The sequence below is a fragment of the Hibiscus syriacus genome, unplaced genomic scaffold (genome assembly GCF_006381635.1).
Source record: "Hibiscus syriacus cultivar Baekdansim isolate YM2019G1 unplaced genomic scaffold, ASM638163v2 tig00110328_pilon, whole genome shotgun sequence".
Taxonomy (NCBI): domain Eukaryota; kingdom Viridiplantae; phylum Streptophyta; class Magnoliopsida; order Malvales; family Malvaceae; genus Hibiscus; species Hibiscus syriacus.
In genome coordinates, this window is record NW_024062685.1 from 4,619,542 (window position 1) to 4,691,630 (window position 72,089).

At 34.9% G+C, this 72,089-nt stretch overlaps 1 protein-coding gene and 2 pseudogenes across 1 annotated transcript; 2 read left to right on the forward strand and 1 right to left on the reverse strand.

Annotated features, from left to right (window-relative positions):
• The first annotated feature begins 15,600 nt into the window (after positions 1–15,600).
• On the forward strand, positions 15,601–17,888 carry LOC120118733 (annotated as a pseudogene).
• A 25,721-nt stretch (positions 17,889–43,609) lies between these two features.
• Positions 43,610–48,203, forward strand: LOC120118386 (triacylglycerol lipase OBL1-like). The gene is made up of 5 exons (XM_039138422.1): positions 43,610–44,021; positions 44,179–44,372; positions 44,521–44,554; positions 47,153–47,775; positions 47,840–48,203. Exons 1-5 carry the CDS (start codon positions 43,715–43,717, stop codon positions 48,110–48,112), a joined length of 1,431 nt encoding a protein of 476 aa, XP_038994353.1. The 5' UTR covers positions 43,610–43,714; the 3' UTR covers positions 48,113–48,203.
• Positions 48,204–48,366: 163 nt separating this feature from the next.
• LOC120118741 lies at positions 48,367–50,371 on the reverse strand (annotated as a pseudogene).
• Positions 50,372–72,089: the final 21,718 nt, after the last annotated feature.

Sequence of the window (72,089 nt, forward strand, 5' to 3'; positions counted from 1 at the left end):
TGATTATACGATTTTCATTATATTTTGATAATTTAGGATATGCTTATATTTAAGTATAATTCATTTTGTATTACTATACCTCACTAAGTAAATACTTAGCGTGTTGGTTTCATGCGTAGGTAAAGCCGAGATTAGAAGTAAAGAGTACCGAACAACTCCAAGCATCAAGGAATATACTGCAATATCAGTAAGACATATATGTAATTTTTGACTTAGTTTAGTGGAACTTATGAATGTCTTATAGCTCTATTTAAATATTTTGGAAATTGGGTTGTAATAGATTAACTAGATAATCTTATATTGATTTAAATATGGATAACATGAACTAGTATTGCTAATTGGAGTAGACATGTTTAATAATATATAATTGAAGAATGTCTTATAATCTATATTATTAAATGGTTTTATCTAAAGAAAATGAAAATTTTACTGATTTTCAAGTATCAATAATATTTTAAAAGTCATGTGACCTCTGTGACTCGTGTACGGAAACGTATACGAAAAATGGGTTTACATTTATTGGTATCATAGCTATATGTTTAGCCGTTTCTGGACATGAACGAGTATTAATTTTGTTAAGAATGTATACATGCCATTAGGATGTCAAAAGTTTACTGATAGTTGTATATATTGTGATGCTTATAAGGGAGTAAAAATTACTCTTTATTAATGTAAGATGATTTTGATTGTGTTTAGATTTCAAACTAAAGGTAAATGTAAGAATATGATAATGTTGAAAAGAAGGTTGAGATCAAAATTGACCCAAGAGAACATGACTTTAGTATCACACCTTAGAAGGGTAGAAGCTACTAGGGATTTTCCTCCATTCTGTGGAAGGAATGCCACAACGTTTAACGACGTTTCTATTTTTGAGGAATCCATTAAAAAGTTTGAACAATTTACAAGAGAAGTTGAATTGGATGAGGATCCAGAGGAGATTTCTGAATCTAGTATGATTATGAGTTTCTTCAAGTAAGCTTAAATAATTGAGAATAGTTAAGTGAAGTATTAAATTGTTTAAAGCATTGTTAATTCGAGTAAAAGGAAATGAGTAAGCAGTAATACATTGTCCGCTAAAAGTTTATAGAAGACTGAGTTATTAGTGAATCAAATGATTATGAGTTTGTTTGAGAATAAATGTTAAGTTTTATGGACTTGATAGAGTTAATTTTAGAAGGTAATTTGTGAAAATGGATTGTCTACCCTTCCATGCTACAATGTATTTATTTAGAATTGAGATTAATTCTCGAGAACTTGAAAAGTTTCAAGTTCGTATGATAGGAAAAAGAGTAAATTTGTTTACTAGTGTATTTTTTAGCATTAACTGCTATGAAGTATTGCTACAAAGTTGTCAAGTTTTCTTATTAAATGATGTGGATATTTAGACTTTCATAGTTGAGATAAGAAATGTTTCAACTGCTCGAGAATATTTCAATGGATCCAGAAAAGTTACACTAATTACCTCAAGAAGAAAATAAGAAATTTTAAAATAAAAGTATTATATTCAACTTAATCTCGAGTGAAATGATAGCGGAAAACCCTATGGGTCATGGTGCAAGTATGAGTTGGACAGGTAGTAAATATTCGATAAAGATTCCAGGGGCTATGTTCTCGGTGAATCTGGTGGAATTATTATTTGATGAGTTAAGATCAATATAGGTTTGTCTCAAGAAACAATTATTTCAGAAAGATGCAGAGGATATGGAAATTATAGTTATGGAGAGAAAACAAAATAATTGTCCAAGGTGATATCGACAATGATGTAAAGAAAATGATGTCAGAAAGATGTAGTTTTTATGGCTAATGTGATAAATACTCAAAATAATTAAAGTAGAATTGTATGATATTTCCACAACTCGGGAATTTATAGATGTCTTTTTAGATGAATTACCTCGGTTACCTCCAGATCGAGAGGTGGAATTCAAGGTTTATGGTTATCAAGGTATTGAACATGTTTCTATGATTTCGTATCGAATGACTTAAGCGAGTTAAGAGAATTAAAGGCTCAATTAAAAGAGTTGATTGATCAAGGTCTTATCAGACCAGTGTTTCATCTTGGGGAGTATTTGTGTTATTAGAGAAAGAAAGATGAATCTATGTGATTATAGATTATTGACAGTTAAATAAAGTAACAATAAAGAATAAACTCTTTCGAGGATTGATGATCTGTTTGATCAATGGAAAGGCACAACAATGTTTTAAGATAGACCTGAGGTTGGGGTATCACACCAATTAAAGATAAAGATAAGGATATATCAAAACGATTTTTCGGACTTGGTATGAACATTACGAATTTGTGGTGATGCCATTCGGATTGACGAATGCTCCTGTATCATTTATGGTGTTGATGAACCGATAATTCCAATCTTACTTAGATCAAATTGTGGTGGTATTTATAGATGATATTTTGGAGTATTCCAAGCCAGAAGAGAGTTTTGAAATGCAAAAGAGGATTTTAATAGAGGCCTAGTGTTTATACAACTTGAGTTGGGTAAATATTATGTGGTTTTAGTGCACCTCCTATCGCTTAGGAAGGTTGCTTATGGAAAAAGATAAAGTTGTGACATATGCATTGATAAAGTTAAAGACTCCAAGATGAATTACCCTACACATGATTTAGTTGCCAGCATTGAGTTTACTTTAAATATTTGACGCCATTATCTGTATGGTAAGCGGTGTTATGTTGCTATTACAAAAGCCTAAGTACTTGTGGACTCAAAAAGAGTTGAACTACAACTTGAGTTGGGTAAATATTATGTGGTTTTAGTGATGCACCTCCTATCGGCTTAGGAAGGTTGCTTATGGAAAAAGATAAAGTTGTGACATATGCATTGATAAAGTTAAAGACTCACAAGATGAATTACCCTACGCATGATTTAGAGTTGCCAGCAGTTGAGTTTACTTTAAATATTTGACGCCATTATCTGTATGGTAAGCGGTGTTATTGTTATGCTAATTACAAAAGCCTAAAGTACTTGTGGACTCAAAAAGAGTTGAACCTGAGACAGGAAAGAGGAAAATTTCATTATAAGAATTGTATAAGTAGAAGATAAAGAGATTGAGGACATTTGAGGTCATGACCAACAAATGTTTCTATTATCATGGGAGACTTTGTATTCCCGACTATGAAGAATTTAAGAAAGATGTTCTTTTTGGGGCATTAAGTCTGTTGACTACACATTCAGGTGGAAACAAGAGGCACCAAGATTTAAAGAGTTGGTTTGGTGGCCAAGTTTGAAAAGAGCCATCACAGAAATTGTGGCAAAGTATATGATGTACCAATAGAGGAAAAACCGAACATCAAGTATTTTCCGGATTGTTTCAATCAATCTCGATTCATGAATGGAAAGGGGAAACGAGTCACTTTGGGCTTTGTTACAAGGCTACCTTTAACACCTAGCAAGAAAGACTTATTATGGGGGATTGTTGATAGATTTACCAACACAACTCATTTCATATTGGTAAGAACATATTATTTGATGGATAAATATGATGAGTTATGCATATAAGAGATAGTTCGGCTACGTGGAGTGAAAATATCGATCATACTTGAAGAGATCAAAGATTTACTTCAAGATTCTGGAATTTCTTGTATAAAGTTTTGGGTACTCGATTGAATTTCAGTATAGCCTTTCATTCGCAGACTGATGGTCAGTTGGAGTTTACTATTCAAATATTGGAAGATATGCTGAGGGTATATGTAATTGATTTTAAGGGATCATGGGAAAAATCTTTGCCTTTAGTAGAAATTGCATACAACAACATTTATCAATTGAACAACAAGATGGCTCCGTACGAAGCTTTATATGGGAGAAATGTCAAATACTATTAATTTGGTTTGAGTTGAAAGATCAAAATATGATTGGCTCTAATTTATGGTAAGAGGTTAAGGATAAAGTGAAGATAATTCAAGACAATCTCAAGATGGCATCTGATCGGAAAAAGTCTTATGCTGATCTAAAGAGAAAAAATATTCAATTAGATTTAACTTATGAAAAAGAACCAGTACAGATCTTGGCTCGAGAAATCAGAAACAACGTAGCAATGATTCCTATAGTTAAAGTGATTTGATAAAACATAAAGTCTTTAAATTCGAGGACAAATTTTCTTAAGGGGGAAGAATGTAATATCCCAAACATCGAGTCAGTGACCATAGTGAAAGAAGTTAAAATTTGTGGGTTTAATTGAGTAAATTGAAAAATGTAAGGAATGATTTAGGAAATTGTGTTTAAGACTAATTATTAAGAATTGAAGAATGAAGGGAAAATTTAGTCTTCTCGTCGTTCCCCCATGCTCCCATAGCAAAGGTAAAGTTTCATCAAGTTGGTTTTTCCTTTCGTTTATGGTTGGTGTGAAACCTTAAGTAATATAGAGGCTTAAGGAAGGGTTAAAGAGGATTAAACTAAGAAATGTATTTTTTTAGATTGAAGAAAATGAGTTTTGAATGATTTGTTGAAATATGAGTTTTTTGATGTTTATAAGTATATTGACTTGTCAATAAGTAAATAAAGGATTAGAAGCCTTGGATGTGATTAAAAACATGTTAGAAAAGTAGTATGATTCTTGGTTTGGAGTGTTCTTTAGAGAATTTAGGTGTTATAAAAAGCTAATGGAGGAAAGTTAGTTGAGTTAAGTAATGGTGAGTTTATGGTATTGTTGGAGTTAAAAGTAGAGATTTAAACGAAATCAAGGTAAAAATCGAGCTGAAAATGGAAAATGGGTAAGGGTATCGTACTGGAAAAAAACTGATACTATAGGTTAAATTTGAAGAATGCGATGAACATTATCGATAATGATGCAATAGTATGATACTGATGTGGGTATAAATACTCAGAAATGTATCGATACCATGAATTCTAGAATACATAAATAATCGATAGTGAAGGAGTATCGGTACCATAGTATAGAAATACGATACCATAGGAGAGGTATGATACGAGTCAGCCTGAAATGTTAAGATAAGATGAAATTAATAGAATTTGGAAATAATATACTTTTGAGTATTATTAGAAGTATGAATGTTAAAAAGTATACTAACATTGTATGCATGTGTAATTATGGATACTTGAGTAGATCAAAATCAAGCTCCTGAGTCTAGTAGAAAAAAGGGCAAAGATAAAGTTTCCGATTAGTCGGACATCAGTAAGGCATCCTATTGAGGCATACAAGGTGAGTGCATTAATTATGTACTTATATATTATGATAGTCAAAGATGCATTTTGCTTAATGTATTGCATTACCGAATGACACTATGTGTGCAATTTAAGAAATTCATAATAAGTTTATGAATTTCTGTATTGGCATTGTGTGTGCAACTTAAGAAATTCATAATAAGTTTAGAATTTCGTATTGGCACTGCGTGTGCAACTTAAGAAACTCATAAGTTTATGAATTTCGTATTGACACTGTTTGTGCAACTTAAGAAATTCATAATAGTTTATGAACTTCCGAATTGACAGTGTGTGCAACTTAAGAATTCATAAAAGTTTATGATTTCCGTATTAACACTATGTGCAACCTGAAAAATTCATAATTTGTTATGAATTTCCGTATTGGCATTATGTGTGCACCCCATGTAATTCATAATGAGTTTGTGAATTAACATATCGCCACTAAGTGTGCAACCCACAGAATCCATAATAAGTTATGAACGACCGTATCGACACTAAGTGTGCAACTCGGAATTCATAATGAGCTTATGAATGACTGTATCGGCACTATGTTGCACCCCAAAGAACTTATAATGTTATGAAAACATAATTCTTATTTGATAGTTATGATACTTATGTTTTAATTATGACATTTAGGTGCAACTCATGTACCATGCATTTTCATTCATATATTGGGCAAACAAATGATAAATTAGAACATATTGATTGATAAGTATGCTGGGCATACTAAGATAGTATCATGTTATTTGATTGAAGATTGGTTCGCCAAACTTATTTGATATTGATATGAATTATACTATTTTATTTGTATTTTGATAATTTAGGATATGTTTATATTTAAGTATAATTTATTTTATTACTATGCCTCACTAAGTAAATACTTAGCGTGTTGGTTTCATGCATAGGTAAAAGTCGAGATTAGAAGTAAAGAGTACCGAGCAACTCCAAGCGTCAAGGAATATAATGCAATATCAGTAAGACATTCTACGATGTAATTTTTGACTTAGTTTAGTGGCATGTACTTATGAATGTCTTATAACTCTATTTAAATATTTTGAAAATTGGTTTATAATAGATTAACTGGATCATCTTATATTGATTTTAAATATGATAACATAAACTAGTATTGCTAATTAGAGTAGACGTGTTTAATATATATAATTGAATATGTCTTATAATCTATTATTAAATGTTTTATCTAAAGAAACGAAAATTTTACTGATTTTTAAATATCGAGAATATTTTAAAGTCATGTGACATTTGTGACTCATGTATGGAAACGTATACGAGAATGAGTGTTATACTTTGAGTGTTTCGAAAACCAGCTGACCACGACCTCAGCATCGCTTTTACAATTAATTATAATTCACACCAAACTGTCCCTAAAAAATCACGCATAATAGCCAAAACTCGATAATGGAGACAAAGTCAGCCCCAACACGTAAAGAAGAGTGACCAAACTCGTCCCTAACAGCCCCTATTCCCTTAAATTTAGCTCCGCCAACCACGCCCTATCCACATTAAGTTTGATCACCTGAAGGAGGTGGATATCAAGAGATTAATGAGGGAGATGAAACTGGTTCATGAGCAAATATCCACCTGAGTAATGTCCGCTATGAAGTCATCCAATGATCTTGGAGGCGGAATTCGCCAAATACCAACAAGCAACTCGATATCGAATTAGAAACAAAAGCTGAAGGATATCCATCTGTTTATTGTTGAAAATGATCTCGCTTCGAAACAACCACAATGACAACGGATTACAAAGCGCAACAATTTCCATGTCATACTATTAGCTTATCTCTCAAATTAATCAAGGCCTTGAAGGACATATTAGGTTCGTTGGGGAAGACAGTTTTCAGCTTCCAAATCTGACAAAGAACATTCATACATACTAAGAGACCGAGCAAGAGAAAAATAAATGTTGGACAGATTTAGAATCCACTGGACAGAAACAACACCTGTCTCTGGAATCGAAGTAAATTTTTGATCTCACAACATCCAGTAGATTTGACTGAGAAAGATCCACCGTCTCCTTTCCTATTTACCCAATCCCTATCCAACCTCAATCTATGAAATTAGCAATCAGATTTGAAAATGCATGATCCAGCTCCCAATCAAATAAGCTCCTCATTGATCTTCCATTCTTAATATTGACCTCTTTAGCTCTAAAATTAGATATGGGACCGTCTTATTCACGACAATAGCATAAATGCGAGGCAAGCAAACAACAAGCCTTAAGTATTGGAGGGGAAAGATCTCGCCGAACAACCGACCGAAGCAGCCCACCATTCCAAGTTCAGAGCAGACACATTAACACTAAAGATTCTACTTTTCTTCAAATTCACTTTCAGACTAGACGTCAATTCAAAGACTCTTAAGATACGTTTATTAAGCACTTGACTTTCAGATGTCCCAAAAAATGATAAGGTCATCAGTATTTATCGATGTAGATACAAACTGAATTAGGATCAGCCCCCATATAAAACCCTGAAAATAGACCGGCATTTAGTGCTTTAGAAAACATCAGTTTAAAGCCTCACCTACAATGATGAACACAATGGGGAAGAGCGGGCAGCCTTGTCTAGAGTTCTTGAATTTCACTGTCGGGGAGCCATTCAGAAGAACTGAAATCTGAGCTAGAAAATACACTGAGAAATTAAGCAATGCCATCTATCACCAAAACCCATTTCTGAGAGAATTTCCAAGAGAAAGAACCAATCAACCAATAATTTCTTTTCGAAGTTAGTTTTGAATGCAACTCCCTTTGACCCCGATTTGATCACAAGACAATAGTTTCATTAGAAATCACGACAATCCAATACCTGATGACACGAAATAAAAACAAATGGGACATGTGATCAAACAGTCATGTATCGTCAGAGTCTATTCGCCAGAAGTTTAGCTAAAATCTTATAAATTCTCCCGACTAAGCTAATCGGTCGGTAGTCCTCCAATCCTTCTTGGGGATTAACGTAATTAACGAGTAATTTATGCAATCTTCCCAATTTCGGTGGAGGTAGAAAAGGGTGTTAAAAGTTTCAAAGTTTGGCAACCAACTTTGGAAAATGTTTTTTCAAAGTTTGGTAAATGTTTCTTTGAAAAATGTTTTTCAAAGTTTGGTAAAATTTGGTAGATGTTTGTTGAAAATAGGAATGGGTAATTCACTTTAGTCATTGCACTTTAGGGTATTTTCAAAGATTAGTCCCTAAGTTTTACTATAAATACCCTTACACATTTAGCTTCAAAATCATCCAAAACATTTCTTTCTTCTATACTAGAGAACTTTCTTGTGAGTAGTGAGTGTTTTGTAAACCCTGAAATTTTCTCTCTTAATAAAAGATCTGCAGCAGCCCGGAGACGTAAGCACAACTGGCTGAACTCCGTTATCAATTTTCGGGTATTATTTTTCCGCTTTTATTTCGCATTCTCACTAATCTGGTTATAGGGAAATTACTTGTACTCGGTTTATTTTCCTAACAACTGATAATCAGAGCTTTTGGTTGTGAATTTTATCAAATTTTCTGCGGGGTTACTATTCATTACTATTCACATGAATAGTGAATTTTGTGAATAGTGAAATTCGGTCGGCGATACGAGTTTGTCGACGGTGGTGTTCTAATACACGGTGATTCGCAAGAATTGTCAGAAACGATCCAACGAAGCCAGATTCGAGTGGGAGCGATGGCTGCAGACGAAGGGAAAGTGAAAATTGAAAAGTTCGATGGTGCGGACTTTGGCTTTTGGAAGATGCAGATTGAAGATTTTTTACCAGAAAAATCTATATCAACCTCTCTCAGGAAAGCAACCAGAGGGCATGAAGGATGAAGATTGGGCTCTTCTCGACAGACAAGCCCTCGGAGTTATCCGACTGACGTTATCCCGCAATGTTGCTTTTAACATAGCAAAGGAAAAGACCACGGCGGGTCTTATGGCGGCTCTCTCCAGTATGTACGAGAAGCCATCGGCCTCAAACAAGTTCATTTGATGGGGCGATTCAATTTGCGGATGGCGGAAGGGGCATCGGTGGCAACACCTAAATGAACTCAACAATCACAACCTAGTGAGTTCAGGAAATTGAGTTCGATAATGAAGTTCGAGCTTTAATTTCTTATCATCTCTACAGACAGTTGGAATGCTACTGTTACAGCAGTCAGCAGTTCGTCGGGAAACAGCAAATTAAAATTCGACGATGTTCGGGATCTGGTATTGAGTGAAGAAATTCGACGAAGAGAATCGGGTGAAGCATCAACCTCCTCAGCCTTGCACACGGAGTCGAGGGAGAACTTCAGAAAGAAATTCAAATCGTGGTAGATCAAAATCCAGAAGGGGCAAATCAAGAACAGGAAATAAAGATTTTACCTGTTATAATTGCGGCAAGAAGGGTCACTTCAAAATAGATTGTCGAGCACCGAAGAAAAATACCGGCGCACATGAATCTGCCAACATGACGGAGGAGACAGGTGATGCCGTGATTTTAAGCGTCAACAGTCCGATTGAATCATGGATCTTGGATTCAAGGGCATCTTTCCACTCCACCCCATGCCGAGAAATCATGGAGAACTATGTCAGTGGTGATTTTGGGAAGGTTCATCTAGCTGATGATGAAACCTTGAAGATCGTCGGAAAATGAGGCATCCGACTAAAGCTGCCAAATCAGACCACCTGGAAGTTGACAGGAGTGAGACATATTCCTGGCCTCAAAAGAAATCTGATTTCTGTTGGACAGCTTGATGGAGAAGGATATAGTACAACGTTTTCAGGCTGTGAATGGAAGATTACCAAAGGAGCACTCGTCATTGCTCGTGGTAAGAAGACCGATACTCTCTATGTAACCTCAAATTTAGAGAATATCATTACAGTAGCAGATGCTAATGGAAAATCAAACCTATGGTACCAAAGGCTCAGCCATATGAGCGAGAAAGGAATGAAGATACTTCTGTCAAAAGGGAAGCTGCCGGATCTAAAGAATGTAGATGTCGGACTATGCGAGGATTGCATCTTTTGAAAACAAAAGAAAGTCAGTTTTACAAAGATTGGCAAGACTCCCAAGGCAGAAAGGTTAGAATTGGTTCATACTGATGTATGGGGACCATCCCTTGTTCCATCTCTTGCAGGCTCACTATATTATGTCACCTTCATCGATGATTCAACAAGGAATGTGTGGGTTTATTTTCTGAAGAAGAAATCAGAAGTCTTTGATACCTTCAGGGAAGGCCATGGTGGAAAATGAGACTGGTTTGAAAGTCAAGCGGTTGAGGTCTGACAATGGAGGAGAGTACAGAGACAGTAGTTTCAGAGATTTCTGCGCAAATAATGGGATCAAGATGGAGACAACAGTTCCCATAACACCGCAGCAGAATGGCGTAGCAGAGCGCATGAACAGAACTATGAATGAACGTGCCAGAAGCATGAGGATACATGCCGGATTGCCCAAATTTCTATGGGCTGAAGCTATCAACACTGCAGCTTACCTGGTCAACCGTGGGCCCTTAGTTTCTTTGGATGACGGAATACCAGAGGAAGCTTGGAGCAAGAAAGAAATAAACCTTTCACACTTAAGAGTGTTTGGTTTTATTTCTTATGTACACATAAACTCTGCTGAAAGAAGTAAACTTGATGCCAAGTCCAACAAATGCGTCTTTTTTGGTTACGATGGTGATGAGTTCGATTACCGGTTTTGGGACTACGAAAATCGAAAGATCATCAGAAGCAGAGACGTCATTTTCAATGAAAATGTGATGTACAAAGATAGGTCAACCGCAGAATCAAGTAATACCGAAGCTGAAACAAAGGAATTTGCTGAGTTCGAGGAGATTTCTGGAAATGATGTTCAGATCAATCCTGAAGCAGTTCAAGAAGAACCACACACCAGAACTGAGACGTCTCCAGAATTCCTAAACCAACCCAACGGTATCGCCTTCTTTGTACTATTTGTTGCTGACTGACAATGGTGAACCAGAGTGCTATGATGAAGCAATGCAGGTGGAGGATTCAGTCAAGTGGGAGTCTTCATGAAAGATGATGGACTCGCTTATGTCAAATCAGACGTGGGAATTAGCTGAATTACCACCAGGCAAGAAAGCGCTCCATAACAAGTGGATTTACAGGATCAAAGAAGAACATGATGGGAGAAAACGCTACAAAGCAAGATTGGTTGTCAAAGGTTTTCAGCAAAAAGAAGGTATTGACTACAATGAAATTTTCTCTCCAGTCGTAAAACTGTCTACAATCAGACTGGTGTTGAAAATTGTAGCTGCGGAGAATTACATCTTGAGCAGTAGATGTAAAGACAGCTTTCCTTCATGGTGATTTGGAGGAAGAGATCTATATGAGGCAGCCAGAAGGCTTATAGAGGCAGGCAAGGAAAACCTGGTATGCAGGTTGAAGAAGAGCTTGTATGGTTTAAAACAAGCTCCTAGACAGTGGTACAAGAGTTCGATAGTTCATGAGTAGCAGTGGTTTTACCAGATGCCAAGCAGATCAGTTGCTACATCAAGAGGTTCGATAATAGTTTCATTATTTATTGTTGTACGTTGATGACATGCTCATTGCAGGCTCAAACATGCAAGAGATCATAAACTTGAAGCAAAAATTGTCGAAGCAGTTTGCTATGAAGGATCTGGGCGCTGCAAAGCAGATTCTTGGGATGAGGATCAAGAGGACACAAAGTCGGGGACTTTGATGTTATCACAGGCTGAGTACATCAACAAAGTACTCTCCAGGTTCAACATGCAAGATGCTAAACCAGTAAGTACACCTTTAGGTGTTCATTTCAGACTCTCCAAAGACCAATCACCAAAGACGGAGGAAGAACGTGCACACATGGTGAAGGTGCCGTATGCCTCAGCAATTGGAAGTTGATGTATGCCATGGTTTGTACCAGACCAGATATTGCTCATGCAGTGGGAGCTGTTAGCAGGTACATGAATAATCGGGCAAAGTACACTGGGAAGCAGTCAAATGGATCCTCAGATATCTTGGGTACCACAAACAAAGCACTTTGTTTCAAGGTGGAGATATGATACTGACAGGCTATGTAGATGCTGACTTAGCCGGAAATGTCGACATCAGAAGGAGCACTACAGGGTATGTCTATACTCTAGGAGGAACTGCAGTGAGTTGGGTTTCTCAACTACAGAAGATAGTTGCTCTCTCCACAACTGAAGCAGAATATGTCGCTATACGGAAGCCATCAAGGAGATGGTTTGGCTCCAAAGTTTCTTGGAAGAGTTAGGCAAGAACAAGAAACAATATCTTGTATTGCGACAGTCAAAGTGCTATCCATCTAGCAAAGAATCCGTCTTTTCATTCAGGACAAAGCACTACAATTGAGATATCATTTTATCCGGTCTCTTCTGGAAGATGGGATTTTGAAACTTGAAAGATTAGTGGAGCTCAAATCCGGTAGACATGTTGACAAAGACGGTGACTACGGACAAACTGAAGTTGTGTTCAGCTTCAGTTGGCATGCTAGAATAACAAGACCAGATATGTTGCTGCATTGATCGAGGTGTGAAGACATATTAAAATCAGTCTTCAAGTGGGAGATTGTTAAAAGTTTCAAAGTTTGGCAACCAACTTTGGAAAATGTTTTTTCAAAGTTTGGTAAACGTTTCTTTGAAAAATGTTTTTCAAAGTTTGGTAAAATTTTGGTAGATGTTTGTTGAAAATAGGAATGGTAAATTCACTTTAGTCATTGCACTTTAGGGTATTTTCAAAGATTAGTCCTAAGTTTCTACTATAAATACCCTTACCCATTTAGCTTCAAAATCATCCCAAAACATTTCTTTCTTCCTATACTAGAGAGCTTTCTTGTGAGTAGTGAGTGTTTTGTAACACCTGTAATTTTCTCTTAATAAAAGATCTGCAGTAGCCCGGAGACGTAAGCACAATTGGATGAACTCCGTTATCAATTTTCGGGTTTATTTTTCCGCTTTTTTTCGCATTCTCACTAATCTGGTTATAGGGAAATTACTTGTACTCGGTTTATTTTCCTAACAAAGGGGTATTGATACCTATTCAAGCTTGAAAGTTCAATAAATTAAAATAGATATAGATGCCACCTTCATGAGTATCGATACTAACTAGTGTACCGATATCATTTTCATCTTTGATGTGAATAATTTTACTGGTATTGATACCATGGCCTTGATATGAATATTATGAAGAATATGTATCATACTCAAGACTAATTTTGCTTAAATCTTTCCACTCGTTTGTCCGATATTGATACTATATGGATCGATTGATACCAAAGTCTAAAAATGACATTTAGGCTAAAAAATACTCTCAAATCCCCTCTATATGCTATCAGGCCAAACATCATTTCTAAAATCCAAGGGTCCTATAAGTTCATTTAGCACATAAATAACCAATGTTCAATTAATCAAACATCCAAGCCGCGATCGTTCATAATTCATATCATTAAAAAAATGTTTAAGTCTATAATTACTACAAGGCATTATTTTATGATAGTATGATACAAAGGGATTAAGGATACATTACCTTGTTCAAAAGCACCAAATTAAGGCCTGAATGAACTTCCTCGAAGTTCCTTTTTGTCACTAGATCTAGAGGGCTTTCTCTTCTCTTTCGTTAATCAATCAACATTAAAAAAATTTCTAATTAGTTACAATGATCAAGTAATACTAACACGAATTTAGCAACAAAATTAAGCTCTAAAGACTCTCATAGCTAGTTTTAAACTTAATCCTCTTGAATATTTTTCAAGCTTATCCCTCCAAAAATGAGTAATGCACCTCATTTTAAAACCCATGAAATTCTTGGAATATTTTATACCTTGAAAGAGTTGAGACTTTGAAAGAGGTGAACTCTTTCTCTAAAATACCCAAATGAAGCTCTAGAGGAAGAAGAACGAATAAGGGAGATAATGAAGAAGTCTACATGAATAAAGGATGGGCAAAAGCAATCAGCTTTTCCCCTGGATCCCCCATGGTGACATCACCAAATCAAGTAAAAAAGTTCAGCTCCAAAATTTTCAATGGGTTATTTATCCGTTATCCCTCAACCTTGAAGCTCTCGTAAAAGTTTCATTTTTCTAAGTCCAATTAGGTCCAATTCTTGTCCATATAAAGCTCAACACCTCTAAGGTCCAATTAAGCCTAAATCTTGGCCCAAGACTAGTACGAGTCAAATCCCACATATTGTCTTAAAATTCGAGTCATTACATTTTTAAAATTTAAAAATTAAAAATTAAAAATAATAAATATAAAAATATGTTTATTTTAATGTCATTTTTATTATTTAATGATTGATATTTTAATTTTATGATTTAAGATTTAATGATTAGGATTAGACTTTATGATTTATAATTTGTGATAAGAGGTAGAGTCCGTGAAATAGTTTTTAAAAATATGTGTATTAAAGTAATTCATAAAATATTATACTTGTCGTCTTCTTAAAATAATTTGCAAATTTAACAATCACATTTGTTCGGCTGGTGCTCATTTTTATTTCCTTATGTTTCTTTAGGTTGGATTCTAGTCCAAGCACCCCTTCCTTCCCCAAATAAAATTAGAATTAAATTTAGAATTTTCAATTTTTTTCAATATGATAACAAATTATAATCCTTAATATGTGTGTATATATATACACACGATAAAAACCATTTTTAAGTGTATTACGATTTTGATTAATTAAATATGAAATTATCAATTTTGTTGAATTAGATTGATTATAATTGAGCACCATTACGTAATTTTGATTATAATTTAAAATGATTAATAATTTCCATTATACTTTTTTTATAGTCAACTATGGCATATAGTCATATATATGGAAATATAATTGAATTAGAAGCCATAAGATGCAACAGAATCCCATAATGGATAGCAATGAGATTTTCTCATTTTGCAAAGCAACATTTTGGGAATATATGATATAAGAGCAATATATTTTTAAAATATACTTTTGACTTAAATATCATAATTAAAATTAGGTATAATATTTTGACTTCCAAAAAATATCAGTGTATATAATATTAAAATCTCAACATTACCTTAAAATATAATACATCTTTACTTAATAATAATAATATATCCTTATCCGCTAAACCTATTTCTTTATGTTTGGAATCATGTGAATGATTCAATGTTCGGCTAAGTCATTGCATTAACGACTTGCCAATCATCGATGGGTGTTGATTTCTTGCAAGTTTTGGTCTCTAAAAGACCCGTTAGGACCATCATTTAAAGCATGGATTGGCTACTGCCACCGACTGTTATCACACTTTGCTTCTAAATTCTGAATTAATTCGCCTGTTTTCAAATGTAAGTTGCAACGATCATGAAAAATAAGATGCAACTTCTGTTTTTGTAGTGAAAAGAATAACTTCAGTTCACACGCATCCTATTTCCCTATATAAAGCTTACAAAATTCACTATCTTGTAGAGAAAAAGATTGCTTCCCAAATTCCAGTCTCTACCATGGCACCCGATCGTATCAAACTCCTCTTTATTTGCCTTTTCTTCATTCTCTCTCTCATCTCTATGAAGCTGGTGCAAGCCGACAACTATATTATTCACATGGACCTCTCCGCCATGCCCCAAGCATTCACGAGCCGCGAAAGCTGGCATATGTCCACCCTTTCATCTTTATCTGCCAACACCAACGCAACAATCCCCACGGCTAAACTCATCTATAGTTATAACCATGCTATTCACGGTTTCAGTGCGAGTCTCACTCCGGCTCAACTTGAGGCATTGAAAAACGCTCCCGGGTATGTTTCTTCCGTTAGAGATAGAACCGTGAAGCTCGATACCACTCACTCTTTCAAGTTTATTGGCTTGAATTCCCATACCGGTGCATGGCCGGTCTCGAATTTTGGCAAAGATGTCATCATTGGGGTGATTGATACTGGGTTTGGCCTGAAAGTGATAGCTTTAATGATGAAGGAATGACCGATGTTCCAGTGAAATGGAAAGGGGATTGCGAGAGTGGCACCGAATTCAACTCTTCACTCTGCAACAAAAAGCTAATTGGTGCAAGGTCTTTCAATAAAGGTCTAATTGCCCACAATCCCAATATCTCCATTTCAATGAATTCTCCACGAGACAGTGAAGGACATGGGACACATACTTCATCGACAGCTGCCGGAACTTACGTGCAAGATGCTTCGTACTTTGGATATGCCAACGGAACCGCCCGAGGAATGGCTCCAGATGCTTGAGTTGCCATGTATAAAGTTTTTTGGCTTGAAGGCTCGTACACGACAGACATAATTGCTGCCATCGATCAAGCGATTACCGACGGTGTCGATGTTATTTCGATGTCGTTTGGCATTGATAACCTTCAACTATATGAAGACCCCATCGCAATAGCCACTTTTGCTGCCATAGAGAAGAACATTTTCGTTTCTACATCAGCAGGAAATGATGGGCCGGGTTTGGGGACCCTGCACAATGGAATCCCTTGGGTTTTAACTGTTGCTGCTGGCACACTGGATCGATCGTTCGGCGCAAGTATAAGCCTCGGAACTGATGATTTTGTCAATGGTGTGGCTCTTTATCCTGGGAATTTCTCCTCAAACCCATTCCCAGTTGTTTTCATGAACGCATGTGATGACACAAGTGAACTGAAGAAACTTGCGGGAAGCATTATTGTTTGCCAAGATCCAGGCAGGGATGATTCCCTCCGTGACCAATTTGACAACGTTCAGTTTGCAGGGAATGTCGCTGGTGTGTTCGTAACAAATAGCACCCAATTGGATACTTTCATTCAAAGCCCTTTCCCTCTATTTTCTTGGAACAGAAAGACGGCGATGATGTCGTGCGTTACATTAAAACCAACAAACCCCAAAGGCCAGAATTGAGTTCAAAAAAACATTCCTGGGTTCGAAACCTTCACCGACCATAGCTAGCTATACATCTAGAGGGCCATCCTTCAGTTCCCCATCGATTCTGAAGCCTGATATTATGGCTCCTGGTGACTTAATCCTAGCTGCTTGGCCGCCAAACATCTTAGTGGATCGTTTGAATAGCGAAACGATGTTTTCTAACTACAATTTACTATCGGGAACATCCATGGCATGCCCCCATGCTTCGGGAATTGCAGCACTTCTGAAAGGGACACGCCCTGATTGGAGCGCTGCAGCAATCCGATCGGCCTTGATGACTACGTCGGATCCCATCGATAACACCGGCAGTCCTATCAAGGATGCCGGTACCAATTTCGACCGGCCACTCCTCTTGCCATGGGAGCTGGCCATATCAATCCCAACAAAGCACTGAACCCCGGACTCGTATACGATTCTGTTGAAGATTATATCAAATTTATTTGCGGTCTAAATTTTACGGCACAACAAATTAAAACCATCACGAAATCAACTTCAACCAACTGTTCCGACACTTCTTTAGATCTTAATTACCCTTCTTTTATAGCGTATTTCAATGGAACGAATGTGGCAGCCGATTCGAGTACCACAAGGGAGTTTGGAAGAACGGTGACAAATGTTGAAAAAGGAAGCTTCATCTACAAAGCAACATTGACACCTATCAAGGGATTTAAGGCAACTGTGGAGCCAGACACGCTGGGTTCAAGGAAGTAAAAGAGAAGAAAAGCTTCAAGCTGAGGATTGAAGGTCCAGGAAAGCTTGACGAGGATGTGTCCTTCGGTTATCTCACTTGGGAAGATAGTGATGGAAAACATGTTGTTAGGAGCCCCATTGTCGCCACAAGTTACACCATAGGCAAATGATAAGCTCTTTTTTTTCAAACATTTAATAAGTTTGGATGTTGAATTTTTTCATAAACTGTTATTCGGATTTGAGTATAACTATAAAAGTATATTTATTATTATATATATATATATTGGTCTTAGATTTGTATATATCATAATGTCCAAAATTTAATATGGTTATATTTTTAAAACATATTTTATAAAAAGAAACAGAAACTAATTTATAATACTATTAACCTTCAATTATTGATATATGACGCGAAGCATCGAAGTATGCTCAGTTATTAACGCGGAGTTATGGGGGCTTTACACGGGACTAAATATTGCATGGGAAAAAATATCCCAGAATTATTGTCGAGTCTGATAGTAAAGAAGCCATTGCTGTCCTTCATCGGCAATCAGAGGTTGATGGCATATCGCCTATGGTTCCGCATATCCATGAGCTGGTACAAAGAGACTGCCGCTTACAGTTTAGACATTTCCGCGCGAGGGTAACCGACTTGCAGATGGGTTGGCGCGCCTGGCCTGGCTTGCATGGTACTGTTCACGTTTTATAGAGTCACCGGTAGAAGTTTTGGAGGCCTATAACATGGAGAAGCCAACAGCCTTGACTGCTTAGGAGTTTTACTCTATCCTTGGTAATAATATTAATATAATAAAAAGATACATACAGTGCTTAAAAATTGAAAACTTTAGACAAAATAGAGAGTGAAATTATTGAAAATCAATACTTAATTGTCAAGAATAATCAATCACATTAATCAATTAGTTTATCCTGTAAGTAGTTCATAATTAACCATCGATGGATCTAAAAATATTTGTTAGAGTTGACACATATATATTAACAACACAATTTATCTATAGAGTAAGCGAGCATAAATAAATTTCAGACACAATCAATAAAATAATAATTAATTGAAGAAATTTGAATTCTTATAGTAACGTTCACACCCTAAATATACTTTGATCCCCTAATTGATTATTTGAAATTTTTAGATAAATTTAAATTCTTAAATTAATAAATAATTGATAGAGCAAAGAAACATAAAAGAAAAGGCTGGAAAGAGTAAATCATACGCAATTAACAGTATAGATACGAAAATGACGTGATTTTAATCCATGCAAAACACACGAAAAGAGATATGCGGTTTCTTCCAGCTGTCGAAGTTTTGCTTTACACATTCAACAACAAAGACATTAACAAAAATCTTAGAAATTTCAGGTATGGGGATCCCACGTTTTGGGTCCATCATTTTTTGTTGTTGAGAGTTTGTTGCCCATGTTGAGGAGAGATGTAAAGGGAAACCGAAGAGGTTGCAGTTGATAGATATGATTCAAAACCTAAGGCTTTATAATGTCATGTAATACCCATAACCCGTATTACGTCTCGAAATACGAGTTATAGATGTTACATCAAATATTTTTACTTTCTTTGAATTGAAACCCTTAAAATTTTTTATCCATTTTAAAAGATCGGTTTAATAAATTATATCCGTCTTGATAGTCGAGTAATTTCGTAAAATGAAAATTTATCATTCAAATCAAAACCGGTAATAAACAACAATTAGGCAATGTAGTGTTGTTTCACAACACTTATGAAACTGTCTAAATATTGCTAACTTTAAAATCATTGTGTTTTTCCTCTTTAAAACATTTTATGATATAATACTATTCGATCATATTATCATATATAATTATGCTAAATAAAATAAAGCAACCTTACTTTATTATTACATACCATTTTAAATAGAAATCAATCAAAGCTACCAAACAGATAAATTATACATGCCACTAAAAATCAAATTAATACCTGAGATGTCTTACTGATATGGTAGGTAGGTTGATTACCACAGAGATGCATCAGAGGGCTCCTCACTTCACATTCTTTCTTTTATTTGAACCTATACGTGAAAACCATCAAACGCTAAGCAAAACTTAGTGAGGCAATATAACTACTTAAGGTGAGCTAAAATAAAATATCATAATAATATTCAAACATTAATATTAATTTTAATGAAATCATTGAAATTCCAAACGGACTTATTCAAGCCGATTTTGCTCGTCAAAAACCTGAAAATCATAATCTCATAATTTTATGAGAATCATAGTATTCAAAATTAATCATAATCAACATTTCAGATTCCCGTTCCTCAGACACATTTCATAACTTTAACTTTCAGGTTTCATTTTCATTTAAATACCTTTCAGAGCTTTTATCTTTCATATTTTTAGCCTAATGTATATGTAAGAGAATTCAAGGTACGTGAGTCAGACGAGTGTGTGCAATAGACACTTTAATGTTATCATCAGAATCAAAATATGCACTCCAAGTGCAATCATATCATTTGCACCAACGGTGCCAATCATAATGTACACGAATGTATCATATCAGAATCATAATATCATAATCACTTCACCTCATGACATACCAATTGTACCTATAACTCTCAATGCAACATACAATGAGCTTTGAGATCATATCATATTCATTTATAGATCAACATTCCAATTCAGAACCATTCTGAAATCATCATTACTAAAATCATTGCTTGGGCAGTTCATACCTAACAATTATCTGTTATATAAAATACTTTACGCAATTCATGTCCAAAATCACTCTAAAAATTTCATTCGAATAACTTTCAGAAATCAAATATATAAATCTTGGGTAATTCACACCCAAACAAATCATTCATAAAATATTTTTAAAGCATTATGGAAATATTCCATAATCAGTGTTAGGTATGGCTCACAAATATACCAGTAAAGAGGACAGGAGATGGAGCGGAGTGATTGAAGCGAACATCAACTGTCCTTACAAAGAAAGTCTCGTTGTGGGGTTACGAATTATGTGGGTTGGGGGTGCGGGGGTGTAGCCCCCGCGGTACAGTACAGGGTTGATTTTGTAATTATGTACCAGGGTTTTCTATTATAAATAGAGATGTAACCTAGACCTAAAATATTATTGAATAAAACTTCTAGCGCCGCCTAGGCACCGATGACGTAAGCACATTGCCGAACCTCGTAAAATTCTCGTGTTCTTTTGTTTTCTTTACCCGTTTCCGTCAACAATTGGTATCAGATGTCAGCAACAAAATTCGAAGTCGCGAAATTTGATGGTCAGGGTAACTTCGGATTATGGTAAACGAGGGTGAAGGATCTATTGGCGCAGTAAGGGATCTTGAAGGCTTTGCGACCTACAAAGCCGACGTCGATGGATGAGGAAGATTGGGAAGAATTGCAGCAGCGAGCGACAGGAACCATACGATTATGCTTGGCGGACGAGGTCATGTATCACGTCATGCATCTATCGTCTCCAGACGAAATTTGGAGGAAGTTGGAAAGTCAGTTTATGTCCAAATCCTTAACGACAAAACTGTATCTGAAGCAGCGGCTGTATGGGCTGAAGATGCAGGACGATCACGATTTGGCGCAACACGTGAATGTCTTCAATCAAATCGTTTCTGATTTGGCTCGGCTTGATGTGAAAATTGAGGATGAAGACAGAGTGATGATTCTGTTGTGTTCGTTGCCTCCCTCTTACGAACACATGGTGACTACTCTTACATATGGGAAAGAGACTATCAACGTTGAGGAGATTACTGCAACCTTGTTGGCTCACAACCAGCGGAAGCAGAATGCAGGGGAAAGCTCTCAAGCCGATAGCTTATATGTCAAGGGTAATCGAGATCGTGGACGGAAGCCAGAGAAGGCAGGGTTCGGGAAGCGAAATTCCAGATCCAAATCCAGGGATAAGAAGACGATTCACTGTTACAAGTGCAAGGAGGCGGGACATATGAAGCGAGACTGTCCGAAGTTGAAAAAGCAGACTGATGAGAAGCGTGATGGCTCATCCAAGTCTGTGAACGTGGTCGAGGATGATACTTCTGATTGCAGTGAGGGTGCTATGCTTTCTATTTCAACGACACAATTGACGGATGCTTGGATTCTTGATTCTGGATGTTATTATCACATCACGCCAAATAGGGAATGATTTTCGACATACAGGCCGGTTAATTCTGGTTCGGTTATTTGGGTGATGATCGATGTTGCAATATTGCTGGTATTGGTGATGTCAGAATTAAGATGCACGATGGCTCTGTTCGGACGTTGAGTGGTGTTCGACATATCCCAGACTTGAAGAAGAATTTGATTTCCTTGGGCACTTTGCACAAGAATGGTTTTATCCCTAAGGCTGACGAGGATAGGGAAACCATTTGGATTGTTAAAGGAGTATTGACTGTGATGAAAGGCAAGATGACTGCTGGGAATATCTACAGATTATTAGGGAGTATCGTTGCAGGTGGAGTTCACTCTGTTGAGTCCTGTGATGATACGACAAAATTGTGGCATATGCACCTTGCTCATCTTAGTGAACGTGGTATGATAGAATTACACAAGAGAAACTTGTTACATGGTGTCAAAAGCTGTAAGCTCGATTTTTACAAGTATTGTGTTCTTGGTAAACAGACTAAAGTCCGTTTCAAGACTGCGAAGCACACAACTCAAGGGATTCTTGATTATGTGCATTCTGATGTATGGGGGCCTTCCACGACATCGTCTTTGGGTGGATCTAGGTACTATGTTACTTTTATTGATGATTTTTCACGGAAAGTTTGGGTGTATTTTTTGAAACAGAAATCTGAAGTTTTTGAGAAGTTCAAGCTGTGGAAAGCTGAGGTAGAAAACCAAACAGGATGAAAAATCAAGTGTTTGTGGTCTGACAATGGTACGGAGTACACAGATTCACAGTTCCTACAATTCTGTAAGGAGCATGGGATTCAGAGGCATTTTACAGTGCGCAAGACACCACAACAGAATGGTATTGCGGAACGAATGAACAGGTCATTGAATGAAAGAGCCAGATGTTTGCGGTTGAATGCGGGGCTTCCCAAATACTTCTGGGCTGAGGCTGTTAACATGGCGTGTTACCTTATCAACAGATCGCCAAGGGCATCGCTGGCTGGGAAAGTTGCAGAAGAGGTATGGACTGGTCATGATGTTAGTTTTGATAACTTACGGATTTTTGGTTGTCCTGCTTATGTGCATGTACCTGCTGATGAGAGATCCAAACTTGATGCAAAATCGAAGGAGTGTATTTTTCTGGGTTACAAGAAAGGTGTCAAAGGATTCAAGTTCTGGGATCCAGTTGCGAAGAACGTTGTGATTAGTAGAGATGTCATTTTTGATGAACAATCCATGTTGCAGCAGAAGCAAGACACGACAGTGGTGGATTTCGAGCAGTTTTCAGTTGAGAAACCAAAAACTTCTCAACTGACTTCTGGTGGTTCCACTACGGATGATTTGCAAGATTATAGTCTCGCCAGAGACAGGGTGAGACGAACGAATATAAAGCCTCTGAACAGATTGGGTTTTGAAGACTTGGTATCTTTTGCACTTATTGTTAGCAGTGATGATCCGATTACTTTTCATGATGCCGTTACTAGTCAGGAAAACGATAAGTGGATGACAGCCATGGTTGAGAAGATGGAGTCTTTGAATCACAATCGCACATGGGAGTTAGTTCCCCTTCCCGAGGGTAAGAAGCTGATTGGTTGAAAATGGGTGTATAAGAAGAAACTAGCAGTAACAGAAAAAGAGGGGGAGAAGTTCAAGGCTCGTTTAGTAGCGAAGGGTTTTTCACAGCAGAAAGGAGTTGATTATGATGAAATCTTTTCTCCTGTGAAAAACCCTTCGCTTGACTGTCCGAAGTTGAAAAAGCAGACTGATGAGAAGCGTGATGGCTCATCCAAGTCTGTGAACGTGGTCGAGGATGATACTTCTGATTGCAGTGAGGGTGATATGCTTTCTATTTCAACGACACAATTGACGGATGCTTGGATTCTTGATTCTGGATTTTATTATCACATCACGCCAAATAGGGAATGATTTTCGACATACAGGCCGGTTAATTATGGTTCGGTTTATTTGGGTGATGATCGATGTTGCAATATTGTTGGTATTGGTGATGTCAGAATTAAGATGCACGATGGCTCCGTTCGGACGTTGAGTGGTGTTCGACATATCCCAGAATTGAAGAAGAATTTGATTTACTTGGGCACTTTGCACAAGAATGGTTTTATCCCTAAGGATGACGAGGATAGGGAAACCATTCGGATTGTTAAAGGAGCGTTGACTGTGATGAAAGGCAAGATGACTGCAGGGAATATCTACAGATTGTTAGGGAGTACCGTTGCAGGTGGAGTTCACTCTGTTGAGTCCTGTGATGATACGACAAAATTGTGGCATATGAGCAGTACTTGCATTGGTGGCTAGTTGGGATTTGCATTTAGAGCAGATGGATGTTAAAACTTCTTTTTTGCATGGTAATTTAGAGGAGCAGATCTACATGCGGCAACCTGAAGGTTTCACTCAACCTGGAAACGAGCATTTAGTTTGCAGATTGAAGAAATCTTTGTACGGGTTGAAACAGTCTCCGAGACAGTGGTATAAACGGTTTGACTCCTATATGATCAAGATTAGCTACAACCGATGTGAGTATGATTGTTGTGTCTATGTTAAGAGCCTTGATGATGGTTCTTTTATTTTTCTATTACTGTATGTTGATGATATGTTGATTGCTGCGAAGAACATGGATGATGTTATCGGTTTGAAAACTTTATTGAGTTAGGAATTTAATATGAAAGATTTAGGTGCTGCAAAGAAAATTCTTGGAATGGAAATTTGCAGGGACAGAGACTCAAGGAAACTGCGGCTATCTCAACGGGGTTATGTTGAGAAAATGCTAGAAAGGTTTGCGATGAGCAGCGCGAAACCAGTTAGCACTCCATTGGCGAATCACTTTAAGCTCTCATCAGAACAGTGCCCTAAGACAGATAAGGAAGCTGAAGATATGGCAAAGGTTCCATATTCTAATGCTGTTGGCTGCTTGATGTATGCGATGGTATGTACTCGTCCTGATTTAGCTCATGCTGTTAGTCAAGTTTGTAAGTACATGTCTAAACCTAGTAAGCAACATTGGGAAGCATTCAAGTGGATCTTTCGATACTTAAAGGGTACTGTGGGACATGGAATTGTTTTTGGCAGTCAGCGGGATAATCCTTTGGTTGTAGGATATGTGGATTCAGATTATGCAGGTGACTTGGATAATAGAAGATCTACGACAGGGTATGTGTTTACTCTTGGTGGAGGGCCTATTTGTTGGAAGTCTACTGTTCAATCTGTCGTGGCACTATCTACAACTGAAGCCGAATACATGGTAGCGGCTGAAGCTGAAAAAGAAGCTTTATGGCTTACTGGTTTAGTGAAGGAGTTGAGTGTTCAACAAGGTGGAGTTCAGTTGCTTTGTGATAATCAAAGTGCTATTCACTTGGCTAAGAATCAGGTGTATCGTGCTAGAACTAAACATATTGATGTAAGGTTCCACAAGATCAGAGAGTTGGTTACATCTGGAGAGGTTTTGTTTCAGAAGGTACATACTGATGAGAATGCCGCTGATATGTTCACCAAGCCAGTTACGACAGACAAGTTCAAGCATTGTTTGGACTTGTTGAATGTTTCGAGTTGTTAAAGAAGCAAGGTAACCCAACCCAAATTGAAGTTTCCAAGGGGCAGGATATTCGCCAAGGTGGAGATTTGTTAGGAATGGCTCATAAATATACCAGAAAAGAGGACAGGAGATAGAGCGGAGTGAGCGAAGCAAACATCAACTGTCCTTACAAAGAAAGTCTCGTTGTGGGGTTACGAATTATGTGGGTTGTGGGTGCGTAGCCCCCGCGGTACGGTACAGGGTTGATTTTGTAATTATGTACCAGGGTTTTCTATTATAAATAGAGATGTAAACTAGACCTAAAATATTATTGAATAAAACTTCTACCGCCGCCTAGGCACCGATGACATAAGCACATTGCCGAACCTCGTAAAATTCTCGTGTTCTTTTGTTTTCTTTACCCGTTTTCGTCAACAATCAGAATTAAATCATATTTTTTAAAATAAAACATATGAGGTTGACTTATCGCAAGTATTCCTCAATCAGAATAATTAAATATAAACTGTACTCACATTAATACTTTATATACAAGTCAAAACATAAGCCTCACTAAGCTTTAAGCTTACTTCTTTGCTTTTGTTTCGCTTCTTCACGAATTTATCACAATTTCATATTCTTACAGTTTGCACTACCTATAAAGAAATATTATTTTGTACTAATATACACACTTAAAAAATTATTCCGTTTATGCTATTGGAAACTAGACTCGAATATGAATCTAACCATATATGGTACTTCTTCTGGTTCAACTTGTATAATTTATAGTGATTTTTCAAAGTTGACTTACAAAAACTGTTTTGAGCAGAATCTGTTACCATATTTTCTGACCTATCCTCGATTAAAATTTCATATCTTTTTGTATACTTCTCGGTATCAGTAGACATTTTCTTTACAAAAAACTATACTGGTATACAAATACAACGGTATAAGATTCATCCCCTAATCATTTCTTTGGAATTTATGGTGATTTTTTAAACTTTCTGTTCATAACATAAATTCTAGGCAGATTTAATCAATTTGCATTTTCAGCTTATTCACTAATTTTATTAGTTCCCCAAATGCACATACATGCATGAATCACAAAGTCACACCACATTAGGAGTTACTTCTTACCATAGCAACTTCGTCACTGGCTCATCGCAAGGCAATGTTTGCACAATAACATAAATATGCACTTACATTTGCCTCACTATCTAACCTTCTCTATGATAATCTTCTCAATCCCACACTTTTTCCTTCCCTTTCGAGTTACTTGGATCACTAGATTTATCGTGGTATGATAACATCATATAATAACATAAAATATTCAAACTATACGTTAGTACCGTACTAACACAATCTAGACTTATTAATATAAAAGTCTAAAGGAATAAAATCGACGCTTAATCGATATAAAACTAAATCATAAATCCATAATAATTTCAACTTTCTTATAATACTCATTCGATTCCATAAATATTATTTTCATCATCCACCCTTCCTCTTTTGCTAATTTCAAAATTAAACCACTAATTATGAATTCTTTTTAGAATTCACCATTTAATTCATAATATCTTCATTATTATCATTTCACATTAATTACCAAAATTTTTAGCACTTTCATAACATACTCAATTCAACACCTTAACATCCAAAAGCTCATAATTTCATCCTCTATTTCCTTAGACTTTTTGAATTCCACCGTTAAAATTTACCAAATTTGCAATTTGGTTCCAATTAAGCTGAAATAGAGTCATCAGCATCCAACTCAAATGGCCCTTGAGTTTTTTTTCCTCGTTCTTAGACTTGAAAAAGAGAATTGATAGTTGTTATTCACTATCCTATCAAGGATATCAAATGCTTCTTCAAGTGATTTGTCAAGCAAAGTGCCATTTGTCGAGGCATCAACATCATCCTCGTGGTTGCATTGACTCCATTGTAAAACATCACGACTTGAGTCCAATCGTGGAATCCATGGTTGGTGCATTTGCGTGGGAGTCCCTTATATCAGTCCCAACACTCAAACATAGATTCGTCATCAGCTTGACGAAAAGATGCTATGACATTCCTAAGGTGGCTGTTCATATTGGGTGGATTATGCCGTAGCAAAATAAAAATTGCACAAGTTTGCCATGATTTTATCGAGCCAGAAAGTACTCCATTAAGCCATGCCCTTGCTCGATCTCTCAATGAGTATGGAAACAACTTCAATTTCAACACATCCTTATGCACACCTTGTTGTCGAAAACAATCACACACCTAAAAAATTGTTTTAACATGCTGCTTCACATCCTCATGAGGTACACTACCAAATTGTCCAATCATGTCAAAACATCACCGGTTTGAGCTCAAAGTGAGCTACCTGAATCTCGGGTGCCACAATACCAAGATATAGATCATCCAAGATAGGAGCTAAGTGATCTTGAATAGCACAAGGCCTAACAACATTCCCAACATTTGGAATTGCCTCAATATTTTGATTTTCCTTGTGACTAATACCTTGATTTCCAATTTGATACATATTTTCTTGAGCACGTTGATCCTGCCTCCTTTTTCTAAAAAGTCGTTCAATCTTAGGTTCAATTTGGCAGCAATGGTTCTTTGAAATTTCCTCTAGTCATACACTAATTAAGCCTCAAAATGATAAAGAAAAATATCAAGTAAAATAAAAATGCTAAGACAAAACTAGTTAACTTCCAATTGCCAATCCCGGTAACGGCTCCATAAACTTGTTGCATGTTGTGTGCTTAATACTGGATGCAAATTATGTGCAAGTATACACAATCACACAAGTAATACAGTGATGAGTAAGTATCATCTCCACATGGATTGGAGGAAATTACAAGTTAAGTCAAAGCAACAAACTACTTTATCTAAGTTTAGCTACTGGTGTGCACAAATGATTATGCTGAGGCAAAATGAAATGTATATAGATGGAATTGGAATGGTAGTGTGAATGGGTAGCAAATAGGAATGTCTTGGTAAAATGATATATTTAAAGTGTAGTCAATTAAATATTATAAGGCTAAACAAATTGATAACTCGAGAAATAAGTAAGATAACTGGCAATCCTTACACAAACAAGCTACAATGGGAATGAATGGTGGAGTCATTAAGGGTTCCTAAGCCTTGTCTTTTAGAATGGTCTAAGTTTCTATGACTCACTTGCTCGACAGAGTTCATTTAGAGCGTCCTTATGCTATCTCTAGTCATGGATCCTGAAAAATTAGAATGCCATGGCAATCCTCTTGGTCCCAACAGAAACACCTAATATATTGATTAAGAACAAATCCTATTAGTCGTTGAAATCATACATTAGTTTCTCTCGAACACTAACATTGGACTACGCTCTAGTTACTATCTAAAACCCATTGTTCACGTTGATCTTCCCCTAGTTTCTCTCAAACACTAAGGATCCTTAACTTAATTTCTCTCAAACACTAAGTAATGTACTTAAGAAATGGTCACTCTCATACCTTTTACAATCTTAAGTAATTAGAAACAATGAACAAAACAAGTGATAAACATAAAACCTCAAACGTTCATTAAAACAAACACTTAGTAAACCATAAATGAACCTTCTCCAAATAAAGTTTAGTTCATGGTGGGGTTTGAATCATCCTTGAAAATAATTCGTTCCATAAAACCCATATATTCAAATGAAAAATAAAAGCTTAAGGGTGGAAGAAAATTCTCAATGCCAGCTGTCGGTAGCTCCTTATACCACCACAAACGTCACCTTAATGGATAGATCCTCTTGGACGCGTAGCACACCACTCCCTCTAGCTTGGATATGAATGAAAACATTTGAAAATATGAAAGATAAAGAAAAGGTGGAACCTGTAGCCAACATTTTTCTTGTTTAGCTCACAATTTCCTAAAAAGAATTAGAACCCTCACTTTTGTGCCTAACTTTTCTATTTATATTAAGAAAATATCATAGGTTTTTAGGCCAAAATACCCATAGTACCCTAGGATCATTTCCTTCATGTGATTGTGAGTACAATAGGTGGTAGTGGTCCCCTTTCAGGTTGTTTGCAGCAAAGAACATGTGCTGGAAATACAATTGTCATTTGTGGAAATATCTTATTTGTCTATTTTTGTGCCTAAAATTACCGAGGCATTTCATTATGCTTCAGTAACTTAGTTTGCCACAACATTTTTCCTCTCAAACCCTTTTCTCCTAGAATCATGTATATCAACAACTAACCAAACCTTCCCCATAACATAACACCTTCACAAGATAACATGCCAAGGTAAAACACATCTACCGAATGCAACTACATGAATCTAAATGCATCTAAAATGAACCTATATGAGCCTTTAGAAAATCAATAACTTAAGTGAAAAGGCCTTAAATATAGTCTTTTTACGCAGTTATCAACGAAAAATGCTACATTGTAGCTAGAACTCGTTACCTCGAGGCGACGAGTTCCTTTGGATATTATTTTTAAATATTCCTTGAGGAGTGGGCCCAATGTGGGCCATTATTTAATGCTACTAATATGACTCGTCACCTTTATTAAAAATTAATTTTTTTAATATAAAAAAAATTATGATTGTTAAATTTAAAAAAAATTAGAGGTGACGGGTTCCTTCAAATTCAAAAAAACTAGCCATTTTCTAGTTGTTGGTTAACAGGCAGATGCAATGGTCACTTGGAACTTATCACCTCGAGGTGACGAGTTCGGCTAGATTTTTAAACCAACTAGTCATTTATAGTCGTTGAGGCTAAGGCTATAAATAGGGGTCTAAGGTTTTGGTTTTTCACAAAACCCTAAATCTAAAAAAATATAAAAAATCATACGTTGTGTTAAAATCCTGAAAAATGGCTTTCCAAGAAGAAATGCTGCGTCTGGATAACATCCATATTTAGTCGATTGAACTCCATCCATAAGAAGAACGGAGTATTCGTAAGAGAAGGATGACATAAGAAGATCTGTATCAGCGGATATTTATATATCTACAACAATCCGATATATTTTCATCTATATTTGTACGTGGCTTCAAGTTGTACCCGACGTTGATTGAGGCTCTGATCGAACATTGGCAGCTTGAGATGTACACGTTCCATTTCCCGAGTGGTGAAGTGATGATAACTTTGAAAGACGTCACTTACCAACTTAGTGTTCATGTGAATGGGGCCCTTGTGATAAGGCAAAACAATTATGACCCCAAGATGTTGGTCTATCAAGTTTTGGGAAATGTGCCACCATCCGATGTCATCGAGTGCTGTTAGAGTTTGAATTCCAAGTGATGAACGACTCTACCGAGGACAAGGTTATCTTTACGTTCTGAGCATATCTTCTACAACTGATCAGAGGGTATTAGTACATGAAAAATTCAGTAATTTGGGGCACACTCAGTATCTGCGAATTTTGGAAGACTTCGCTGAGTGTCGCAATACCAGTTGGGGCTCGGCGATTTTTGTCTTTCAGTAATGGGAGCTTTGCAAGGATGTAGTTGTCCAGCGGGGTCGAAAATCTAATGTAGTAGGCTGTCTAATATTGCTACAACTCTGGGCTTGGTACTGGTTCCTGTTTTTTACGCCAGTTACGTCATCCCGAAACTAGTTTCTTCTGGCTGCAAGATAATTTTTTAACTTCATTTATTTAACTTTTTTTTTAATTTGATTTAATTAATTATTTATTTATAGTATTTTTAAATTTTCAATATTTTATATGTTGTCATAAAATAACCAAGACGAAGTTGTCGGGTGCCACTGCACGAGATATACGGATGAAGATTGACATCGCCCGTCGATATGCTGTATACATTTGCTCTTTTATGTTATTTTTTTAAAATTTTTTAACTTTATATATACTAACTTTAATATTTAATATTTACAGTTTTCTTGGCTTCTGTATGTTGACGATGAGATCTACTAGTTATTACCATGCAATTTTTAGAGGTCCGATTTATGGTGTGTCGTGACACCATTATCACAGTTTACGTCGAATCAACCAATTCCTATGTAAATCATTGATATGGGCGCGCTCTATAGAATTGATATGCGTGGGAAACATATAAAAAATTGACATGTGAAGCACGCTTACTACATCAAGCTATAGAATTAATGTCAACTATCGGTACCCCGCGTTACGACATTACACTGCTGGACCTAGATTTTGACCATTCTCCATATCTCCAAAATTACGAAGCAAATGGGAAAGCATATCTCATGACACCAGAAGAGAAGGAAGAACGAGAACAACATCAGGCAATATGCGCTAAGTCCAAGTCCAAGAAGAAAACATTGTCGTCATCATCGTCTTCTGCTTCAGCATCTACAGTTGAAGATAACTATTATGCATCTCAAGCTAGTTTTAGTTTCTATCATCCATATCATACTTCAACCGAGACTCGACTGACTTGGGTTGGAGGTTCATGGGATGCACTGTAACACATTCAAACATCTTCGATAGAATATGCCGGTGAGGGTTAATGAGATCATATCTTATATGGTCAACAAAGTAGCCAAGTCGAATTAGTAATGGTAATGATGGCGTTAAATACCATAAGTTCATCATTGTATTTTGAAGGTGGATCTCAGAGTGTGTTAAGTATACCTCCTCGGCAAGATAAAGACGACGATGACGATGATCAAAGCCTACGACCCTGGGGTACTCAACCAGCCCCGCGCCATTATCATTCGACCACTCATCAACATCGCCAAGAACTTAGAAAATATAAATAAATTTTCTTTGTAATTTTATGTAAACAATTTATTTTTTGCAATTATTTATTTACTTTGTATTTTTAAAATATAAATAAATTTATTTTTCTTTGAATTTTATTTATTTTTAATTATATATGCCCGACCATTTGTGTAGTTAGAAATGACTACAAAACTACTTTTTTTAATTTGAAGTTTTTAAAATTTAAAACTTATAATTATATATGTAATTTTCTATAATTTTTTTAATAAAGTCATCACCTCAATTTGACAAGTAGCATTAACGATATTAAAATAATGGCCCACCTGGGGCCCACTCATGGGAGACCATTAAAAATAATATCCAAGGGAACTCGTCACCTTGACAATGACACTATAGCTTTTGTCGTGTTCCCCAAAATAAAATTTGAGTAGCACTAAAACCCTAAATAATTTACCCTCATAAGGTATTAGGCCAAAAAAACCAATACAAAACCCTAAGGGGCTCTTCTGCTTGGTTAGGCAGATGGGCCTACTTCTTGAGCTCCACCTGATTCAATTTCTCCTTGCTTAACGATTTTGGCAGATCGACTTACTAGGTCAGGCATGCTCATCTGCTCTCCTGACTTGGTCCCTGGCCTCTCTACTTTTGCTGGACTGATGGACGTGGACTTTAAACTCAGCCTTTAAATTAAATTGGATCTTAAACTCGACCTTTAAATTAAAATAAGGACACCTCTTTACTTTTGTTAGACTGATAGACATGGACTTTAAACTCGACCTTTAAATTAAAATTTATGTCATCGTCAGACCACGATAAATCTAGTGATTCAAGTAACTAGAAAAAAAAGGAAAAAGGTACGGGATTGAGAGGTTATCATAGAGAAGATTCGATAGTGTGACAAAGGTGAGTACATATTTAATTGTACTTATGTTATCGAATGAACATTGACTTGCGATGAGCTAGTGATAGAGTTATTGCGGTAAGAAGGGACTCCTAAATATTATGTGATTTTTTATTCATGCATATGTATTCATTTGGTAAACTAATAAAATTATGGAACAAGCTAAGGATACTAATTAAGGAAAGTTGCCTATAAGTTATGATTTGAACAATAAGTTTAGAAAATCACCATAAATTATACAGAAGTGATTAAAGGATAATCTCTATATTGTTAGATTTGTATATCAACCTAGTTTTGTTTAAAACAAACGGTTATTGATTTCAAGGAATATACAAAAATATATGAATTTTTAATCGAGGATAAGTCAGAAAACAAGGCAGTAGATTCTACTCAAAACAATTTATGTAAGTCAACTTTGGAAATTTGCTATAAATTGTACAAGTTGAATTAAAAGAAGTTCCTTATATGATTAGATTTGTATTTGAGTCTAGTTTTCAGTGGTAAAAATTTACAGGTTGTTTATACACTAAAATAATGATCTCCAAAAAAAATTCAGGTCATTTGGAAATTGGTAACCTCTTCAAACACATTGCTCAATTTGATCATGCATTTTATAGGTTTTTCGGGTTTGATTTCCAGCTCTTTTTTATTCTTATTGCTTTAGGTTTTTTTTACCCTTCTTTGTTCCCTTACATCATCTAACAAATTTGTGTTCGTGTGTCAATAGGACTAAAAGAGTTTGAATACTTCTTCTTTCTTGCATTCTCCTTCAATTGGAGTCTTGTGTTTGACTGCTTATAGCGCTCTAAGTTGTTTTTTCATCTTTGTTAGAGATTGAACTCTGACACAAACATTGTGAGATTTCTTGGTAAGAGAGTTTTAAAGTGTACAAGATTGACTAACTTGTCTCTCTATGTATTGCATCCTTGGAGTGAATTGTGAGGTTTCTTTTTTCTTTGATTATTTTTTCCACTTTACATTATTTTTTAATGTTGTGACTTTTCAGGATGGTAAAAGATGACAAAGTTATCGAGGCACTTCAAGGCCTCATGGATATTGTTAATCAACAAATGGAAGTTCTTAATGGACTTCAACAACAACAAATAGTTGCACAAACAAATTAAATGATTGTTTTGAACATCGAAAGATGACAAAAAGAGAATCACAATGTTGACATTCAACCAGTAAAACCTCCACAAAACCTAATGCAACCAAGACGTGGAAAACCTAGGTTTTTAATGAAAATCTCTTTGCTAAACTGAAGTTCACAATCCTTCATTCAAAGAAGACTATGATCCAAATGATTACATTGATTAGGAAAACAAAGTCGATCTTATGTTTTCACATCATGATTATCCTTTGGGGAAACAAGTTCCTTTAATAGCGATGGAATTTTCAGATTATACACACACATTGTAGACGACAACACAAAAAGCTATTCAAGAAAGAATGATACAAGCAATTGGTTCATGGGAAGCACTTAAATGAGTCCCGACGAATTGTTTTCTTCCAACATAAAACATCTGTGAAGTTAAACAAAGACTTCAAAGAATACGATAAAGTCAAAGCTCAATGGAAGACTACTACAAGAAGATGACATTCTTAATGAGTCGTGCAAATATACACGAAAACAAATGAATATACAATGGAAATATTTGACGTTGGCTTGAATCCAAACATCATTGATTTTCTTGACCTACATGATTATGAAAGTCTTGGAAACACATTGAAGAAAGCAATTACAATCGAGGCACAACTTCAAAGGAAGTTTTGATTTAGAAAACAATATCAATGTACTTCAAACCAGTCAACTTCTTCTTCTACTCCACTTTTTTCTGTGGATAATGAATTTGACACTGATATCGATGAATACAATGCTAGCGTCATTGTAATGAAAGCTAACAATCTTCAGTCATTGGAAACAAAAGAGATACACCTAAAAGTCAAGTGGTGACACTTTGTGAGGAGGATGGGGAAACACAAAAAAAACATGGAAAATGAAAAAAAATAAAATAAAAGGTCACTAGTTACAAAAGTCAAAAGAATAATGACCCATGAGAGGTAAGTGAACCTAATTGTGAGAATAAAAGAGTGAATCAAAATACATATGTGAGCACAAAAGAATCAAGAGAGCAACTTCTTCACAAAAAGCCTTGCATTTTTGTCCACTTTAAACAACCAATGGTTTCTCTATTTCTAACAATAACATTAGTTTACCTAGTATGTTTGTTCCTATTTTACAAAGTTGTCGAATAGTGTTAAGTGACCCACTTGATGGGTTATCACACAAAGTCATAATCATTGTGTTATCTCAGTGATAAATCATGATTTACAAGAATCTAAAAGTAAGTATGTTGTTACTCTTTTAAATGATATTCTAACCTACTTTTTTTCAGGTTAAGGCACTTGAATTTGTCATCCATACTAACCACAAATCCTTTAAGTGATTAAATGATCGAGTTGAGTTTCATTTGAACTAAACATGTTTTGTATTCCATGAAGCTCCTCAGGAGAATTATTAGTTGTTAAACCACACTTAGGAGACTTCATGGATTATTTTAACGAATCACTTCACATGGTTTTTAAACATTTATTTTTTCCATATACGAGCAAAACAATAGCGATAACATTTGAAGCAATTACAAACAAAACCAAAGTGATCGGTGCCATGTTGGATTATAACCTTCTCACTAGAGTACAAAACTTGTATGCAACAGAGGATTTTAAGACAACAATTAATCTCTTCAAACAAGGAAGAAACCTCTACTGAAGCTCATAAAGACACATTACATTGATCCAGGTAAGTGTTTCACACGTTTCCTTTCCACACATATGATTCTCTTTCTTTCGAATATGTAGATTCTTGGACGAATCCTTTTGAAGGGAGGGTGAATGATACATGAAATACCCCAAATTTTATCCAATGACTAAAATGTAAGTTTTAAAAGTTTGATGGCTAAAGTATAAACTTTGTAAAAGTGTATGGACCAAAAATATAATTTTGAAAAGTTATATATTTTAGCCCGTAAATGAACAATTTAGCCTAAAACAAGAATTTTCGTGTGAATCATATTTTTGGTACGGGATTTGTTTTAAAAACTATAAAGCGATGAAGTTTGGTATAAAAATCAGATAATCGAATCGACTCAAAATTTATGAAATTTTGAAGGATGATAGATAAGGGTTGGAAATATTATTTCCATATTTTATATCAGAGAAATTTAGCACATATCAGTGTAAATTTTCAGAATTGGTCAAACAATGGAAAATTTAGTGACTAAAATGCATTTTTCAAAAATTTCATGGCCAAAGTAGAAATTCAAATCCAAATTGGTTCATCTTTGACTAAGGAATATTTTAATGGAAGATAATGCAATGACATTTGGTAATTATCATAATTTATTAATGGCAAAATTGTAAATTAGAATTAAATGAATTTAAAATTCATTTATATTATTAAGCCATGTGTATTATAATAATTAAGTGTAGAAAAATCAAGAATTTCTCATCTTAAAGCTCTCTTGGCCGTGGGTACCATAGCTAGAAGTTATGAATTTTTATTTTGATTTTTAAGCTTACATGATTGATTTTTGGGCTAACTTGTGAAATAGAGAATTAATCTACATGAAATTCTCTATTACTTGGTATAAAAATTACATGATAAACATATCTATTTTATGAGATTGAATATTAGGGTTTATGTAGAGTTTATGGATTTTGAAGATTTGATGAAGGATTTTTATGTTATTGATGTTGGAGATTAATTCTAAGGCATGAGTGATGATTAAAATGATGTGTAAAAGCTTATACAACATTTGGTTGCCTAGGGTTTATGGATAATTGATGGATTTTGATACAATTTGGTGTTGTAATGGTTAGAATATCATGAATTTGATGTAAGGAAGTTGAATTCATGCTTGAAATTGAATGGAAATCAAGCCCTAAAGGACTTATAGCGTTCGACCATAAGGGAATAAATTGGGGGGGAATATTGTAAAATTTCTATGGTATAGAATTGCTATTAGAAGTGTTCTATGTGATTTGGAGATCAATTTGGAAGCTTGAATAATAAAAGGGCCATTTGACAAATTTTGAGAATTGTGGGATCTTAACATGTAAATGTGCTAATTGAGGGACTTAATGTTGATTTATAATAATTGTATGCTGGAAATTTAAGTTAGGAAGTTGGTTGGAACCAAATTACAAATTTGGTAAATTTTAGTGGTGGAATTCGAAAGGTCTTGATATTATAAGGACTTGTTGGTGAATTTAAAAATGCGTTGGTATTATTTTGAACAAGAAATTGCAATGCTGGAAATTTCATTAGTATGCTGACTTTTGAGTTTAAATATTGAGTTGAGATCAAATTTCAAATTTATAAAGATGGATGGTTGAATTCAAAAAGTCTAAGAAAGTTTAGGATAAAATTGCAAGTTTTTTAATGTTAAGGTATTCATTTGAGTATTTTATCAAAGTGCTGGAAATTTAGTAATTAATGTGCAATGATCATAATGGTGAAAGATCGTTATGAATTTAATGGAAATTTAAGGTGAATTCTAGAAAGAATTCATAATTAGTGGTTTGATTATGTAATTGGCAAAAATTGAAGGGTTGATGATGGAAATAAAAATTTATGGAATTGAATGAGTATTTTGAGAAGTTTGAAACTTTGATATAAAATATGATTTAGTTATATACTAATTTTATTTTTATCGAATTTTACATTTAAGCTTAGATTATGTTAGTTCGATACTAACATATAGTTTGAATATTTTATATTATTATATGTCATCGTCAGACCACGATAAATCTATTGATTCAAGTAACTCGAAAAAAAGGAAAAAAGGTGCGGGATTGAGAAGGTTATCATAGAAAAGATTTGATAGTGTGACAAAGGTGAGTGTATATTTAATTGTACTTATGTTATTGAACAAACATTGGCTTACGATGAGCCAGTGACGGAGTTACTATGGTAAGAAGTGACTCCTAAATATTATGTGATTTTTGATTCATGCATAGGTATTCATTTGGTAAACTAATAAAATTATGGAATAAGCTAAGGATGCTAATTAAGGAAAGTTGCCTAGATGTTATGATTTGAATAATAAGCTTAGAAAATCACCATAAGTTATAAAAAAGTGATTAGAGGATGATATCTATATTGTTAGATTTGTATATCAACCTAGTTTCGTTTAAAACAAACGGTTCCTAATTTCAAGGAGTATACAAAAAAATATGAATTTTTAATCGAGGATAGGTCAAAAACAGGGCAGCAGATTTTACTCAAAATAGTTTCTGTAAGTCAACTTTAGAAATTCGCTATAAATTGTACAAGTTGAATTAGAAGAAGTATCTTATATGGTTATATTTTTATTCGAGTCTAATTTTCAGTGGTATAAACGGAATAATTTTTAAGTATGTAGATTAATATAGAATAATACTTCTTTGAAGATAGTTCAAATTGCCATAGTATGAAATTTCAATAAATTATGTTGTTTAAGTAATTTAAAGAAAATGATTAAATCTAAAGCTTAGCGAGGCTTATATTTTGACTTATAAATAAGGCACCAAAATGAGTGCAGTTTATTTATTTAATTATTCTGATTGAGGATGACTTGTGATAAGTCAATCTCATATTATTTAAAGTATGTTTTTTTATATTTTAAATATAGATTATTTCCATAATGTTTGTATAAAGTTTTATGGATGATTTAGGATATGAGCTACCCATGTTCTATTTTGATGATAATGAAGTAAAAATGATTTTGAATTTGAAATATTGATTATGAAACGAATAAGATATGATTTGAAAGCCTATTGTATGTTACATTGAGAGTCGTATGTACAATTGGCATGCCATGAGGTTGAGTGATTCTGATTATGATCTGGTACACTTGTGTACATTATGAGTAGCACCGTTGGTGCTAATGATATGAATGCACTTGGAGTGCATATTCTGATTATGATGATAGCACCGTGAAGTGGTTATTGCGAACACCCATCTGACTCACTTACCTTACATTCTCTTACATATACATTGGGCTATAAAAGTAAATGTGAAAGTTATGACAAGTATATGAAAGAAAAGAACGTGGAAATGAAATGAAAGTTCTAAAATATGTACAAATGAAATAAATATGAAATATTTGTTATATTTGATATTGAGTTACATGATTTTTGATAAAAAAATCATGAGATGATGATTTTCAGGCTTTCAAGAGGAAAACAACTTGAATAGCTCGGTTTAAAAGTTTTAATGTTTTTTGTTTAAATTACATATTTATGTTTATAATACTTTATGAAATTTATCTTTTATTTAGCTTTAGTTATGTTACTGCCTCACTAAGTTTTACTTAGCGTGTGATGATTTTCATACGTATGTTCAAATAGAGAAAGGAACGTGAAGTGAGGAGCCTCTTTTTAGAAAATCATACCTAATATCAGAATCAGCAAGACATCTTATCTTTGACTAATTAGTGACATGTATATTACATCTGTACATTGATTTATCATATTTATTTTAAAATGGTTTTATTTTGGCTAGTCTAGTTGTGTCCGTATTTATGAATGAATAGTTTAAATATAACAATGGTTTAAAATGTTTTCCTAATTATTAAGTGTTTAAGCAGTTTTATATAATTTATGAATCAACACTAAACTGCCTAATTGTTGTCAAACATTTTATTCATTTTGAACGTTTAGATATTATTTATGATTTTACACAATTATTGAAATACTTTTAAAGTTAATAGATGAATGTTTTAAAATGAAATAAATTTTAAGCGTCTATGATCAATTAATGTCTGTAATGTTGATGTAACATCTTTAACTTATATTTCAATATGTATACGGGTTACGGATGCTACAATACATGCTCTAGAATCCATAATAATGACAATGCACGCTTATCTGGACTAATGTTTCTACTCAAACCTATTAGAAGAACAAAGACACAAAGATTCAAAGCATATCTATTCGGTAAGTATAATGTGAATGAATTCTTTAAAGATCCTAGTGTTTCTCCCTTTGATGTTTCAAATTCGAGGTCGAATCTTTTTGAAGAGAGGGAGGATGATACATGCACCACAAGGCTCACATCAAAGGAAGATGGACTATATCTTCCAATTGATCAACACAACCAAACCTTAGAAAAGAAGACCAGAACAACAATATAATTGTGATAAATGTTTTTAGTAGGATTCGGGTGTTATTTGGAGATACAATCAGCTGTCTCTTAGGTTTCCAACAGTACTTGAAACACATCAATCCAATGTCGGGAACTCAAGATATGTCCATTTTAGTGGAGACAACACATGCAGAAATTGCATTACGTGATTGATATAGGATTTTGTAAATATTGCGAATTATCAATATTTTATTGATTATTTGTAATATAATTTAATATAGGATAATGTATTATCTTTTAGGATTATATTTATTATTTTATTAGGAATTAAGAAAGATTTAAAACATTATCTTATTAGGAATTAGAATAGAATCAAAATATTATCTTTAGTTTATCATTATTTTATTCAGTAGTTACTTAGATTCATGGAACTTCTTACCCTATATAAATGAGGCTCTATTCACCATTGTAAATTAGATTTCTTTGATTAATAATACAACGAGAGTTCGTTTTTGCAAGTGTTGATTGCCTTGTGCCTTCGAAGCATTCCTCATCATTAAGTTCTTTCAAGTTCTTCGTGAGGGAGATCTTCACACTCAAATTTGCCTTCTCATTGCGATTAGGAGGGCTAGTTAGTGTCGATTATCGAGTTTGCCTAGTCAATTTTGGCTAGGAGGGATCGTAGGACATTTATCCTTCATCTTTATCATCATCATCATTATCCAACGATAAATAGATCACCATATCCATCTTATCGCCAAAGCTTATACATATTTGGGAGAATTTTCAATTCAAGTTCTTTCATCGTTTTGTTTATCTTTTTATAGTTCTTTTTATATATCCATTATATATTGTCGATTATCTTTTAACCATTATCTTCTAGTTAATTTTATAGCAACTTTCTTCCATATTCAAACCCTAGATTGCGACAACAATCTAATACATCTTCCATCTTGTTCTTTGATAGAGTTTAGATCCTCTATGCTTGATTCTTCAACTACGAGCAACGTTCATCTCCTTGTTGCTTTCCTTTATCATCATCCTCCACCGAGACCCGACCTGACTTGACCTGAACCTGATTTTTTTTAAAATATAACCTTATCGGATCGGGTTGGGTCGAAACCCATTAGATTCAGGTTAAATTGTCATCCCTAGTAACGTCCAACTCAGACGGTCATCATTTTTTTAATAAAAAAGATGAGTTTAGAACGTATGAATAGTCGGTGATCATTTTGTAACTTTTAATAGTCGGATGACTCAATAAAACAATATCATATAGTTAAGAGACTATTTTATAACTTTCAGTAGTCGAGTGACTCAACAAAACAATGTCATATAATCAATAGATCATTTGTGTATTTTATCCTTAAAAGTATTATTTGATATATTAATGATGTAGGTTTTTTTTAATTTCACAAGGGATTTTATCGATTGTCTCATATTTTTATTCACATTATCCAACATATCAGCAATTTGATATAAGAAGGTAGCTAGGGAGTTTTGACATATTGCTTTGTTGGTGACAAGTGGAATGGAGACGAAAGTAGAACATATTTTATAGAAAGTTAAAGTATCTCGGTTCTGATGGGCTCAATTAATCATTGTAATTTTAATTAGAATCATTCCATTATGTAAACAAACACTGAACCGGGTCAAGTTCTTACCAAAAAACACACGCCTAAACGTTCCATACTTCCATAGGCGAGTCAAGTTGGTCCCGGTTATATATAAAACCACGTGGAACTCATTACAATTATAATTATATGTTAAAAGTCATAGCTTAGGCAGGCCGCCACCACCTTTGTACCACAACACTGGGAGCAGGAATGGGTATATTTTGAGCACGATTTTTTCAAGGGTGAAAAAGATTAAAACTATCTATCTTAGTGACTGTAAAGGTAAAACTAGCATGGAATTCGTATGATGCAATCAGTACTGAATCTATTAAGGTAGTGGGTGGGTTAATATTCACTTTAAAATTTAGTTTTTTTTATAATTATTGTTTTAATTATGTGTATCTTGAAATTTTATTTGTGTTTATCCTACATAAAAATTTTATGTTGATAATATATATATATTCATCCTAAAAAATATTCCAAATCCATCACCGATACAATCACATTTTTCAATGTCAAACCTCTCTTTTTGAATAGTCTTCAAAGATTTTTTTTAGCTTACATTAGGTTTCTTTAGAGTTAAAAATTCAGTTTGGTAGGGTGTTTTTTCTTAAGAACAAAGAGAAAATATTTTATCAAAATGTATAAACAACCAGTAGACGTATCCATTTGTTTACATTTGTCAAAGCTTTGCACATGAAATGAAAGTATCATCTTACCAGAATAAAAATATTATAAAAATTAGTTGAAATTAATCTTTTCATTATTTAGAAAATATCAATTATTGTTTGAAGTTGATTGTGAATGAAAAAGATAAATAATAAATATTAAATATATAAAAATTTAATCTTTTTTAGTTTTTCTATCGGGATGAGATTAAAATAATCTACTTAAAAGCAGAAGGTAAATTTGGATTGATCTTACAATAGAGAAAATAAATTGATTAATTTAATAATAATAATAATAAGACTATATTGATATTAACACATAAAGTTTCTTGTCATAATCTAAGCATGTTGCTAATAAAAAAGCTAAATCATGGGTTGTTAAACTAATTAATGTTCTAAATTTTCAGATTTTACTGATAATTAAAAAGTATTTTATGTGCTCAATCCTTCATTTGGTTGCTAACCTTTTCTAAAACTAGTATAAACTTGAAGAAATAATATCACAATGGTAGTGTATATATTGTCATATTTTTAGATTTCTTATATGAAAATTCTTGTCTTGTTAAGAACAAATGTTCTTTTTTTTCTCATATTGGAAAAAATGGTAAAAACTCTAATGACTCAAAAATGAATATAGTAATGGTACTTATGCAATTCCTTTTGCTCATACCTTTATATTAGATAAATAAAACTAGAAATATTAGCTTTAAAAATATTTATAAATGATGATAGAACAATTTATCGGATTCTAATCATTTTATCAATAATTAGTTGGTTTAGTGAGATGTGACACTAAATCCTTTAAGTAAGGTCAGATGTTCGAATCCCGACGATTGGAAATGGAATAAACTTGGTTGGGAGGATTGTCCTTACCTCTCTGTAGTACCCAATGCAGATTAATCAATCAATAGATAAAAAACCGGTAGTTATACAAAAAAATATCTTTTCATTTTTAATTTAGATAAGAGTTAGAATTTTTTTGAAATGCAATTTGATTTGGTCCAATATCAAAGATAAGAAATTGCGATTTAAATAGAGGTAGGTGATGACAATGATCAAAGTCATGATCCCGGTGGCTTTCGTAGTGGCAGCCGTGCTGATGGAAAAACTTTTATCTTTGAAAAAAGGGATGACGTTCAACGATTAAGTTATAATTTACAAGTAAATTAAAAAATCAACAACTCAGTCCTAGCGAAGGACCCTTTGATTTGTTCAAAGCTCTGCTACTCCATATGAGTTTTCGACGAAACCCAACAATGGAGAAATATTAATCCAAGCTTAATCATTTGTAGTTCTATAAATACTTATTAATATTTCCTTGCTTATACACTCAAATTAATATTCAGTTTAGGCATCGTGGACACAACTTAATCTCCTTGGAAGCCATGGCTGCTTTTCACAAAGATTTTAGTGACGACTATTTTCTACTGAGCCCAGAGAAGACAAGTTTGTTTGATCTTCTTAGCCTGCTTTTGTCGCGTCAAATGGAAAACAGAAGATTCATAAAGTGCCGAGGAAGCCAACGTCAAAGCTTTCGTGATCGATGGACCATCTTCGTCTCGGTTCTTGTTCAGATACTCCTCATTTGGGCAACTACACCTATGGCCTTTATAGGGGATACCATCGAGCTGTGGCTAAATCTTTTATCTGCAAACGGTGGCCTCTATCATCTTCTACTAAATCTTGCAACTGGTAAACTATATCAATGGGATGACCTGCCTTTGCCTGTATTCTTTGATATAATCAATCTTTGATTGCATCTAAACCCCATATTGTTGCATGAAGTTGAGCTTGTTTTTATAAAAAGGTCCAAAAGGAGGGATTCAGAGACTTGGTTTTAATGGTGCAGGGAAAATAGAATGGCCTGAGAGATCATCGGCGACATTTACTTCGAGCATAGGAAACGCTGATATTCGCTCTGGATTAGATCCAAAAATTAAAGCAGGTGACGCAAAATACAAAGCGTCGCTGTCTATAATGGCTTCCAAGATATCCTATGAGAATGAAGCCTTCATTGAAGCCAAAGTCACCCAACTTTGGAAGGTACATTTACATGTTAAAAAATTCATATATCTATGTTGTATAGAATTTTTTGAAATATTCGTATAAAATGATTATGCGAACTAGATGAAATATTTTTATTTTTTAAAATAAAAAACTCTTATTATGATTATTCTTCTCATTGGAACAGATGAAATTCGTGAAGTTTTATAATTTTTGGAACGGTAAGTTTCATATCTTTCTATTTTAGAATTATAAATTATCATTAAACATTTAGATTTGTTTGCTTCACGAAACATGTCTTTTTTTAACTATTTCTTTTTAATAGATTTATTTTTAAATCATTGGTAATGGTCAACTTAACTTGGACTGAAAGTTAATGAGCATCCCTGTTGTTTAAAGTCAATTTCGAGAAATTGAAGTTTATAATTAATGATAATGACGATGATTAAGGAAAACAGTTGTCCATTGGTTTAGGGTTTTTCTTAATTAGGAAAATAGGGGTAGTGGAACTTGGAAACTTAAATATGTAACCTTTTGTATTTAGGGTTACATTTTTATTGCTTTTTAAATTACTTTTGAAGTCAATACTTTTTTTATATTAAAATAATAAATAAAAAAGATTTAAAATATTTTTTAATATAAAGTGTTTTGAAATTAATTTTAAAAAGTTGTACAAATTAAATTTTAGCTTTGATTATATAATTGTTTAAAATTATTTTTTTAACATCAATACTAAACATTTTATATTAATTGATCATATTTTTTTCATCAGACTTTCTAGAAGTAGTATTAAAAAAGATACAAAAAAAATAAAAAAGTGCATGAACCAAGCTATTTTAATGGTTAAAGAAATCATTGTTGTTCCTAGATGTCACGGGTTCGAGTATCAGCTATTGCAATAGGGTGTTTGAACGTTTATTGTTAAATGATTGAGTGTATTTAGAACAAATATATTTTATAATCACCTTTAACTTATAAAAAAGTTAAATTTTCTTTTCAACCCAACAACAATGGAGAATTGAGTTTTTAATTTTTATACTTTTAATAAAAATATTTAATTTAAAATAAAAAAATAATGATTATCTAAATATTATGAAAGTTATAAATATAAATATAATAAAAGTAATTTACAAATAATTTATCCTGGTAATAAAAATCATTTTTCTAATATAACAAGTTATAAATATATATTATGACAAGTTTGAAAAAGTATATTATAGGGATGGCAAACAGGTACAGTTTCGTGGATTCCGCACTGTATCCGCTCCAATTTGAGCGGGGATGGGTACAATTTTAGCGGGTAGTGGGAGGGTGTGGATTTATAAAGTGGTACCCGTCGTGGGTGGTGGGCGGGTAATGGGTTTGAGACATTACCCGCCTCGCATCCGCCCACCCCACATCCGCCCACCCAGCTAAATATCTATTAAATTTTGGACCATTATGAATTTAGGTGTAATTTTAGAGACTAATTTATAAATTTTAATATTGTATAATATATAACATATAATTTATCCAAATATTAAGGATATTTAATCTTTAATTTAGTCTTTAATTAGGGAAATATTCGGCTCTTTGATTAAACCCATAATCCCACTAACCACGTCACTTTCCATGTTCTTTAGCCCATGTTGTCCATCCAAACACAAATTAGCCGTACTATAAGCATTAACATCAAAAGCAACAGTTTCCATGTTCTTTAGCCCCTCAAAACCCATATTAGGCGCACTATAAGCATTAACATCGAAAGCAACACAACAATCCAGCTCTGAGACTACATGCTCCCTACAATCTGTCTCCATAACATTCGTAGAGCTACTCCTCTGACAAATTGAAGCATGCGCTGCTACCCCATCACGAACTGTCTGAGAACCAACTCCAACATCTCATTAGTTTGCTGTCAGGCGGGTCTAGATGGGTATGTCGCTAGTGGGTAGTGGGTGTGGGGATGAATTTGAAAATATACCAGCGTGGGCGGGTGTGGATTTGAAAATTTGTACCCATCATGGGTGGTGGGTGGGTGGTGGATTGAAAAATATTAGGTGGGTATGGGAATGGGGGAGGGGGTATCCGCACCCGACCCGCCCGTTTGCCATCCCTATATATTACATTGTATAACAAGTTGTATAAGATAATATGGTCCTGAATAGGTTTTCATCCACCGAGCCTTCTGTATTTTTAGTGACTTTTCTCAATTTTATTAGTTTAGTTATTATAATATTTAGAATTTTATTGCATTTTATATTAATTTTTTATTTTTATATAATTGATATAAATATAATAGAATAATAACGTTGATATTTTTTTATTTTATCATTTTCTTTTTAGTATTAAATTTTTTAAAAATATATAAAATAATTACACTATCCTTATTAAAACATTGAAATAAACTTTTATCTATAAATTTCATATTTTAATTTTTTGAGTATGTATCAAAATAATAAAATAATTTATATCAGCATTTAATAAAAACAAAATATCTGAAATTAAGTTAATAATACGTTTTTATTATGTTATATTTAGCTTAATTTAATAAAGAAATTTAAAATTATAAAAAATTAAGGATTAAAATAATTAAAACCTTAGATCCGACTGTCAATGCCACTTATAGCCTTTCGTTCTTGAATATACCATAACAAATCGAATTAAAGCTAATTAAATTGGTCAAACATTAATTAATGTAAAATATATAAAGTAGTATATATACACGAAATGAGGTGAGAGCCCACATTTGAACTAACCCATTCTTATTATTCATTTGAAAACGAAATATAAACATGTACTGTGAATTGTAAAAATGCTGATCATTTTGATTCATACAGATTACAAAAAACATGATTCCACCCAAGCTTTCATCCTCCAAGACACACAAGCAAATCCCAACTTGTTCGTGGTTGCCTTCAGAGGCACCAGCCCATTCGACGCCAACGACTGGAGAACCGACGCCGATCTTTCCTGGTGCCAGCTTAGAGCCATGGGCAACGCCAGGGCCCATAGTGGTTTCATGCAAGCTCTCGGCTTGCAAAAGAACAATGGGTGGCCCAAGGATATCGAACAAGACAACAATGCCCAACGCCAATTTGCTTACTACACTCTTAGAGAGAAGCTGAGGGAGGTTTTGAAAGAGAACGAAGAAGCCAAGTTCATATTGACTGGTCACAGTTTGGGTGGGGCATTGGCGATCTTGTTTCCTTCGGTGCTAATGTTGCACGGGGAGATATGGTTGTTGGACAGATTGGATGGGGTTTACACCTTTGGGCAACCCAGGGTCGGTGACGCCTTGTTTGGGGAATACATGAAGGAAAATATGAAGAAATTTGACGTCAAATACTTCAGATATGTTTACAGCAATGACATGGTCCCCAGGGTTCCTTACGATGATAAAAACACCTTGTTTAAGCATTTTGGCCCTTGCCTCTTCTTCAACAGTTTCTACGTTGGCAAGGTAAGCCCCAAATATGGTTTCTAAAAAGTTTAATCTATTTATGTTTACAATTTCCGTGGTGCAGATTTTACCGGAGGAACCGAACAAGAATTACTTCTCTTTGCTATGGGTGATGCCGAAGATGGTGAACGCAGTTTGGGAGCTTATTAGGGGCTTCATTTTGCCTTGCATATATGGTCCAGACTACAAGGAAGGTTGGTTTCTAAGAATCTTGAGGGTAACCGGATTACTAATACCAGGATTGTCAGCTCATTCTCCTCAGGATTATGTTAATTCGACCCGATTGGGGACCTTCTCGGATCATCAGCTACGCGAACACGAACTTATAAGAGATTGATGACAACAATGAAGATCCTCATAATGCTGATTAATGTTGGTAAACATGAATGACTACAAGGACATATTCCATTAATATATATATATATATATATATATATATATATATATATATATCAGCAATGATTGCAGAAAACAAATTTGTAACCTATTTGAACTCTTCACTCCCATCACTTGTAAGAAAGAATGTAAAAGTGATAATTTATAGTTTCATTTCCATTTCGAAGGAAAATGCCATATTGTAAAGTAAAAGTAAAAAAAGTCCTTCGAAACCATATTAGTTCATCATCTATCCGAAATATACAGGAAGAACGATCACCCTCGACTTAAATTCACCATGTACCTGTCTGTGTTCGTTGCAAGCATCGCTTCTTAGCTCCTTGTTGCATACTCATCATCTCCATGTCCTGTGGTTTTCAAAAAATGCAAGAAAAGATTTCAGAGTGAGTGGCACTGATTTTCTAGTCCTATTCAAGCTTTCATTCAAGTCGATTATTATTGCTAATTGAATAATCATTTTAAGGAGTTCCATACCGTACATTATAATAACAGTATTGTTTTATATGAGAGATTCATACCATACCATTTAAGTGAAACAATGTGATGGATAAAAACTTAATGAATCTGACAGAAAAAATATGGAACTTGGTGAAGAACGATGGTTCTTATTGATACTTGAGTAGGCATCAAATAAATTGTAATCGAATAAAAGAGATGGAAAAGGAAATTTCTCCGGCACCTGATTTTTCTGTAATTTCATCATCTGTGCCTGCAGCAAGCAACCCAGAACAGTGAATATTGAGAATGCAAGCATGTGTGTTCCATAGCCTATAATTAGTAATACCAGGAACTGAATGCACTGGAACAAACAAGGGAAAGAGCATACCTGTTTCTTCTCCAATTCTTGGTTCTCTTTTAGCTTTGCAATTTCTGCTTCCAACTCTGTTGTATAAGCCTAGTTGAGAATCAATAAGGGTAAGAAATTGTAACAAATATGGTTTCATGGATTCTCATATGATAGAGCTTAAAAATGCTCCATTACCTTCTAAATTGTAACAAAGATTTTTAAAACCAGAGTTCAAATTAAACACGATTTCTCGATGTACGACAGTCATAGTACTAAATTGTGTGCTTCTACTCTAAGATGAATTAAAGAAGCATAAAGATGGAAACATTTGATGGAATGAAGAACATGTTCACCTGCTTGCGAGCTCGTGATATAGCAGCGGATTCTCAATTATTGATCATTCCTCTCTGTCTCCTCTCATCAGCCTTTTCCACAGTAGTACATTTCCTAGCCCTTGGAGTCCAGTTGAATACACAAGGAAGAGGTGAAACTAAGGAGGTATCTCCACTACTCTTCCTAATCCCATCTGATGAAAGCTGGTTGGCAGGTGACCCAGTGGAAACATCAACTGTCCCTCCTAAACCAACCATACCAATCCCTCCACCATGGATTCCATATTCCAAACCATGTTGCTGAGGAAGAATTGGTTGCCTCTGCTGCTTTGATCTAACTCCGTTAACATTCAAAGCCAAATCGGAAGGCTGAATACCAATTTGATTGCCACCATTAGAAAGCCAGTTCCCCATCAAATTTGGATCCTTTGCTCCTTGTTGAAACTCAATCGCGAACCCAGAAAGTTGGGTATTATCCTCTCGAACCACACCAGCCCTTACCAAAAACTCTTCCAAAGTAATCTTCCCTAGCGTTTGTTGTCTCTGTGGCATATTATTATTAACTCCACTTCCAATCTTCTCGTCTTTACCTGTTGAAAATTCTTTTGAAATATCTTTCCAAACTTCATCTACAGTTTTTTTTTTTTGGGCTAAGTGTCCTTGGCAAAGTCAAAGATTCTTGCTTTTGTAATCCTCCATTTGCCTCTGCGCCAATGCTGGAAGAAGTCATTGTTTGAGTTTCTTCAATACTCCAAAGGTTCTTCAGAAACTCATCCATGTTCATTGACCCGAAATCCTTACCTATTCCACCCATTGTGCTTTGGAGCTCATCAAAGGTCATAGAATAGATTGATGGCTGTCTAATTATCGAATAATTCCCAGGCGGTTTATTACCACCTTCGCTGGCGTCAACCGACGGCGGTTGGTTACTTCCAAAGTTGTTGAAGTTCATGTTAGTCCTCCAATAAAATCTGGATAAAATAGTGTGAACAAAATTGCTGCTATACTACTTTAACTGGAAACATTAACTAATACAATTCAACAAAGCAAATGAGTAAATCACTCTATAATTACATTTGGAAACCTTTTATATATTTGGGATGTTCACGTTTTTGATAAAACTCAACGATGAAGACTGATGAGATGTTGATGCTCCGGCACTGTGGCCGGGCATTGTTGAATGGCAGCACTTAATGGAGAAGAGAAAGGTGATGGTGATAGCAAATAAAAAGTGGTGCAATAGATTTTTTTACTAACATTAGAAATGGATTACAATTGATGATCAGAACATTACAATGATTGGGTATTTATAACCCAATATTAACAAGATAACAAATCTAACAAATTCTTAACTAATTGTCAACTAGCATCAAATTATTAATTATCTAACATTCACCCTACCTCTTCAACCTTCTTGATTCAAAGATAAACACTTGAGCTGGTTCTTGATAAAGACATACTTTCTCTTCATTAATCATTCTGTCATCGAGAATCGAAAGTGCTATGCCTCATTTTGCTCTACTTTAATCGAAAAAAGTACGATGCTTCCTTCCATTCTACTTTAGATGAGAATTGACAGTGTTATGCCTTCTTTCGTTCTACTTGAATCAAAAGTGTGATGCTTCCTTCCGTTCTACTTTAGATAAAAATCGAAAGTGTTATGCCTCCGTTTGTTCTACTTGAATCGAAAGTGCGATGCTTCCTTCCATTCTACTTTAGATGAGAATTGAAAGTGCTATACCTCCTTCTGTTCTGTCTGAATCGAAAAGTGCGATGCTTCTTTCCATTCTACTTTATTCGCCTTTCTTTTCTCTTTTCTTTTCTTCTTTCATTTGGAAACCCTTCCAGAATCAAAAATTGTTTTTCTCTTAAAAACAACATAATTCTATTTCCAGCAACCAACAACTCAATTCAATTGTATCAAGCACACAATGTAACACCCTTAAACCATATCCGACCCGAATATGAGTTCGAGGTGTCACATTGACTTTTCAAATTTTGACACTTAAAGAAAAACAGGGAAATTTTAAACTTTCATTAAAACCAAATACATTAATTTACATAAAAGAGACCACAAAATACAAAATCGATCAGAGCATTCGTCATTAACCACTTATTACATTCCAACACTCTATACACAACCAAAATACCTACTTTGTCAATTACTTCTGATATGATCTTTTAGTGGTGATGCTGTCCTTGTTGCCTCTATTACTGCTCCTCTTGATTCTTGGTACCTACGTATAAATCACTTACACGCTAAGTCATAGACTTAGTGAGGCATAATATAAATATATATATATATAACAACGCATTCATGAACATGCATTCTTACCATCTAATCATGACATCTTTATTTGTATGCATCTATTTCACTATAACATATATGACGGTAACATGCACATATAAAACATATATTCTTATGCTAATTCCACTTTAACTTATCTTTGAATTGCCCATGTACATTATTGAGAACAAAGGTATGTGAGTATATAGAGGTTGTGCAATATGCTGTCACCACAGCTCGTATAATTCCCTCAAGGGGCACTGCATATTTGTTCCGAATGACCACTATGTCCCAAAGGACCACTGATTGTTCCGAAGAACCACCATGTCCCGAAGGACCACTGATAATCCCTCGACTCTTGGCATGCCAATTATACCTATAGCTCTCATATTAAATAACATGGGCTTAATTATAAATACATTTCTCATTTCATATCTCTTTAATCACAGTCCATGTAAACACATAAGTCACTTCATATTATCATTTTCATTATTTCACATATCTGGAAGAATTTTATGATAATGTCATTCATTCATATAATACCATATTAATCATGAATGAAAAATGCACGAAATCACTATAACGTTAACACATATATATATATGCATGTGCATGAATATAAAATCATAAATTCAATGATAAGAGATAGACTTATCGCAAGTCTTGTCTCAATTCCATTTCATCTAGGATATGCACTCACCTTGGCCTTGCTTATTTTGACTTAATACTAATCCTTTGTTTGTTCTGGAATGAAATTACGTTCTATATCTACATAGTAATACATTGATACTAATCAGTATACTAATTAATATATTCTAAACTATCACTCCTTGGGCTAAAAAGAAAGATATTTCATCTTTTAATGAATGTATGCATCGATGCACTACACCATGTATCGATGCATCCCTTGATGGGTGCATCGATGCACAATCTATGCATCGGTACATAAATCCCATTCAATGTTTTTATTTTAAGGGGGTGCATCGATGCACTACTTGTGCATTGATACACTAATGACATTCGATGTTTTATTTTAAAGGAGTGCATCGATACACCTCATGTGCATCGATAGACCTTGAATAATTTCTGGGATTTTACCCTTGATGCATTGGTACACATTGAATGTGCATCGATGCACACAGCCCAAAAATGTTATTTTAGCACAAAAATCTCTTCATAATCCTCTCAATACTTCATATTTCCCATCTTTTTATCTCCTTAACTTGCATACATCTACTTAAACTAATTAATACCCATTCAATACCTCTTATACTTAAAAATTCAATCCTCCACATATTTCAAGAATCTCCCTCAAATTCCAACATGTTCTAAATCTAATTCTAACACTTCGTATATCTTAATTAAATCGATAACAAGTCAAATTCAACCTCCAATTCCAAATATGAACTCTTTTTCAAAATTCCATTCAAGCACTCCTAATCTTTAATTCTTCCTACACTCTTTATCTTGTTGTTTTAAAGCAAATTAAGCTTTCCTTAAGCTTAATTAACATCTAAGGAGCAAAACCAAACTTAAATTTCAGCAAACAATTAGCTTATAAAAAATCTCACCTTTGCTATAAGTCTTCACGTTTGGGAGAAAAGAAGAGAAGAAGAGAACTCTGGAACCTTTGTTTTTCTTTCTTCTCTTCCACGTGGAGCTAATAAATATATAAATCCCTTCTTTAATTATTTTCCTTGCAAAAGTCCATTCTATCCTTCTATTATTTCTTCTTTATAATTTGATCCTACATAACATTTCATATAAGTCCTTGCACTAATCAATTATTATACTTTAAATCACCAAATTATGAAACTTTACAATTTAGTCACTAACCCGATATTGAGGATATTATAAATCTCCCCCTAAAGAAAATTCATCCTCGAATTTTTATTGCACGAAGAGATGGGGGTATTGATTCCTCATATCCTCTTCACGCTCCTATGTTGCTTCCTCTACTTTGTGATTGCTCCACAATACTTTGACTAATGGAATCATCTTGTTCCTTAATTGTTTAATCTCACGAGCTAAGATTTGGACCGGTTCTTTCTCATATGTTAAATCTGATTGAATCTCGATCTCTTCTGGAGTCACAATGTGGGAGGGATCAGATCGATACTTCCGAAGCATTGAGACATGGAAGACATCATGAATCTTTTCCATTTCAGGTGGCAATGTCAATTGATATGCCACTGGTATAACTCTCTTTACAATCTCATAAGGTTCAATGAATCGAGGACTTAACTTTCCTCTTCGACCAAATCTCAAAACCTTCTTCCAAGGAGACATTTTATCTCATATTTGATATTCGATCTCTTTTCTATTAAGATCTGCGTATGATTTCTGTCTATCAGCTGTTGCTTTGAGATTACTTGAACCTTTTCTTCCACTTCCTGGATCAACTCCGGACCAAGAATTTCTTTGTCTTTAAGCTCGAACCAATTTAAAGGCGTACAACATCTTCTTCCATAAAGAGCTTCATAAGGTGCCATTTTGATGCTTGATTGATAACTATTATTGTACGCGAATTCAGCAAGAGGCAAGTACATTTCCCATGATCTTTTGAACTCGATAACATAAGCTCTCAACATATCCTCCAAAATTTGGATTGTTCTCTCAGATTGCCCATCGGTTTGTGGATGAAACGCTATACTAAAGTTCAACCAAGTTCCCAACGCTTTATGTAATGATTTCTAAAACTGTGAAGTAAATCTAGGATCTTGATCCGAAACAATAGAAACAGGTACACCATGTAGACGTATAATCTCCCTGATATATAACTCAGCATACTTATCCATGGAAAAGTCAACTCGTACTGGAATAAAATGAGCTGACTTAGTCAATCTGTCTCCAATCACCCAAATGGAATCTCTTTTATTCAGAGTCAAAGGTAACCCCATTACAAAATCCATTATTACATTCTCCCATTTCCACTGAGGAATATACATAGGATGCAACAGTCCAGACAAAACCTGATGTTCAGCTTTGACTTGCTGACACGTCAAACATTTGGATACAAATTCCGTAATGTCTCTCTTCATTCCAGGCCACCAATATCGACTCTTGAGATCCATATTCATTTTATTTCCTCCCGGATGCATAGTCAATGGACTACAATGAGATTCCGTTAACAAGTCTTTCTTCCACTCATCATCATCTGGAATCACTAACCTCCCTTGATAATATAGGTTCCTATCAGCTTTCACTTCATAATTCGTAACCTCTCCATTCCTTATCTGTTGTAACTTCTTTAAACATTTTTCATATCTAGCTTGCAATTCTTTAATTCGATCTAGCCATGATGGCTTAAGAGTCAATTCCGCACATATGGCTCCGTCTCCTCTTAATGATAGTCTGGCATCCGCTACCACATTCACTTTCCCCGGATGAAAATCGATCACTACATCATAATCCTTTAAGAATTACACCCATCTTCGTTGTCTTAAATTTAACTCCTTCTGATTCATCAAATATTTCAAACTCTTATGATCCGTATACAAGTAGCATCGCTCACCATACAAATAGTGACGCCAGATCTTAAGAGCGAACACTACTGCCACCATCTCTAGATCATGTGTTGGATAACTCTTCTCAAGTAGTTTTAATTTCCTCGAAGCATAGGCCACCACCTTGCCTTCTTTCATTAACACGCACCCCAACCTGTTATGAGACGCATCACTGTACACTACAAAGTTCTTACCAGACTCGGGTTGAACCAAGACTGGAGCTTCTGTCAAAATCTTCTTTAACTTTTCAAAACTCTCTTGGCACTCTAGAGTCCAAGAAAATTTTACCTCTTTCCTCAATAACTTGGTTAGGGGGTAATGCTATTAACAAAAAGTTTTTAACGAACCTTCGGTAATAGACAGCTAACCCTAAAAACTCTGAACTTTTGACACATTCTTTGGAACTTCCCACTCTAAAATAACTTTAATCTTTTGGGGATCTACTCGAATCCCTTCTGCAGAAATTACATATCCAAGAAATGTCACTTTCTTAAACCAGAATTCACATTTGGAGAGTTTGGCATAAAGTTTCTTTTCTCTCAAAGTCTGTAGAATGATCTTCAAATGTGAACTATGCTCTTATTCTGACTTTGAATACACTAAAATATCGTCAATGAATACCACAAAGAATCAATCCAAATAGGGTTAAAATATTTAGTTCATGAGATCCATGAAAGTAGTCAGGGCATTCGTAACTCCAAACGGCATCACGATAAACTCATAATGACCATACCTCGTTCTGAATGCCGTCTTTGGAATATCTTTATCTTGAATCTTCAATTGATGGTACCCAGAACGTAAATCAATCTTCGAAAACACTGAAGCTCCATTTAACTGATCAAACAAATCATCAATTCGGGGAAGGGGATACTTATTCTTGATGGTCACTTTATTGAGTTGCCTATAAATCAATGCAAAGATGCATGGATCCATCCTTCTTTTTTACGAACAAAACTGGAGCTCCCCATGGTGAGACACTCGGTCTGATAAATCCATTGTCCAGTAATTCTTGTAATTGGATCTTTAATTATTGTAACTCTTTTGGGGCCATTCTGTATGGTGACCTGGCAATATGTACAGTTCCTGGCATTACTTCAATCTAAAATTCTACCTCTCTGTCTGGAGCAAACCCGGTAACTCTGCAGGAAAAACGTCAGAAAACTCTCTGACTATAGGAATTTCTTTAATCCCCTTCTCTTTTGCTCTCACATCCAGCACTCTTGCAATAAACCCTTGACATCCCTGTAGCAATAATTTCTTTGCCGACATCACTGATATTACATTAGCCAATGGGTTCCATCATTCACTAAATACAATAAACCCTCTGACATCCCTGTAGCAAGAATTGGGGTATATTCTTGAGGGAGTTGTAAGGTTATCTCTTTGGCCTCAAAAGAAAGAACAAATTAGTTAATTTGTTGGAAAATCCTTAGTGTGGATAGCTAAGGTAGTGGACGTATAATTTGATTGAGAAAGTTGAACCACTTTAAATTGCTGTGCAATTAATTTCAATTTTCTGTAAAAGCTTCCACAAAAATTTTAATTGCCAATTCACCCCCCTCTTGGCCGATTCCGTCGATCGATTAACTTAACATAATTCTTTCACTAGCTTATTGCAAATGTAAGAATATGTAGACCCCGAATCAATCAATACAAACACATTCTTGTCATACAACTGAAAGATACCTGTTATTATTTCTGGGTCATCTCTATCCTCGCTAGTCTTGAGATTATACACCCGAGCTATGGAGTATATCTCTTGTGGAGTCGAGGATTCTGACTGACTTCTTCCTCTAACTCTACATCTACCTCTTCCTCTCTAGGTAGCTAAGGCAGACCTCTCTGGCTGAGCAGATTCACCCGCTAACATGGGATAATGACAAACAAAATATCTGGTGTCCCCACATTTAAAACAGGCTCCAGAAATCATTCTACATATCCCCGAATGGTTCTTTCCATAATGTGGACATTGTCTGACTTAGCTCAGTTTAGATCTCCCAGTTCCAGATCCCACTGACTATGTCTGTCGACCCCTCATCTGATTTGATCCCCTTGCAGAAGATACAACTAAATCTGATCTCGCTTAGGGTCGAGAATTCATATCTCTACCCCTTTTTGATAGTGCACCACTCGATGATGCGCCCGATCTTTTTGAAGTGTGAACTCGAGAATCCCCGAACCTCTTATTTTAAGCTCTTTCCAGAGCTTTAGCATGGTTCACCACTTCTTGAAACGAAGATAAATTTAACAAAATAAGCATCTCTTTAAGACGAGGACGCAATCCCTCAATAAACCAATCGCAAACATCATTCTCTGTAGGAATTAACTCCACATCGAAACGGCTCAACTTGTTGAATTCACATTCGTACTCATACACTGTACGATTCCATTACTTCAAATTCATGAACTCTTGCTTTATCTGTCGGATGAACTGATCTCCAATATATTTATGCTTGAACTCTTCTAAGAATAAAGACCAAGTTACTTGATCACCGGGCATTCTAGATGTAACATTGGTCCACCAAATCCTTGCTTGCCCTCGGAGCAATAAGACTATTCCATCCAACTTCTCTGGATCGGAACAATGAAGTCCCTCAAGCATGATTTTTACATCATTAAGCCAAAGGTCCGCAGCAACATGACCTTCTTCGACTTCACCTCTAAACTCTAGTGCTCCTAAACCCTTCAACTCCTTTGCAACATTCATTCTTGGAGTTGAAGTAACAGAAGTTTGAAAACGCGCCAATACCGCGTCCAGTGTTCTGAAAAACATATCTTGATCACTTACATGCACTCCAGAGGGTGCTTGATCTTCACTCTGCCTGGTCAGGGCAGGTGAATTACTGCTTTCAACGGGCCTATCATCTCCTGCTTCACTTCTAGAGCTACCATGTCCGGACATCTATAAAAACATGCCCATATCATTCTATCAGCAAAACATCATACTTACTATTATATTAGATCAAAAGTTTTCACTATTTTGTTAGCATGTATACTTTATAGGATACTCTATACTTCGATTTATGCCGAGAATCGACTAAACTGTACCTCTGATACCATTAAATGTAACACCCTTAACCCATATCCGACCCGAATATGAGTCTGAGGTGCCACATTGACTTTTCAAACTGACACTTAAAGAAAAACAGGGAAATTTTAAACTTTCATTAAAACCAAATACATTAATTTACATAAAAGAGACCACAAAATACAAAATCGATCAGAGCATTCATCATTAACCACTTATTACATGCCAACACTCTATATACAACCAAAATACCTACTTTGTCAATTACTTCTGATCTGATCTTTTAGTAGTGATGATGTCATTGCCGCCTCTATTACTGCTCCTCTTGATTCTTGGTACCTACGTGTAAATCACTTACACGCTAAGTCATAGACTTAGTGAGGCATAATATAAATATATATATATATATATATATAACAATGCATTCATGAACATGCATTCTTACCATCTGATCATGACATCTTTATTTGTATGCATCTATTTCACTATAACATATATGACGGTAACATGCACATATAAAACATATATTCTTATGCTAATTCCACTTTAACTTATCTTTGTATTGCTTATGTACATTATTGAGAACAAAGGTATGTGAGTACATAGAGGTTGTGCACTATTCTGTCACCACAGCTCGTATAATTCCCTTAAGGGGCATTGAATATTTGTTCCAAAGGACCACTATGTCCCAAAGGACCACTGATAATCCCTCGACTCTTGGCATGCCAATTATACCTATAGCTCTCATATTAAATAACATGGGCTTAATTATAAATACATTTCTCATTTCATATCTCTTTTATCACTGTCCATGTAAACACATAAGTCACTTCATATGATCATTTTCATTATTTCACATATCTGGAAGAATTTTCTGATAATGGCATTCATTCATATAATACCATGTTAATCATGAATGAAAAATGTACGAAATCACTATAACGTTAACACATATATATGTATGCATGTGCATGAATATAAAATCATAAATTCAATGATATGAGATAGACTTATCGCAAGTCTTGTCTCAATTCCATTTCATATAGGATATGCACTCACCTTGGCCTTACTTATTTTGACTTGATCCTAATCCTGTGTTTGTTCTGGAACAAAATTACGTTCTATATCTACATAGTAATACATTGATACTAATCAGAATACTAATTAATATATTATAAACTATCACTCCTTAGGCTAAAAAGAAAGCTATTTTTATCTTTTAATGAAGGTATGCATCGATGCACTACACAATGTATCCATGTATCCCTTGATGGGTGCATCGATGCACAATCTATGCATCGGTACATAAATCACATTCGATGTTTGTATTTTAAGGGGGTGCATCGATGCACTACTTGTGCATCGATAGACTAATGATATAACATCCCCAACCCGTATCCGCCCCGAATACGAGTCTGAGGTGTTACATTGACTTTTTAAACTTTGACTCTTGACCAAATTCAAGGAAAATTTAAAACTTTCATTAACATAAAGGCGGTTTATTTACATGAAATGACCAAAACAACCAAAATTGATCAGAGCATTCATAACTGACACTTTTCTTATATACCAACAATATACACGACAAAATACATACTTTATCAGTTACTTCTGATCTGATCTTCTAGTAGTGATGTTGTTCTTGCCACTCCTATTTATGTTCTTCTCGATTCTTGGTACCTACGTGTAAATCACTTACACGCTAAGTCATAGACTTAGTGAGGTATAACATAAATATATGTACGCATGTATAACAATGAATTTATGAACATACATTCTTACAATTGATCATGACATCTTAACTTGCACATATTTATTATACTATAACATATATGATGATAGCATGCATATATAAGAAATATATTTTTATCCTAATTTCACTTTAATTTATATTTGAATTACCCATGTACATTATTGAGAACAAAGGTATGTGAGTACATAGAGGTTGTGCACTATGTTGTCACCACAGTTCGTATAATTCCCTCAAGGGGCACTGAATATTTGTCCCGAATGGCCACTATGTCCCGAAGGACCACTATATATGTCCCGAAGGATCAAAACCAGACTTAAATTTCAGCAAACCATTAGATTTTAAGAAATCTCACCTTTGTTTTACCCTCTTCACGTGTGGAGAAAGAAGAAAAAAAGAGAACTCTTGAACCTTGTTTTTCTTTCTTCTCTTTCATGTGGAGCTAATATATAAATATCTCTTCTTTAATTATTTTCCATGCAAATGACTATTCTATCATTCAATTCCATCTTCCTTGCAATTTAACCCTATACCAAATTACAATACTATTCAATTATTCTACTTTAATTAGCAAATTCTAAAGTTTTACAATTTAGTCACTAACCCGATATTGAGGCTGTTACAAATCTCCCCTTAAGAAAACTCGTCCTCGAATTTTCATTATGCGAAGAGATGGGGGTACTGAATCCTCATGTCCTCTTCATGTTCCCATGTTGCTTCCTCTATCTTGTGATTCCTCCATAATACTTTAACTAATGGAATGGTCTTGTTTCTTAGTTGCTTAACCTCGTAAGCTAAGATTTTAACCGATTCATCCTCATAAGTCAAATCCGATTGAACCTCAACCTCTTCTGGTATCACAATATGGGAGGGATCATATCGATACTTCCGAAGTATTGAGACATAAAAGACTTTATGAATTTTCACCATTTCAAGTGGTAACGCTAGATGATATGCCACTGGTCCAACTCTCTTTATGATCTCATACGATCCGATGAATCTAGGACTAAGTTTTCTATTACGTCCAAACCTCAAAACTTTCTTCCATGGAGATACTTTGAGAAACACTTTATCTCCAACTTGATATTCTATCTTTTTTCTCTTTAAATCTGCATATGATTTCTGTCTATCAGTTGATGCTTTGAGATTACTTTGAATTACTTGAAATTTTTCTTCCACTTCTTCGATCAACTCCGGACCCAGAATTTTTTTATCCTTATGCTCGAACCAATTTAAAGGTGTACGACATTTTCTTCCATAAAGAGCTTCATAGGGAGCCATTTTGATTCTTGATTGATAACTATTGTTGTACGCAAATTCAGCAAGAGGCAAGTACCTTTCCCATGATCATTTGAACTTGATAACACAAGCTCTCAACATATCTTCCAAAATTTGGATTGTTCTCTCCAATTGCCCATCGGTTTGAGGATGAAACGCTATACTGAAATTCAACCGGGTCCCCAATGCTTTATGTAATGATTTCCAAAACCGTGAAGTAAATCTAGGATCTCAATCCGAAGCAATAGAAATAGGTACTCCATGTAGACGTATAATCTCCCTGATGTACAACTCTACATACTTTTCCATGGTAAAGTCAACTCGTACCGGAATAAAATGAGCTGACTTAGTCAATCTATCTATAATCACCCAGATGGAATCTCTTTTATTCGGAGTCAAAGGTAACCCTATTACAAAATCCATGGTTACATTCTCCCATTTCCATTGAGGAATATACATTGGTTGCAATAATCCTGATGGAACCTGATGTTCAACTTTGACTTGCTAACACGTCAAACATTTGGATACGAATTCTGTAATATCTCTCTTCATTCCAGGCCACCAATATCGACTTTTGAGATCCATATACATTTTATTTCCTCTCGGATGCACAGTCAAAGGGCTACAATGAGCTTCCGTTAAAAAGTCTTTCTTCAATTCATCATCATCTGAGATCACTAGCCTCCCTTGATAATATAGGTTACCATCAGCTTTCATTTCATAATCGGTAACCTCTCCATCCCTTATATGCTATAACTTCTTTAAACACTTTTCATCTCCAGCTTGTAATTCTTTAATTCGATCTAGCCATGATGGCTTGAGAGTCAATTCCGCACATATGGAACCATCTCCCCTTAACGATAGTCTGACATCCAAAGCTCGTAAGACTACAAACGTCTTTCGGCTTAAGGCATCCGCTACCACGTTCGCTTTCCTTGGATGATAATCGATCACTACATCATAATCCTTTAGGAATTCCACCAATTTTCTCTGTCTTAAGTTTAACTCTTCTGAGTCATCAAGTATTTCAAACTCTTATGGTATGTATACAAATAGCATCGTTCACCATACAAGTAGTGCCGCCAAATCTTAAGAGTAAATACTACTGCATCCATCTCCAGATCATGCGTTGGATAATTCTTCTCGTGCGATTTTAATTGTCTCGATGCATACGCTACCACTTTGCCTTCTTGCATTAACACGCATCCCAACCCGTTATGAGACGCATCACTGTACACTACATAATTCTTGCCAGATTCAAGTTGAATCATTACTGGAGCTTCTGTTAAAATCCTCTTTATCTTTTCAAAACTATCATGGAACTCTGGAGTCCAAGCAAATTTTACCTCTTTCCTCAATAACTTGGTTAGGGGTAATGCTATTATCGAAAAGTTTTTAACAAACCTTCGGTAATAACGAGCTAACCCCAGAAAACTCCGGACTTCTGATACATTCTTTGGAACTTCCCATTCTAAAATGGCTTTGATATTTTGAGGATCCACTCGAATTCCTTCCGCAGAAATCACATGTCCTTGGAACCTCACTTACTTCAACCAAAATTCATATTTAGAGAATTTAGCATAAAGCTTTTTTTCTCTCAAAGTCTGCAGAACAATCTTCAAATGCGAACTATGCTCTTCTTCTGACTTCAAATACACTAAAATATCATCAATGAATACCATAATGAATCGATCCAAATAGGGTTAAACCATTCGATTTATGAGATCCATGAAAGCAGCTGGAGCATTTGTAACTCCAAACGGCATTACGATAAACTCATAGTGACCATATCTTGTTCTGAATGCTATCTTTGGAATATCCTTGTCTTGAATCTTCAGTTGATGATAACCAGAACATAAATCAATTTTTGAAAACACTGAAGCTCCCTTTAACTGATCAAATAAATCGTCAATTCGGGGGAGTGGATACTTGTTCTTGATGGTCACTTTATTGAGTTGCATATAATCAATGCAAATACGCATGGGTCCATCATTCTTTTTAACAAACAAAACTGGAGCTCCCCATGGTGAGACACTTGGTCTGATAAACCCTTTATCCAATAATTCTTGTAATTCTTTTGGGGTCATTCTGTATGGTGACATGGCAATAGGTACAGTCCCCGGTATGACTTCAATCTGAAATTCGACTTCTCTGTCTGGAGACAAACCCGATAACTCAGAAAACTCTCTGATTATAGGAATTTCTTCAATTCATTTCTCTTTAGCTCTCACATCCAGCACACTAGCAATAAACCCTTAACATCCCTGTAGCAATAACTTCTTTGTCGACATCACTGATATTACATTAGCCAATGGGTTCCATCATTCACTAAATAAAATAACTTCTCTACCTTCTGAACTTCTCAACGTTACTCTTTTCAGTTTACAGTCAATATTAGCATAGTAACGATATAACCAGTCAATTCCCAGTATCACCTCGAATTCATCAAAAGGTAATTCCATCAGATTAGCAGAGAATTCAATTCCCTGAATCCGTATAGGACACCCTCGATACACCATATTGACTCGAGCACTGTGTCCTAACGGATTAGTCACTATTACCTCACTGCTAGTAGATTCTAACGAAATATTCAATTCTTTCACTAACTTGCTATAAATATAAGAATATGTAGACCCCGAATCAATCAATACAAACACATTCTTGTCATACAATTAGAAGATACCTGCTATTATCTCTGGGTCATCTCTATCCTCGTTAGTCCTAAGATTAAATACACGAGCTGTAGAACATATTTCTTGCGGAGCTGATGACTCTGATTGACTTCTTCCTCTGCCTCTACCTCTTCCTCTCTGGGTAGCCGAGGCAAACCTCTCTGGCTGATCAGATTCACCAGCTAACATGGGACATTCCCGAACAAAATGTCCGGTGTCCCCATATTTAAAACAGGCTCTAGAAAATATCATGCATATCCCTGAGTGATTCTTTCCACAATGTGGACATTGTCTGACTTGGCTCGGGTTAGATCTCCTAGCTCCAGATCCCACTGACTGTGTCTGTCGACCCCTCATCTGATTTGATCCCCTTGCAGAAGATGCAACTGACTCTAATCTTGCTTGGGGGTCGAGAACTCACATCTCTACCCCTTTTTTTATGGTGCAACACTTGATGATGCGCCCAATCTTTTCGAAGTCTGAACTCGGGAATCCACAAACCTCTCATTTTTAGCTATTTTCAGAGCTTTAGCATGGTTCACCACTTCTTGAAACGAAGATAAATTCAACAATATAATCATCTCTTTCAAACGAGGAGACAATCCATCAATAAACCAATCGCAAACATCCTTCTCTGTAGGAATTAATTCCGTAGAAAAATGATACAACTTGTTGAATTCACATTCGTACTCATACACTGTACGATTCCATTGCTTCAAATTCATAAACTCTTGTTTCATCTGTTGGAAGAACTGGTCTCCGATATATTTATGCTTGAACTCTTCTAAGGAAAAAGACCAAGTTACTTGATCACCGGGCATTCTCAATGTAACGTTGGTCTACCAAATCCTTGCTTACCCCCGGAGTAATGAGATTATTCCATCCAGCTTCTCTGGATCGGAACAATAAAGTCCCTCAAGCATGATTTTTACATCATTTAGCCAAAGGTCCGTAGTAATAGGACCTTCTTCGGATTCACCTCTAAACTCTGGTGCTCCTAAACCCTTCAAATCCTTTGCAACATTCATTCTTGGAGTTGAAGTAACAGATGGTTGAAAATGCGCCAATACTGAGTCCAGTGTTTTGAAGAACACATCTTGATCACTTACAGGCACTCTAGAGGGTGTCTGATCTTCACTCTCGCCAGGGCAGGTGAATTATTGCTTTCAGCGGGCCTATCGTCTCCCGCTTCACTTCTAGAGCTACCATGTCCGGACATCTATAAAAACATACCCATATCATTCTATCAGCAAAACAACATACTTACTATTGTATCAGATCAGAAGTTTTCACTACTTTGTTGGCATGTATACTTTATAGGACACTCTAGACTGTAGTTTATGCCGAGAATCGACAAAATCGTAGCTCTGATACCATTAAATGTAACATCCCCAACCCGTATCCGCCCCGAATACGAGTCTGAGGTATCACATTGACTTTTCAAACTTTGACTCTTGACCAAATTCAAGGAAAATTTAAAACTTTCATTAACATAAAGGAGGTTTATTTACATGAAATGACCAAAACAACCAAAATTGATCAGAGCATTCATAACTGACACTTTTCTTACATGCCAACAATATATACGACAAAATACATACTTTATCAGTTACTTGTGATATGATCTTCTAGTAGTGCTGCTGTTCTTGCCACTCCTATTTCTGTTCTTCTCGATTCTTGGTACCTACGTGTAAATCACTTACACGCTAAGTCATAGACTTAGTGAGGCATAACATAAATATATGTATACGCATATATAACAATGAATTTATGAACATGCATTCTTACCATTGATCGTGATATATTAACTTGTATATATTTATTATACTATAACATATATGATGATAGCATGCACATATAAAACATATATTTTTATGCTAATTTCACTTTAATTTATCTTTGAATTGCCCATGTACATTATTGAGAACAAAGGTATGTGAGTACATAGAGGTTGTGCACTATGTTGTCACCACAGCTCGTATAATTCCCTCAAGGGGCACTGAATATTTATCCCGAAGGACCACTATGTACCGAAGGACCACTGATTTTTCCGAAGAACCACTATGTCCCGAAAGACCACTCCTTAAGAACCATATACATAATACAATGGACCAAATATGTGTACCAAAGTACCATATATATATTCCACAAAATTACATATATGTCCCGAAGGACTACGTAGAACCCTCGACTCTTGGCATGCCAATTATACCTACAGCTCTCATATTAACTCACATGGGCTTAAATATGAATACATTTCTCATTTTCATATCTTCTCATCACTTTTCATATAAACATGTATTTCACTTCATATACACACATGTGATCACTTTCATTATTTCACATACATGGATTGATCCTCTAACAATTTCATTCTTTCATATAATATCATATTAAAGCATAAATGAATTATGCATGAAATCACTGTATCCAATATATATATATATGTGTGTGTGTGTGTGTGTGTGTGTGTGTGTGTGTGTGTGTGTGTGTGTGTGTGTGTGTGTGTGGATGCATGTACATGAATATGAAATCAGGAATTCAACTATAAATGATAGACTTATTGCAAATCTTATCTCCATACAATTCTATCCAGTATGGGCACTCACATTAGCCTTGCTTTGACTCGATTCTAATCCTTCGATTATTCCGGAACGTGATTACGTTCTAAATATACATAGTAGTACATTGATACATATCAGTATACTAATTGATATATTCTAAACTATCACTCCTTAGGCTAAAAAGAAAGCTATTTTTATCTTTTAATGAAGGTATGCATCGATGCACTACACCATGTATCGATGCATCCCTTGACGGGTGCATCGATGCACTATCTATGCATCGGTGCATAAATACCATTCGAAGTTTGTATTTTAAGCATCGATGCACTCCTTATGCATCAATGCACTCCTTATGCATCGATGCACTAATTGCATTCGATATTCAATTATTTGATACTGCATCGATACACATTGAATGTGCATCGATGCACACAACCCATAATTTTTATTTTAAGCTCGAAAATCACAATTCTTCTATTTAAACCCCTATCATGTCATTAAACCCAACCATCATTACTTAAACCAACTTATATCCATGAAAATCATCTTTAACCTCAAAATCATATCCCTCATATGTAATTCAAAAATCATACTCAAATTTCAATATGTTCTAAATATAATTATGACACTTCATATTCCTTAATTAACATAATGACAAGTCAAATTTATCTTCAATTTCAACTTATCAACTCTTTTCCATAAATTCATTTAAAAACTCATTTTCTTTAATCTCTTATAACTTCTTCATCTTGTTTCTTTAAAACAAATTAAGCTTTCCATAAGCTTAATTAGCATCTAAGGATCAAAATCAGACTTAAATTTCAGCAAACCATTAGCTTTTAAGAAATCTCACCTTTGTTTTGCCCTCTTCACGTGTGGAGAAAAAAAAGAAGAAGAGAACTCTAGAACCTTGTTTTTCTTTCTTCTCTTCCACGTGGAGCTAATATATAAGTATCTCTTCTTTAATTATTTTCCATGCAAATGACTATTCTATCCTTCAATTCCATCTTCCTTGCAATTTAACCCTATATCAAATTAAAATACTATTCAATTATTCTGCTTTAATTACCAAATTCTGAAGTTTTATAATTTAGTCACTAACCCGGTATTGAGGTTGTTACAAATGACATTCGATGGTTTTATTTTAAAGGAGTGCATCGATACACCTCATGTGCATCGATACACCTTCAACAATTTCTAGGATTTTACCCTTGATGCATCGGTACACATTGAATCTGCATCGATGCACACAGCCCAGAAATGTTATTTTAGCACGAAAATCTCTTCATAATCCTGTCAACACTTCATATTTCCCATCTTTTTATCTCCTTAACTTGCATACATCTACTTAAACTAATTAATACCCATTCAATACCTCTTATACTTAAAAATTCAATCATCCACATATATTTCAAGAATCTCTCTCAAATTCCAACATGTTCTAAATCTAATTCTAACACTTCGTATGTCTTAATTAAGTCGATAACAAGTCAAATTCAACCTCCGATTCCAAATATGAACTCTTTTTCAAAATTCTATTCAAGCACACCTAATCTTTAATTCTTCCTACACTATTTATCTTGTTGTTTTAAAGCAAATTAAGCTTTCCTTAAGCTTAATTAACATCTAAGGAGCAAAACCAAACTTAAATTTCAGCAAACAATTAGCTTATAAAAAATCTCACATTTGCTATAAGTCTTCACGTTTGAGAGAAAAGAAGAGAAGAAGAGAACTCTAGAACCTTTGTTTTTCTTTCTTCTCTTCCACGTGGAGCTAATATATATATAAATCCCTTCTTTAATTATTTTCCTTGAAAAAGACCATTCTATCCTTCTATTCTTTCTTCTTTATAATTTGATCCTACACAATATTTCATATAAGTCCTTGCACTAATCAATTATTATACTTTAAATCACCAAATTCTGAAACTTTACAATTTAGTCACTAACCCGGTATTGAGGATGTTACACACAACAACCAACTTAGCATCAAGCCATCATCAACATGCAACACAAATACGAATAGCAGAACATGTCATCTAAGAAGATTGAAGCAGTCGACTTATAACGAAAAAAACAAAGGATCAAATCCACACAATCATATGAAGGAAGAGTTGATTTCATCAAAGCTCGAATATGATAACTGTCAGATGAATTACAGTAATATTTCAGCCTATCAAGCTTTAATAAGCAAATAAAAACATAACATACTCACAGTGTAAACTAGTTCTAAAACCAAATGTCATGACTCAAGAAATCGAGCAATATTACTATCTCATGAAAAGTTGAAAGGTTGTAGCATCATCTTTGAAGGGTGAAAAGATATATCAAGATAAACAATAACTTCCTCGTATCATCAACCACCTAATTAGAGCACACAATTTGTTGCTTCACCCTAATTGTTTTCAAGAAACACTGGGCGTGATTTGTTTTGTGTCGACTCAATCCTTGAACTCAAAAGCAAAGTTGGTTGATGTATTTGATTAGTTTGAAAAGGTTAAGGTAGCCACAAAATAGACTAGATAAACCAAAATGTAAAACTGAGAAAATCTTACCAAAGACATGTAACGTCAAAGAAGAAAGTAAGACTGTTACACAATCCATTGCCACCTAAAAGCTCATTCAAGCATTTTGTCAAATAGTTTACGCACAACAAATGCCCAATCGAAACACTGTTAGCTATGACAAACGAAAAATAGACCATGCAAGAAAACAAATGAAAAAGTCTTCGATGGAGGCAGTGACGATTATCGAGAGCGAGCCAACACTAGAAGTTCTCCAATTGACGGTGCATGCAGCAGTGGAAAATGACAACTCGATGGAAAAAGCAACAATGGTTGAACTGATTTAGATCTACAACAAATGAAAATAACAACAATGGATGAAGGAAAAATAATTGACTGAGAAGAAGAGCAACAATCAATGGATGCAACGAAACAACGATAACAAAATTGGAGATCGACTATTGACGGCGCAGCAACGAAATAAAACAAATGCATCAGGATCTATAACGAATGATACCATAATGAAATGTTGATGCTCCGGCACAGTGGCCGAGCATTTTTGAATGACAACACTTAATGGTGAAGAGAAAGGTAGCGGTGATAGAGTAATATATTTTTTTACAAACAGTAGAAATGAATTACAATTGATGATTAACACATTATAATTATTAGGTATTTAGGCTATCTCCAACCCTCATTTTTACTCTATAGTATTTTTATCTCTACTCTAAAGATGAAATAGTAATTCATCTCTAGCACTATCTCTATATTACCACCAACTCCACTTTATTCACAATATTTAATTATTAGTATGTTTATTTATCTAATTTCAATGTATTTTTATCTATCTTGCAATTTAATATACTTAAATTTATTATATTATGTAGTTTCTCTCTACTCTAGCGTTGAAAGTGGAGATGGGCTGGAGTTAAAATTCATCTCCAAAGTGAAGATTTGCTCTACTCTAGCGATGTGTTGGAGATGGTATAAGACCATCTAGTGATACTCTACATCAGAGTTGCACTGTAGATGCACTATATATTTTTTTTGTTATTTTTATGATTTTAGATTTTTGTTTTTTTTACTTTCTTTAGTTATTTTCTTTTCCTTTTCTTTTTCTTTGTTACATTATTTTCTCTTATTCTATCTTTTATGTTTTTTATTGTAATTTCTACACAATAAAATAAAAAATTAAACATAATATAATAAATTCAAGTAGATTAAATTTCAAGATAGATAAAAATACATTGAAATCAGATAAATAAACATACTAATAGTTAAATATTATGAATAAACTAGAGTTGATGGTAATGTAGAGATAGTTTTGGAGATGAATTATTGTTTCATCTTTATAGTAGAGATGGAGATGATGTAGAGTAGAGATGAGGGCTGGAGATGACCTAACTCAAAATTAACAACCCAGTAAATCTAACAAATTCTTAACTAATTACCAACTAACATCAAGCTATTAATTGTCTGATAAAGATGTAACAACCCGGAAAATCTGGGAAAAAATATTAATTAAGTAATTTGACAAAATTTATGGATTAAATCGGAAGTTTTCAAAACTTGTGGCCATTTTAAAAGTTGAGGGAAATTCAGGGACCAAATCTAGAATTCCTCCAATGAGTGTCGACAGGCTTGATGATTTAAGCGTGTTTTCTGATTTACAATAAGAAAACACAAATGCTAAATTTCTTAAACTTTCTTCATCTTACACCTCTACTTTCAAGCCTGATTCCGACGCCGTCTGACTTCCAATCGTAAAATTGAAACCACCGTCGTGTTCATCTTCGACCCGTGATCAAAACCTAGTAAACCAAATATAGCGAAACACTGCCAAAGGACGTTAATTTCGAGTAAAAGTCTCGACGTTTTTTTAGCACCACCGCCGAGAAAATCTTAAATTCATCTCCGATCATTGATCAGTTTTCGACATCTCCCACACCATCGTGTTCCTGGTGTCATTCCGAGTCCGACGGTGTCGTCCTTGTCTCTGTAGGCGGTGGCGCGTGCGGGAGGTGGAGCGGTCAAAGATTCGGCCGAGTTGAAATCGAGCTCTCCACCGTTTAAAAAATTGAATCGAGGTTGGTAAGTGACTCAAAATTGCTTAAAAGAATTTTTAGAATTTTTTTCATGAATTAATGGAGACCGGAAGACGCCTCACGTGCCCCCACGCGCCGCCTCTGCGCGTGGGGGAGTTACGAACTGGTTGATGTTATTGTTTGACCAGTCTGACCGGTCCGAACCGGTTCGACCCGACCCGGTGACATTTTGGGAATTCTTTTAAAAAGGTGATATTTTTGTAAATTTCGACGGTGGACTATTGTACCCCTTTGACCGACTTTAAACGGCCATTAAACGACCTTTGATTTTGTTCGAGTATACCTATTCTGACATTTTTCGACGTGCCAAATCCGTTTCCGAAGTCCGTTTCGCCAAATTCGAACTCGAAGGCCTCTAAATCATCAGTCAAACCTGTTGACTTTGATTTTGACCAAGAATTTGAATTTTCGAAAAGTCATACGTTATTTTTTCGACGTCCTGATTCCGATTCCACAATCCATTTGGTCAAATTCAGACTTGAAATCCTCCAAATTGACAGTCAAACCCGGAAAATGCTTTTATACTTAAGAATTTTAGCTTTGAACAATTACGTAATACTTGGGGCTGATAAATTATTATTGTTTGAAGGTACAAGAGACTCTCCGGATCGTTTGACAGCTCGACCCAGCTCTTCTAGATTAGTTAAACCATGTGTGCCAGTATTCACCCGTAAGACCCGTAAATTTTATGATTTTAGAGATTAATTATGTTACCCATTAGTAATATATTGTTATTATAAATTAGGTTCGAAAACTGTAGCAGAGCATGGTGAGACCAGCAATCAGTAGATCTACTATTTAAACCTATTATCGAGGTGTGTTCCCTATTTATTACTGAACTGTTTTATTTGTTTTAATATGTGGTACACTGAATTTTTTGGTTACTATTTTATTGATGCACCGATTTAATATGATGGTTTATGGATTATGACTGCTATCTAATTTTTGTTTTGAAATGGTATATGATTACCATGTTTATGGATTTATGGAATTTATGTCACGGTGCAATTGAATTTTTGGAATACGAATTTATAAAGTACAGCTCTGATCAAGCTGGAAAATTTTATGGACCTAATGTGACTCTTAGGTAGGCTCTGCGGCCCTGA

Coding starts and splice junctions, on each gene's coding strand:
- LOC120118386 (XM_039138422.1), top strand. CDS start 43,715: ATGGCTGCTTTTCACAAAGATTTTAGTGACGACTATTTTCTACTGAGC. Junction 44,555..47,152: donor GTTTTATAATTTTTGGAACG/GTAAGTTTCATA, acceptor TGATTCATACAG/ATTACAAAAAACATGATTCC. Junction 47,776..47,839: donor ACAGTTTCTACGTTGGCAAG/GTAAGCCCCAAA, acceptor TCCGTGGTGCAG/ATTTTACCGGAGGAACCGAA.